The 57,248-nt window shown below is 39.8% G+C and overlaps 1 protein-coding gene and 1 pseudogene across 1 annotated transcript; one reads left to right on the forward strand and one right to left on the reverse strand.

Moving 5' to 3' along the window:
* Positions 1–6,845: 6,845 nt before the first annotated feature.
* On the reverse strand, positions 6,846–7,790 carry LOC102811628 (annotated as a pseudogene).
* An 882-nt stretch (positions 7,791–8,672) lies between these two features.
* On the forward strand, positions 8,673–51,015 carry ALG8 (ALG8, alpha-1,3-glucosyltransferase). The gene is made up of 13 exons (XM_006864988.1): positions 8,673–8,830; positions 17,553–17,631; positions 24,552–24,745; positions 27,736–27,845; positions 30,415–30,482; positions 32,904–33,030; positions 33,312–33,415; positions 41,247–41,367; positions 44,984–45,123; positions 47,420–47,559; positions 48,994–49,091; positions 49,373–49,445; positions 50,769–51,015. Exons 1-13 carry the CDS (start codon positions 8,736–8,738, stop codon positions 50,998–51,000), a joined length of 1,581 nt encoding a protein of 526 aa, XP_006865050.1. The 5' UTR covers positions 8,673–8,735; the 3' UTR covers positions 51,001–51,015.
* Positions 51,016–57,248: the final 6,233 nt, after the last annotated feature.

The raw sequence follows: 57,248 nt of genomic DNA on the forward strand, positions 1-57,248 counted from the left end.
ATCGGACATTGTTTCGTTCTGCTGTGCATGGGGTCGCTATGAGTCGGTTCCAACTCGATGGCACCTGACAACAACAACAACAACAACCATTATTACTTCTTTTCTTATGATGGCTGTAGGCTTAGTTTGCTGTGTTTGTTTTTCTAATCATTAGAGATTTGGGATAAGGTGCTGATTTTGGTTCTGTCATCTTTTTGGATCTGTGCATTTACTGCTTTAACTTTCCCTCTGAGCGCTGCTTTTGCTGTGTCCCAAAAGTTTTATTATTTTTTTAAATTTTCATTTTTTATTTCTTCTGCTATCCAGTAGCTTTTAAGTAGAGTTTTATTACTTTCCATGTATTTGATATTTTCCCTTGATCTTCCTGTTATTGAGTTCTAATTTATAGCACTTTAAGCATTTCCTCAGGTGTCACTTAAAGTACTCCCTTCTTCCTAGGAAGCCAAGATCTCATACATATTGTTGTTGTTGTTAAGTGCCATCAAGTCAGTTTCAACTCATAGCGACCCTGTATAGGGTTTCCGAGGAATGGCTGATGAATTTGAACCACCAACCTTGCATTCAAATGGTCCAGTGCTTATCCTATAGTGCCACACCAGGACTCTGGCCCTCATTTCATTCAGCCACTAGCAATGTACCTGGCAGCTGCTAACCCAACACTTCCAAGGCACAGTGACCTTTGTCTCTAAGCTCATACATCACAGATGATAAAATCAATGCCCTACTAAAATCAGCTGGTATAAATGTTGGATCTTTCTGGTCTGGGTTATTTGCAAAGGCCTTGGCCAATGTCAACATCAGAAGCCTCATCTGCAATCAAAGTAGGATCTGAGGAGTCGGATGATAACATAGGTTTTGCTCTTTGTTTTATTTTATTTTTTTATTAAGCCCCTTTTGTAACAGATCAATAAAAAGTTGAAGTCTTAAAAAAGAAAGAAAATGAAAAGCTGTGGATGAGGTTTGTTGATTCAGAGGAAGAGGGAGGACAGGGAGATGAGACAGGTACTGTACAAAGCAAGAGCGAAAGAAGGGTATCATGTGACCAAGAAGTCAAAGAAGACTGAGAAGGCCATGGCAGTTCCTAAGATATTTAAGTATTTGTAGTGTGACCCTCAGCTCTTCAATAAGATCTTCTGCACTCAGAATTTCTGAGTAGCGTTTTCATGAAAATCAGCAAAGGAACTGAGTTCCCTATGTGTGTTTTGAGGCAAGAACATAAGCCATAAGTTGTTGTTGTTAAGTGCTGCCAAGGCAGTTCCGACCCATAGCAACCCTGTGTACAATTTCCAAGGAGCAGCTGGTGAGCTTGAACTGCCAACCTTGCAGTTCAAAGCAATTTTGCAGTCCAGCGCATTAACCCACAGTGCCACACCAGGACTCAAGTTATAAATAAGGAAGAGGAAAGTTCATGGGGGTTGAGGGGATGGTAATGTGAAAATTTAAGCCCACTGAGAATCTACAAAAATACAAGGGAGGCAGTGAAGGAGACTTCCTGCGGAGCCTCTGCATTACATAAGACCATAGATGGAATCCTGAACCCCATCCAGAATCTTCTGAGGGGAAATTTCCACTGGAAAGGACAAGCAGACCAGCCTGAAGCAGCTAGAAGAACAGAAGATACTTCTTGAAAGAAAGACCAACAGGAAAAATACAAAACAATAACGGCAGTCCATCTGACTACTACAGGAACAAGCAAGTTACTTGCCCAGGACACATCCAGGAAAGCAGTTGGGTTCCCTCATGGCAAACCCCTTCCAAGACTGAGACTTAATGGGAATACACAAACAGATATGTGCTCTGACTGGTGACCACACTGATTACCGATAAGGGAAGTGAGGGAAAAACAACAGTGAAGCTGCGAGCTCAGTCCAACCATGTTCAATAGACTCCTGTGAACCCGGGTGGAGACCTGGTTAGCCAGCAGTGTCGCAAGACCTGGGGACTCCTGGGCCCAGAGTCACTGACATAGCCACAGAGGACTGAATGGAGAGTGAAACATTCAGCTGATAAGAAGAAAGGGCATATGCATAAGAACACCCACACTTGCGGAAAATACCCACTTGAGCTGGATGATCAGAGCTCAACTAGAAGAAGAAAGAAGAGGGAAAAAAGAGCAATCTGATACAATTTGATGAACTTGACTTACACCTATGGATGCAGTAGCTCAAAAGAGGGAACAAATCTTTACAGTGAGGATCATCCCCACCTCCTCCATACACAGAGTAGACAGGGATGGGCAACTTGGACATTGGCTACTCAAAATGAGGTGGAGGGGCTACAAAGGCAAGAAGTGACTGGCTTACAAGCTTTCAAGAGGGAACCTAGATCTAGAGGGCTTGGAGGAAGGTAGAATCTCCCTGAGTAGTATCCAATCTGTCTGGGCAGGACTGATGAAAGGAGATGTGGATAGCACTCATGTGGTACAATAGTGAATAATTGTTATCAGGACTGACTGTGAGGGTTGGAAATGTAAAGGTAGACATTTTGTAGCAAAAGGCAGGGAGTGGTTGACTTTGCAGTCCAGTAGCAGAGGTCCCTGGGACCATCAAGGAAGAAGAGCGGAGTGTGGGGCCCTACTAAGAGAAACAGTGATGCTAGAGATGGAGGCAGAGACGATAACGTGGAGAGATGGAGTAGCTGGGAACTCTAGACCCAGAAAAGGAGAGGGTCTGTGTGTTGATGACAGAGGGACAGGCTTGCGAGGTGTACCATTTAGTGGGTTGATGATGCATGGAGGGGATTGTAACCATGGCAATGTAATGATATACGATAGGATGAATGTAAAGCTAATGTTCTCCCATGTAAACTATCACATAATTCATAATAAAACATTAAAAAAAAAAAAACACAGGGAAGGGCTTTGGCTCCCACAGGCAGTAAATTGGGAGCAAATGGATTGGGTGAGGTCAATTTTACCTAGATCTTAAAAATCTTAGAACCCCTAGTTGTTACTGGGGTTGCAATGACAACAGCTTCTGATAAATTCTAGGAAAGAAGTTTGCACAGAGTGCGCTGGGAAATGTTCTTAATCATCTGATCTGGTTCATGAGAAATTTGTGAGTTTATCATAGAACAGATTAAAGGGCATTTGGGGAAGAGAAGAGGGTCCTTGCAAAGGCCCAGATGCATAAGACATGGTGTGTTCAGAGAAGAGTGAGAAACTCCTGCTGCGGCGCTGTAAGATAAGCACTGGGCTGGGAACCACAAAGTTGGTGGTTCAAACCTACCAGCTGTTCCTTGGAAACTGTACAGGGTTGCTATGAGTCAGTATCAGCTTGGTGGCACTTAACAACAACAACAGGACAGGTGAACTGTAAAGATTTGCAGTGTTCGAAGCCCTATAAGGGTTCTTATGAATTGGAATCGACTCAATGGCTTTTTGGTTTTAGGATAGATTGGGTGAGCCTTGTGGCACAATAGTTAAAGAGCTTGACTGCTAACCAGTAAGTAGGTCATTGTTCTGGGTGCACCAGAGGATCTGTGGGAGAAATGACTTGGTGCTCAGCTTCCATAAAGATTGGTGATGGTGGTGGTATGCCATGGAGTCAGTTCCTACTCATAGAAATCCGGTATGGGTTTCTGAAGAGCTTCGGTGGGTTTGAACCACTGACCTTGTGGTTAGCAGTCCATTGCTCATCCTACAGCACCACACCAGGACTCCAGTACATACCTCTAATTCTTGCAGTCATCACAGTCTGTCAGCAAATGGTTATGCATCATGTGCTTTGGGAGACTCTGAGCTCCAGGAAGTCCAGAATCAGGTCCATCAGTACCATCCCTGGGCTTGAGGTCACCCAGTGCATTAACTCATGGCATCACAACCCATCCCCTCATGGACCCTCTCCCACCATACAGATTCCCTAGTAATGTTTACTATCAATATTAATCATAGAATGCTGTTAAGTACCACCGAGTTGGTTCTGACTCATAGTGACCTTGTATAGGGTTTCTGAGGCTATAAATCTCTATGGGAGCAGAAAGCCTCAGCTTTCTCCCATGGGGTGGCTGGTGGGCCTGAAGCACCAACCTTGTGGCTCACAGTCCAGTACTTATTCTCTAGAGCTACTGGGCTTCCAATCATAGAACAATATATCATAAATATAGTAGTAAATTGCTTTTAAGAGTAGTATTTTTTATTATATGAATACTAACAACACAATTGTAAAATCTTTCTACACTGAATTACATTATTAGTTACAACATTATTAGTAACTGATACAAACCTATTTTTATTTCTCTACTTCTTTTCCTTTAATTCTCAACAAGTTGATATAGGTTCACAAATACTACTTACTCTGATATTATAAATATAAAAATATCAGAAAAAAAATTTAAATCAGAGACTAAAACCACCTTTGGAAAAAAAAACAACAGAATGCTTGTCACATGGTACAGATGAGACCATGTGATTCAAAGTGTCATTGTATTCAGGTATTCATGACAGCTCTGTCATTAATTTAGTTCAAAAAGTAAATTAGCATAGAGTTTTAACCTTATAGGTATATTTTTACATGTAAACTGGGCTTATTAAAATGTTTTTGCTATATTTAATGTCAGGCATATTTTTATAAAAAGAATAAGTTTCTGCTGAAACATTGTACGAAAATCTTATGGACAGTCAGTCATCTTTGTCTCACTGCCTCTGACAGTGTCATACAGTGCAGTCTAAACCCTCGGCAGCCCCTAGTGACACCACAGGTATAGGTCACAGAATAATAAAATATTAGACAATCTGAATTCAAATTCTACCTCTTTCTGTCACTTTCTGCAATTTCTATCCATACCCTAAATCTTCTCAGGCTGGGCAGTGCACATTACAGGGAAAAAGCAGTGACAAGAGATTGGACACACTTAGATTGGAGTCCTGTTCCAGACAGTTATGCCACTCACCAGATCATGACAAGCTATGGACAACATTGCAAAGTATGATGTTTTAAAATTAAGAAAGGTGTGTGACAAGGTTGTATTCTTTCACCATACTTATTCAAACTGTATGCTGAGCAAATAATACGAGAAGCTGGGTTGTATGAAGAAAAAGGTGGCATCAGGATTGAAGGAAGACTCGTTAACAACCTGCGATGTGCAGATGATACAACCTTGCTTGTTGAAAGTGAAGGACTTAAAATATTTACTGATGAACACCAAAGAGCACAGCCTTCAGTATGGATTACATCTCAATGTCAAGAAAACAAAAATCCTCACCACTGGACCAATAAACAACATTCTTATCAATGGAGAAAAGATTGAAGTTGTCAAGGACTTCATTCTTCTTGGATCAACTGTCAACACTGATGGAAGCAGCAGTGATGTATTGCTTTGGGCAAATCTGCTGCACAAGACCTTTTTTAGTGTTGAAGAGCAGAGATGTCAGCTTGAGGACTAAGGTGCACCTGACCCAAGCCATGGTATTTTCAATAACCTCATATGCATGCGAAAGCTGGACAGTGAATAATGAAGACCGTTAGAGGAATTTATGCCTCTGAGTTATGGTGTTGGAGGAGAATATTGAAAGTACCATGGGCTGCCAAAAGAACCAATAGATCCATTTTGGAAGTGCAGCCAGAATGCTCCTTAGGGGTCAAGATGGCCAAACTTCGTCTCTCATACTTCGGACATATTGTCAGGAGGGAGCAGTCGCTGGAGAAGGATATCATGTTTGGTAAGGTGGAGGGTCAGAGAAAAAGAGGAAGACCCCCAACAAGAAGGATTGGCCAAGTGGCAGCATCAATGGACTCAAGCATGGCAACAATAGTGAGGTTAGCCCAGGATCGGGCAGTGTTTCAATCTGCTGTGCATAAGGTTGCTAAGAGTCGCTACCAACTCGATGACACCGACAACAGTTATGTACTGAAGGCATTTGTTGGGCCAGCTGCTGCTGCTACACCAGTAAAAACAGACCAGCCCTATCTTTATGGGGTGTACCTAGTGGGGGAATTAGATAATCACACATACAAGTGTAAATCTGCACTCAGCCAGAGCTGCGCAGAATAGGATAAAGGGAGGTTAAGGGGTCTCAGGTGCCCTTGATGCAGTGGTTAAAGCACTCAGCAGTTCAAATCCACCTGCATTTCTACTTTGCCCTGTAGGGTCCCTATGAACAGTATGGCAATGCGTTTTTAGGGAAGGTTTCTCTGAGGAAGTGGCACTTGATTTGAGGATGAAGATTTACATAGACTAAAGAGTCATGGTGTGGCACTGTAGGATAAGCATTTGACCGACTGCAATGTCGGTTTGAACAGCAAGGCCAGTGGTTCAAACTTACCAGCCACTCTTCAGAAACCCTATACATGATCGCTGAGCCAGAATCAACTTAACGGCACTTAACCAATAATGTGGAAACCTGGTGGCACTGTAGGATAAGCACTGAACTGCTAAATAGGATTAACAGTTCAAACCTACAAGTCGCTGCACCATGGGAGAAAGATGGGCTATCTTTTTAACCATTGACTTACATATTTTTATTTGGAAATGTTTGTAGTACAGTAAAACTAAATTTGAGACACTGAATATAATTATTTTATATATATAGTTTATTATAAGGAGCTCTGGTAGCATAGTCGTTACAAAATGGCCTGTGAACTTCAGGGTCAGCAGTTCGATATTACCAGCGGCTCCACAGGAGAAAAATGAGGCTTTCTGCTCCCATAAAGATTTACAGCCTCAGAAACCCTGTACAGGGTCACTATGAGTCGGAACCGACTCCACAACACATTACAACAATAGTTTATTATATATATATATATAATGAGACATGGAGATTATTTACACGATGCAAGATTTCATAACTTCAGTGGGATGGGCAGCTTCACATGATGCCATTTCAACTGAGATTTCTTTCAGTCTACCTACACACTCCCAAGAACGTCATCATCTCTAAATAAGAAATAATTCTTGTCATCTACAATTCTTTTGGTGCCTCCATATTCTGGGAGAACTTTATCTCCAACTTTCACACTAGGCGGTTGAATCTCTCCACCTCTTCCTTTAGATCCTCATCCAACAATTAGTACTGCTGCTTCTAGTACTTTTTTTTTTTTAATCCATTCAATATTTATTCATTAGATGTTTGAATAAATGACCAAACTTTTTAATTACAAAGATATTGCAAGAAGATTCTAAGATACATGACTCCTGGATATATCCTTAATAAAGACATGTTTCAAAATACAGAAATTTTGTGTTTCTGAAATCAGTCATAAAATGTTTTGAAAATGAAGCAGAACCTTTAAAACTATAAAAATTTGAATGCATTAACAGGTGTGAACATCAGCAGAATCAGCAAAAGGGTTCAACTATCATGCCTTTCACTAAAATGAGCTTCAATGGTAATCATTTGGCACGGTTACGTTCACAAATCTTTATTGACTAGTTGGTAAAGATTAACCTCCTTTCGACTATTTGTGTATTTTTTTAAAAAACTTATGTGAATTGAGTGATAGTACACATGGGAGAACATCGGGTTTACACTCATCCTATCGCATTTCGTTTGCTTGCAGTACTTTTCCTTGAGATTTTTCGGGAAGCATAATACCTTCTTTAGTTAGTTTCAGCTGCGCTCCTTTCCAATACTCCATCAAAGAGAAGAAACTTTCTAAATGCCTGTCCTGCCAATCCAGGAATCCCATTCGAACGTTCCACCCTTTATTTTACGTTTAATTTCTCATTTCCTAGGTCTGTCGTTGTCGCTTGTCTGGTCTGTAACCATACTAACTTTAAGGGCCTCCCATAAGGTAAGGGGAAAAGAGCTTGCTTACTATATAGCTGGAAACACAGACTGTTTTGCACCTCATGCCATTCTCTACCTAGGATGTCGTGGCCCATTTGCTTAACAAACTCCTTTCCTTTTTTTTTTTTTTTCCCAATCCTCCAGTTCAGGCGTCCTCCTGAATTGAGGGTTAGACTTCTCTCGAGTACTTTTATCAACTATAACTCAGATTTCAAGTCTCCTCCATTAGCCTGAGAGTCTCTTTCTTGCCTGTTGTTGTTGTTGTTAAGTATAGGTTCCGACTCATAGTGACCCCCGCACAGGATTTCCGAGGCTGTAAATCTTTACGGGAACAGAACGCCTCATCTTTCTCCTGCGGAACCGCTGATAGTTTCGAACTGCTGACCTTGAGGTTGGCAGCCCGACTCTTTCTTGCCTGTTGTTGTCAGGTGCCATCGAGTCGGAACCGACTCATAGCGACCCCATGCACAGCAGAACGAAACAATGTCCGATCCTGGGCCAACCTCACTACCGCCGCCACACTTGACGCCATCAATGATGCCATCTGGCTGATCCATCTCGTTGGGGGTCTTCCTCTTTTTCTCTGACCCTCCGTCTTACCCAGCATGACATCCTTCTCCAGCGACTGTTCCCGCCTGACATCATTCCCACCCTAATGATTTGACATCGAAATTTAAAGTGACAGTATCTTTCTTGCCTAGGTATCCCTAATGTCAGGCAAGTACAAGATGCAGAGCAGACGCCCAGTCACATAAGTATAAACTAGCAAAAGAAATTCATTCAGCCACTGCTTGCAAACACTATCGGTGCAGCAGCGAGTCTTCCAGAGCCAGAGAAAGACAAAAGGCCAAGAAAGGACGGTGGGCGGGAGGTTTAAACCGCTGAGCTCTTGACGCTAGATGGCTGAGGCGCATGCGCACAACGTATAGACACCGCCTCAGAGGGCTTTCTCCGCATGCGCGGGAGCCCGGATGTGATTCAAGTTGGTTGAATACGCGGGACTGTAGAGATGGCGGCGCTCCGAATGGCGACCGGTAGTGACAATTGGTTTTCGGCATTGGCGCTCGGAGTGACTCTCCTCAAATGCCTTCTCATCCCCACCTAGTAAGGGACCCGCACGGCCAGGGGCTGAGCGGGAATGCCCCGTGGTCGGTTAGGGTGGGAGTGAGAAGTATGCACCTGGGTAATAGGAAAGGATCTTAAGACTGTGTGGTGGCCACCGTGTCTTTGCTAAGTGTCTCACCCCGCTGATTGGTTCTTGAGTTAAAAACATAGCCTTGGGTAGCTAGTATTAGGCTAGATTTAGCTGTAGTAGCGTAGTGGTTACGAATCGGACTGCGAACCGTGAGGTTCGAAACTACCAGCTGTTCCGCCGGAGAAATATGGGGCTCCCGTAAAGATTTACAGCCTCGGGAAATCCTGTGCAGGGTCACTATGAGTCGGAACCGACTCCACGACACATAACCAACCATGTTGCTGAGCCTCCGGGCCCGCTCTTTAACATGCAGATTAAGACTTCTCCTCCACCTTTCACTTGGTGGTTATCTACGGCTTATTGATGAGAAATTGTTCTAAGTCTTGGAGATGCACGAGGGGACCCAAAGAATTCGTCGGAAATTTCCAATTTAATTCCGTTTTTCCACGAACTTTTTGAAGTCCTCTTGTAGTGGTGAGCTCAAAAACAGTCGGGTTCTAGTCTTCATGAAGTTGGTAGGAGCAGATACACAAAATAGTAAAGATTCAATCAGTGATAAGGACTACATAGGAAGTATTTTTAGGTGCCTTCGAATCACTTCTGACTTAGTGCGACCCCAGATGCAGCAGAAGAAAACGTTGCCTGGTCCTTCGTCATCCTCATCATCATTGCTGTTTGTTGGCAGCCACTGTGTCAGTCTATCTCGTTATGTGGCTAAGTAACAGGTTTTCTCTTTTAGGAAGCAATGTTGAGTTAAAATCTAAGGCAGCAATGTGAAAAGCAGTTCAGGCTCAGAGAAGAACGCGTGCAAAGGCCCTGTGGTAGGAAAGGACTGCATTTCAGGAACAGAAAGTAGCTTTTGCCATTGTGGCTGAAGAGTGATTCAGGGTGAGGGGCATGGCTCTTGTTGCCATTGTCAAGTGTGTTATGTGAGAAATGAATGCAAAGCCGAGACAGAAAGCATGGAAAGTAGTTAGGAAGCAGCCATCAACTACTGGAGCATATACAATGGGTGGTGGTGGTGGTTGTTAAGTGCTGTCTAGGTGGTTGACTCTTAGCGACCCTGAATAGTTTCCAAGGAGCAACTGATTTGAACCACTGACCCTGTGGTTCAAACTGACCTGTGGTCTAGTGCTTTATCCTGCAGCGCCACTCCAGGGCTCCAGTGCTATGGGTACTCAGTGTTTATTAATTGTTCATTTCCACCTTCCCTTCAGGAGCTCTGGTAATACAGTGGTTAAGAGTTGGGCTTCTAAACTCAAGGTCAGCAGTTAGAAACTACCAGCTGTTCTGCAGGAGAAAGATGAGGCTTTCTGTTCCTGTAAAGATTTACAGCTTCTGAAATCCTGTACAGGGTTGCTATGAGTTGCAGCCATCTCTACAGCGCACCACCACCACCCTCCCTTCATCCTTCCTAACACTTCTACCATCTTGAGCTATCTCTCTTCTTCCTTTTCCCATTTTTCCCATCTCACCCCAGTTAAGGGTTTAACTTGTTGGTATTCTTTGATTCAAGCTCTTGGTGATGCTTGTTATGTATGAGAGTTGTATGTAAACAAGTAATGTCCGTACTGCTGTGTATGTGTAATTATATAAACAATGGAATGCCTGTAGTTCAGCAATGTGACTTACATGGAGTTGGAAATAGAAGTTGGTCAGTTTAACTTTCAGCATAACTGAAAGCAAAGATGGTCTTTCCATTTTAAAATCAAATTAGAAAATTCTAAAATATAAAATTCCTTTCCACTCTTCTTATTAAGTGCTGTCAGGTCAGTTCTGACTCAACTGGAACCCTGTGTGGGGTTTCCGATACTATAAATCTTGGATGTGGGAGCAAAAAGCCTCATCTTTCTTTCACAGTGCAGCTGTGAGCTTGAAATGCCAACCTTGTGGTTAGCAGTCCAGTGCTTATCCTACAGAGTCACCACACTTAACTCATAGTTTGGAAATTTTATATATATATATATTTGAAGTAGGTTTTGCTTTAGTTACTTCATCCTAAAAGTATATCTTCAGGGTTATTATTTTGGCCCAAGGTTAAGAAAATATACACTAAAGTTGAATATAGTCTTCTGCTTCTCAAAATATAGGATGTGGGAGTGAAGCAACAGGATAAGGCAGGTTTACTCAACAAAATGTGTATTAGATGTGTACTAACTACTGCATTATGTAACAAGCACTGTGGCTAGGCACTCGAGGAGAGGACATATGGGTATGATCCTTAACCCTATGAAGTGTGTAGTTAGTAACATTTGTTAGAAACAAATTAACACTAATATATAATTAAATTGGACTCCTGGTGTGGTGTGGTAGGATCAGCACTGAACTTTGAACCACAAGATCGGCAGTTCACACCCACCAGCTGCTCTTGGGAAACACTATACAGGGTCGCTGTAAGTTGGAACCAACTCCACAGCACTTAACAACAACAACATAATTAAATTATTGTTATAATTGAATAAGGATTCCTGGTATGTTGCTACAGGATAAAGCGCTAGTCAGTTAGAGCCACATGGTCGGCAGCTCAAACCCACCAGCTGCTCCTTGGAAACCCTATACAGGGTCGCTATGAGTCGGAACCAACTCGATGGCAACGTAACAACAACAACAGTAGCATATAATTAAATAACTACAACTTGTGTAAAGTATTATAAAGGAGAACAGGCTCCTTCCTCTAAAGGGGCTACCAAGGAGGACTTACTTAGAGTGAGTGCTATGGAAGATTACAGAGAAGCTAATGGCATGCATGAAAGTACTATATGAGCCAAGGCCAGATGGCAGGAAAAAGTTGGCCTGTTTGGGCCACTAGAATAGACAACCTAACTGGAATGCAAAAGTTAAAAAGAGTAGCAGCAACCGAATTTTACAAGAGCTTATAAAGCCAGGATGAGAAGTTGGATTTTATTGTTAGGTTTAGTGGGAATGGTTTGCATTTATAAAATGTTTCTCTGGCTGCTGTATGAATGATTTGGAGGAAGTAGAAGTAGAACCTAGGAGACTACTGCAGAAGTCCACTCATGGTGACTTGGACCAGAGTGGTGGCAGTAGAGATAGTAGACAGATTGAAGATTCATAAGCGTATCTTAAGTCAGGAAGGATTTCCAGAGAAAATGACTGCTAAACTGGAGCTACTTGGTGGTTTTAAGAGCTACAACTCTGTGGTCAGAATGTTTTTTGTTGTTATATGCTGTTGAGTCGATTCCGACCCATAGCGATCCTGTATAGGGTTTCCAAGGAGCAGTTGGTGAGCTTGAACTGCGTATCTTACCATTCAAACCGACTTTGCAGTCCAGCGCAGTAACCCACAGCACCACACCAAGATTCCGTGGTCAGTATACCTGGGTTGAAAACTGGCTCTGCCACTTATTAGCTACATGACTTAGGGCAAGCTACTTAATATCTCTAAGCCTAAGTTTAGAACATCTCTCATCTGTAAAATGGTAAGAGTGACTGTCCCTACCCCCTTTTAGAGATATTCCTTCCCTTAAACTCACTGCCATTAAGTTGATTCTGACGCAGGTGAAGAAAAAGGATGGATGGAGCATCGAGGGCAAGGTGAGGTGGGAAGATGGTGAGAAGTGGCCTGGAAAAATGAAATGGCAACATTAGGAAGCTGTGTTCAGCAATTTGAACTTTATTCAAAGGACTGAGTGTAGTTGAAAAGTTTTCACAGGGAATATGACATCATGTTTGTGTTTTGTGAACATTACTTTGGCTGCATACATAGAAGAAAGGCATCAGTGTTAATGGGAAATTAAATTAGGAAGCTATTCTAGGATAAGAAGCTCTGGTAGCGTAGTGGTTATGAATCAGGCTGTTAATCTCAGGGTCAGCAGTTCGAAACCACCAGCTGTTCTGTGGGATAAAGATGAGGTTTTCTGCTCCCGTAAAGATTTACAGCCTCAGAAACCCTGCACAGGGTCGCTAAGAGTTGGAACCGATTCCACAGCACATAACAACAAACAGCAATTATAGGCCAGGTAAAAGGTGATGGTAAGTTTTTTTAAATGCAATTTTAAAAAATTTAAAAAGAAACAGTCACTTGATATTTGGCATTATGTCAGTAGTCCTTCTCAGGTTTGCGTTTTCTCAAATACAGTTACAGCAACTTCTCAGTTAATTCATTCATCAGGAAAAAAGAACTGGTGATAACACAAGGCCCAAATTCTCCCCTTTTGGTTTAGATTTTTGTGAGTGTCGTTATTAACCTCATTTTTATATCTGCATTACTGAGGAAGTATTCTGTAAGGAATACTCCACGTAACTTAAGCTTAAAGGAGGCTAAAATTTTCTAAACATCTTTCAAATTTTTATTATAATCCTCCCTGATTTAGACTGTAGATTGAATGATTATATCCATAAAATAAAAACAGGTGATATTATAAAAGGAATAATCAGAATAAGAAAATCAAATTCAAATTAAGTCCGATTCAGCAACCCTGTAAAACAGAGTAGAACTGCCCCATAGGGTTTGCAAGGCTTTCAACATCTACAGAGTCCAGACCGCTGTATCTTATTCCTGCCTGCCTAATGGCTGGTAGGTTCAACCTACTGCTGACCTTTCAGGTAACACTTAAACATTTAAATACTGTGCCATCAGGGCTCCTCAGAATAGGAAAACATTCTTAAAAATAAACCCACCCCACTGCCATCTAGTCCATTCCTATAGAGCAACAAAACAAAATCTTTACGGAAGCAGACAGCCCAGCAGCCCAACAACTAACCCACAGCGCTACCAAGAAGAGCTCTTAAAAATAGAAAAATGTAATTGCAAATATTAAAAGGGTGGAGTGTAGTTTTCTAATCTTCTAAAAAGAAAACATAGGTGAGGAGATTAACAAATACATAATACAATAAAATTCCTCAGAGCTTGAGGACACTTGAGTTCCCAAACTATGAATTTTAATAAGACCCTCACCAAGAAATTTCAGATTAAGTATAAAGGGAACAAAATTTCCAGAGAGAAGAGGGAAATCACAGAAGAAAAACATTTCTTAGTAGCAAAATTGTATGCTAAAAACTAGTGGAGCGATCCTTCAAAATTCGGAGTGATTTCAACCAGAATTCTAGACCCACTCAAGGATAATACATCAGAAGCACAGCAGAGCTCCATGAATTTTTGTAAAGTGGAACTAGCACCTAGTTGGTAGAATTTTTCAGTTTCATACTCACTGGCTTTAGTACCTGGTACATAACATTTGAATAATAGTTAAATTAACTGGTCTTTTTTGTAGATGTATGGATATAATCTAATCACAGACAGCATTGTACTTCAAGATCTTGAAATGTTCTTTTTGATGATGAATGTGACACCATTCCTTTTCAAGTTATCATTCCCAGCATAGATAACTATATGATTATCTGATTCAAAATGGTCAATACCAGTCTATTTCAGCTCACTATTGCCTAAGATAACTGTTTGTGTGTTCCATTTCATTTTTGACAACTTCCAGTGTTCTTAGATTCATAGTTAGTTCCAGTTGTTAATGAATGTTTGCAGCTGTTTCTCCTTATTTGAGCGCCCCATCAGCAAATGAAGGTCCCGAGAGCCACACTCTATTCATGTCATTATGGTCAACTCTACTTTGAGGATGGACTCTTCTCCAATTATATTTTGAATGACTTCAACCTGAGGGGCCCATCTTCTGACACTGTATCTAACAATATTCTGCTGCCATTCACAGTGTTTTCACTTTCCAGTACTATATCTGACAGTGCTCCACTGTGTTCCTAAGGTTTTCAGTGACTAAACATTTGGAAGCAGTCTACCTCTCTTTCTTACTGGTCTGTCTTAGTCTGGAAGCTCTGCTGAAACCTGTCTACCATGAGTGACCCTGGTGTTAAGCTGGTGTTTAAATTACCAGTGGCATAGCTTCTAGCATCATCACAGCAACATGCAAGCCACCACAGTACAACAAACTGACAGGCGAGTGGTGCAAGTTTCTGTGTTAGTACATGTTTTATTATAGTTTGTCACTTCTTGTCACTATATAACATCAGTTCTCAGAACTTTTTGGTTCATATTTATCTCTTAAAAATGAGTGCATTCATAGACGATACCATTACAGATACTTTTCAGACATACCGAAGCACCTTGTGAGAGTGGTTGTGTGAGTGTGAAGGCTTAGGGCCTTAGTCTTATGGGACAGCTCAATCAGTTGGCATCACTAGGTTTATGTTCTGCATCCTAGTACAGTGAGTGTTGTCTGGGGCTTTTATGAGCTTGCAAACAGCTGTCTAAGCTGTTGAACTCTATTCATCAGGAGCAAAAGAGAAAGAAGGAGACTAAAGTCTCCAAAAACAAACTAGTGTACAAGGCTACATAAGCCACAACCTCATCTATTCTGAGACCAAAAGATCGAGAAGATGTCTAGCTACCACTATCAATTATTCTGATCAAAACGCTGACAGAAGGGGAGAAATAAGTGGAATAGAATTCAAATGCTTAAGAAGTCCACTCTCAGTGGACTAGTTAAGACTAGAGAACTCTCTGAATCTACTGCCCTGAGAGACTCTTTAAACCTTGAACCAAAACTACTCCCTGAAGTCACCTTTTAGCAAAATAACAGATTGGCACACAAAATAAGGATATTATCTGTGAATGTGGTGCTCCATTAAAAAACCTGTAAGAGACCAAAAGAACCTCACGTGCTTTAAAGGTGGGAAGATTAAAAGGGGCAGGGGAACTATTGTAAGGAAGCAGAACTTCCAGAATACCATGAAGGGGAACTGTCACTGAACAATTTGTTGAACTTATCAAATGGGAACCTAATTTGCTGTATAAACTTTGACCAGAATATTTTAAAAATATTTAGTGAGTGATCCCAAAGAGCTGTATGTATTTATATGGGCTGTGTGTTTACCATTTAGAATTAAAAGTGAGAAATTGCTAGAGCTTAAGAATACACAAGCATACATTCCAGCAGTCGTCAGAGTGATAATACCCTCACATGTATGTAGTTTTTAGACACGCCACTGTGTGCTCATGAGAGAATGAGTGAAAAAAATGGCAAATTACATTTTAATAGTATAATCCTGGAGTCCTGGTGTGGCGCTGTGCGTTAATGCGCTGGATTGCAAGGTTGACTTGAACCATAAGGTACTTTGTGAGTTACTCTTTGTAAAATTCCATTTTATGAATATGCTATAATTTATTTAGCCATTCTGTAGTTCATGGATATTTTAATTGCTTCTACCTTTTGATTACATTACGAAGAGTGCTGCTTTAAACAATCCTTATGCAATGTGTGCCTTTGGTGAACATGTATATGTATTTCTGTTGGGTGTATTCCTAGATATGAATTAGTTCAGTTTTGAATGGTGATTTTGAGAAATCTAGGAAATTCAGGTGGGACTATAAGCAGGCAGCTGGAGATGTTTGAGAGGACTTTTGTAGAAATTTTGTAGAAAATGGAATTAAAAGATAATGGACTTTTCCCAGGAAGATTTTGAAGTCCCCTCTTATGTCCCTGTGGCTGTTCAGTGCCTTCTAATTGATTCCAACTCATAGCAACCCCATGTGATAGAATAGAACTGCCAATAGGGCTTTCTAGACTGTAATCCTTACAAGAGCAGATTGCCAAATCTTTGTCCTGCAGAGCTGCTGGCTAGGTTTGAACCATCAACCTTTTGGTTTGCAGCTGAGCTTAACCATTATACCATCAGGGACCATATTTGTCTATGGTTGTTGTTAAGTGCCGTCGAGTCGGTTCAACCCATAGCGACCCTGTATAGGGTTTCCAAGGAGCAGCTGGTGAGCTTGAACCACCAACCTTGCAGTTCAAACGGCTTTTCAGTATGGCACCTTAACCCACAGCACAACACCATACTTGTCTATAGAACTCAGGAAAAGAGACCAAGGTTGCATATTGAGACTTAAGAGTGTTTGCTGTACTGGTGAGAGTAGAAGGTATAAATGTGAATAAGATTGCTCAGAGCAGAGTAAGTTATATTAAGAGAGGACCAAGAACAAAGCCTGGGAAGATCAACATTTTCCTAATGAATATTGGAAGTGGAAGCTGTGAAAGAGATGGAGAATGGTTGTCTAGGAAACTCCAGATGGAGTTGTCATCAGCTCATGTAGAACTTACTGTGTTTGAAGGTGTAAATTTAGTTTGGCTTGGGAACTCAAGATGGGAGATGCTTGGATTTGGATGTAGTAAGAGGGGAAAACAGTATTCAGAGTATTTGGTGACATAGGAAATACAGCACAGAGGCTTTTCCTCCTCTGTCTGCTGAAGCCATGTGCATTCTTGACAACCCAGCTTGTCTGTGAGGAATATTCTAGATAATATCCTGATAGACTTGCACTTGTATATGAGCAAGGGTAAGTCCTGGCGGAACCAGAGGTCTGAGGACTTCTCCCAAGGAAAAGCTTGGGGCTGTATTAGCCCTTTAGATGGTTCTGAGACCCTGTTCATTTGCTTCTAGATCCTCGACAATTTTCCATAAGGATTTCTGACCTTCAGTAAAGTGAAGTGTTTCAGGATTGTGCACTTTCTGTTATCTGTCTGTATAGGGCAGAGTGCTGTGACTGCTTGGGGGTGTGAGTCCATTTAAAAGTGTAACTATGGAAATGGGAAAGTGATACATTGACAGAATCACATTGTACTCACTTAATTGTTTTGGCAGTCATTCCACAGATTTTGAAGTGCATCGAAATTGGCTCGCTATCACTCACAGCTTGCCAGTATCACAGTGGTATTATGAGGTAAGTTTTAAGTGTCACTTGTTTGTTTTAATATGTAAAGCCACATACATACTGATAGTGATCCTAGGTCTAATTATTCTTTATGAAGATTTTATTCTTTCTACAGTTCTATTTTCTGGCACTTTTAGGGAACCCCTTGCTTTAAAATGAATTTCCCAGTCTGTAAATTAGTACAGGATTGCTGTGAGTCAGAACCAACTCCATGGCACAGAACAACAACAACAAATTGGAACTTACAGTAGCTGCTGCTGTATCATTTTTGAAAGTACACTGGATTGAGAAAGAAAAATTGGGTTCTAGACGTGGCTCTGCCACAACTAGTTGTGTAGTTGTAGAAAAGACACTTCATGTCTCTGGGCCATGGTTTCTCATATAGCACGTAAGGATTCTGGATTATTTCTAAGACCTACTACTTAATGATTTTTATGAAGAAAGGAGAAATTACATGTGATGTGTAGGTTTCAGATCATGTAAAAACCATTCTCTAAAAGCCACATCTGAGCTTTTATTCCTGGCATGAATTACTAAATTGCATATGATACTTAATGAAAAAGAGACTTCAGATGAGAAATGTCGTGATCTAAAGCAGCATTCTGTTGTGAAGAAGATTTTTTTTTTTTTTTTTTTTTTTACGTTTTTATTGTGAATTGAGTGATAGTTTACATGGGAGAATGGGAGAACATTGGTTTACACTCATCATTTCATTGCAATGATTACAGTTTCCTCTGTGCATTGTCATCCAACAGTATTTGCTTCTATTCCCTCTGTTTTTTTGTGTGGTTTTTTTTTTTTGGCAGGGGGTGGGGGAGATGTACACAAAAACACTCAGGAATATATAATCATTTAAACAACCAAAGGGCACGTTCTGCAAGCCTGCCTCCTGGCCTCCAGTACACAGCCTTTCTCTTTCCATGAGTCTAGAGTCCTCAGCTACTCTATTGTTCCAGGTGAGATTTTTTTTTTTTGAGGCAACAAGTAAAATGTCTTGTTTTTTTTGTTTTGTTCTGAGAAGAGGCAGATCAGAATAATCCTTTGTGCTTGAAAATCTTAAAGAACAATGGACCTGGATGACTAAATTCCTTCGCACATAACACTATAAATATTTCATAGGAGAATTAAGTAATTATTTGAGTGTAAAGTATTTCTGTTTGCATTTAGGCATTTCAGCTTCAGAGGTGTTATGTGTAGTCAAAGCTTGGGCTGTCATATCAGACTGCCTGGGTTTGACTTTTAGCTTTGCCATTTAATAAAAATGCTGGGTGATGGTGAGCAAGCTGCTTGATCTCTCAAAACCTCACTAGTCCTAGCTATTAAATGGTAATACTTGTTAGGATATAATTATGTAACACATGAAGCACTTAGCACAGAGATTGTACCTAAAAAGTGCTCGGTAAACATTATTAAAACTCATTAATAATTAGCATTATTAATTTCATTTAAAAAAAAAAAAGCCTGGGAACCTTCATCTGTCACCTCCTCTGACTACACAAAGAAGGATACTCAAGCTTAATATTAGCCAAAGACCAGTTCCTATGAGGTGGAGATCAGGCTTACCTCCACTCGCCAGCCTTCTCTATCCTATTCTGACACTACTTCTCTGCTGAGGTCAGTAATTCTTTACAGTGTTCACACAGGACTCATAGGCTAAACTCACAACTATGGAATTTACTAAGGAAGTTGTTGTTGTTTTTAAGTGCCATCGAGTCGATTCCGACTCATAGCAATCCTGTATAGGGTTTCCAAGGAGCAGCTGGTGAGTTTGAACCACCAGCCATGTGGTTTAAATCAACCTTGCGGTCCATTCCTTTATCCCACAGCGTCACACCAGGACTCCATTAAGAAAGTTGTTGTTGTCTCTAAGTGCCATGGAGTTGGTTCCAACTCATAGCGACCCTGTTGAGATTTTCCAAGTAGCAGCTGGTAAGCTTGAACCCACTGACCTTGCGGTTCAAACTGACCATGCAGTTCAGCTCATTAACCCATAGCACCACACCAGGACTCCATTAAGGAAGTTAACAGGGTGCAATTCGGAATCAGAAGCAACTCTAGATAGAGCAGTATCTGGTGAGGAGTGCCTCTTCTCAGTCTTAGGGAAAGCATGCCTCTGTCTGGTCCTCAGCCTCTCAGCCACATGGCCCCTTGGGCATGCTTGGGCCTGAGTTACAATATCCTTTAGCTCTGTTGGTAATTGTCCAAAGGGCACCCAGTTCTGCAAGCCAACCTCTTGCCTAAAAACACTCAGCCGTACTTGTTCTGTGGGCTGGGAAGTCCACTGCTCTGTCTTTCCATGCCACTCTCTGCTGCTGCCTCTGCTCCCACTGCTTCTCTTCGCAGGGACCTTGAGGCTCTTGTTTCTTGATGGTCCTGGGATTGGATCATTGGTCCTGCTTCTGAGGTGACTCCTTTTAAGCCTAGCAAGACAAAAGTAGACAGCCCCCTACTAGAGTCACTTACACCCTGTTTGTGTGGCCCCACCCAGTCATTTGGTAGGAGTTACAAAAACTGTGGTAGAAAAAATCATAATTCACTGTACCATGGTAATGTAATGACCCCAGCCTAGAAATGAAAAGGAAGTCCCCTGTCTTCCCATGCCTCACTTTTTTCTGACCATTCTCCATCTGCATATTCCTTAAAAACTGATACTCTCTGGGACTCAATTCATGGCCCTTTTCTAATTGTATAATTCTTTTAGGGTAATCTCATTTATTCCTATACCTTTCACTGTTGTTATTTCAGGATTTCTAGGAGTTCTGGTTTGGTACTATACATTATTGCACTAGACTGCAAAATCGGTTTGAATCACAAGGTTGGTGGTTCAAGTTCACCAGCTGCTCCTTGGAAACCCCTATACAGGGTCACTATGGGTTGGAACTGACTTGGCAGCACTTAACAACAACAGACCATACTTGGGAGTCTTGGTGGCACAGTGGTTAAAGCTGCTAACTGAAAGTTCAGCAGTTTGAACTCGCCAGCTGCTCCACAGGAGAAAGATGTGGCAATCTGCTTCTGTAATGATTTATAGGCTTGGAAACCATGTGGGCAGTTCTGCTCTATCCTGTAGGGTTGCTGTGAGTCAGAATCAACTGGATGGAAGTGGGTTTAGGTATAAATAGTATTGAAGGAGTCCTAGTAGTACTGGTAGCATAGTGGAGTGCATGTTGGGCTGTTAACTGTATGGTCACTAGTTTAAATCCAACAGCCACTCTGCAGGAGAAAAAAGATTTCAAGTCTCAGAAACTCTATACCGGTTCACTGTGAGTCAGAACTGACTTGATGGCATGCAACAGCAGCAGCAGTGGTACTATGGATTAGACTGGCTGCTAATCACAAAGGTAACAGTTCAAACCTACCAACCACTCCATGGGAGAAAGATGAGGCTGTCTGCTCCTGTAAAGATTTATAGTCTCAGAAGCCATAAACTCTATATAGGGTTGCTCTTAGTTGGAATTAACTCAATAGTAATGGATTTGGCTTTGGTTAGGGGTACAAATGGTTAAGCACTCACTTGCTAACCAGAAGATTAGAGGTTTGAACCCACCAAGCACTTCACAGAAGAAAACGCTGGTGATCTGCAAAGATTACAGCCAAGAAAACCCTATGGGGCAGTTCTATTCTGTCATATGGGGATCCTGATGGCTCTGTAGGATAAGCGCTGGACTGCTAACTACAAGGGCAGCAATTTGAGCCCACCAGCCACTCTACATGAGAAAGATGCACTGTTCTGCTCCCGCAAAGATGTACAACCCTGGAAACCCTATACCTGGGTTGCTATGATTCAGAACTGACTCGATAACACTTATTAGCAACAACAGCAACTCTATCATATAGGGCTGCTATAGTAGAAAATGACTCAGTGGCCTCTAACAACAAACTGTTTAAGTCAGAGCTGTTTCTTGTTTTATTTTAGATTGTTGTTATTATATGCTATGGAGTCGGTTCTGACTCATAGCGACCCTGTACAGGGTTTCCGAGGCTGAGATATGTTATATAAAATTTATTTTAGATATTTTATATGAATGGGGTCAAAGAGCACAGTCTTCGATATGGATTACATCTCAATGTCAAGAAAACAAAAATCCTCACCACTGGACCAATAAACAACATTCTTATCAATGGAGAAAAGATTGAAGTTGTCAAGGACTTCATTCTTCTTGGATCAACTATCAACACTCACAGAAGCAGCAGTCAAGAGATCAGACGACGTATTGCACTAGTGTTGAAGAGCGGAGATGTCAGCTTGAGGACTAAGGGTGCGCCTGACCCAGGCCATTGTGTTTTCAATAGCCTCATATGGATGCGAAAGCTGGACAATGAATAAGGAAGATCGTAGAAGAATTGATGCCTTTGAGTTGTGGTGTTGGAGGAGAATACTGAAAGTGCCATGGACTGCCAAAAGAACCAATAGATCTGTTTTGGAGGAAGTGCAGCTAGAGTGTTCCTTGGAGGCCAGGATGGCTAAGCTTCGTCTCTCATACTTTGGACATATTGTCCGGAGGAAACAATCGTTGGAGAAGGATGTCATGCTGGGTAAGGTGGAGGGTCAGAGAAAAAGAGAAAGACCTTTAACGAGATGGATTGGCCAAGTGGCATCATTGATGGCATCAAGTGTGGCAGCAGAAGTGAGGTTGGCCCAGGATCGGACATTGTTTCGTTCTGCTGTGCATGGGGTCGCTATGAGTCAGTTCCGACTCGATGGCACCTGACAACAACAACATATGAATGGGGTGCTAGTATTTATATACTCTTTTGTTCTTCCATCTCTTCCCAACAATAAGACCAGTAGCAATAAAAACTGACAAAGGAGCACAGCTACAATGTTTAGTGAGGCTTGACTGTTATATTACAGAGAGAAAAAGCTCATATTAAGAGGGACGTGGGTGTGCAGTCAGGCCAGGCAGTCTTTAGACCAGACTAAGGAAAGTACCTGAGAGAGGGTCTCTCTGAGTCAGAATCCACTCAGTGGCAGTGGATTGGATGTGGTTGTTTGTGTGTGTTTGTGTTTTCAGGAAAGTAGTAGTGGTTTGCTTTGTAGAGTCCCATTAGCTGTGAGTTGTAACTGACCTTTCTTTGGGTTTGGGTTGGCTGAGAAAGACATCAAAAAAGACCCTTAACACAAAATTTTTGAGCAAACACAATTGTTAGAAATCTTCGTTGTTAGAGGTTGGCTATGTCTATATTTGAAGAAATAGACCTGTTGTTGCAGCTTTCCTGAGCTAATGGATTTGGAATTAAGAAATTATGATTTTTTTCTTCTTTAAATTGTATTTTTTGTTGTTGGGAATACACACAGCAAAATATATACCGAGTTAACAGCTTTAACACTTAATGATGCCAATTACATTCTTTTTATTTGTACAACCATTTTCACTCCTTTTTGAGCTATTTTTCATTCATTAACATAAACTTACTGCCCCTTATAATTCCTCTCTCATCTTTAGAGTTGTCATTTTGATCCCAGGAGCCCTAGTGGCACTGTAGGATAGGCACTGGATTGCTAACCTCAAGGCTGGTGGTTCAAACCCACTAGCCACTTTGGGAGAAAGATGAGGCTTTCTGCTCCTGTAAAGATTTATATCCTTGGAAACCCTACAACAGGATCACTATGAGTTGGAACCAACTTGATGTTACCTAACAGCAACAGTTGGGGATGTTGGGGTTTAGGGGTCAAGCAGCTTGCCCATTGCCACCCAGCATGGTCATAAAATGATTTAACTGTTGGTTTGTAACTTCACAGCTTCCCCAAAATTGTTTAGGTCAAAGGATGGCCCCAGATGTGGGCATCTCTAAGGTCAAGAATGCCTTTTGGGGGAAGGCATATATATAAAGTCTCTGAGAGTGTGGAATTGGGAAGAATAAGAACACTTTATTTTTTTTAAATGATCATTTCTCAAGAGACTCTTTGGGCCTCAGGCCTGAGGCTTCTGCATTTTGTATCTGTAAGAAGTGTAAACAGGTTGTTACTCATTTGTCAAAAGCAGGCAGCTAACAAATAGTTTGTGTGTCTCTTTTGCCATATTTTATATCACAGGGATACCCTAAACAGTCTTTTGGGGCACCCAGTTGGACCTAGTTGAACCCTCAGGTAGACAGTCTTCCAGTGAAAATAACAAATGCAGAGAGGGAATATCATTATTGTCTTAGCCCATTTAGGACAAGGCTATAGGTTTAATTAGTCTACTGTTTGTTTTTCTGAAAAATGGAGAATTACAGGGACATCCTCAGGAATCCTGGTATGACGCAGTTGGATAAGCACTGGACTGCTAACCATAAAGCCAGCGGTTCAAACCCATCAGCCGCTCCTTGGAAACCCTATGAATTGGTACTGACATGAAGGAATTAAACAACAACAAAGCTTTTTATTTTTATATCTATATTTTCATTTACTTACTGGTTTTCGTTCATTTTACAAATGATTTACAGGATTTAATAGTTAGCAGTTGTCAGGTACTTAGTGAATGTTCAGAATACAGACATGGCAATTGGTGGTTTCTGCTCTCAAGGATCTTATATAATTGAAACAAAAGTAGCATTTATATAGCATTTTGTGTATAAATGTATTTCATATGTATTGTCTCATTCAGCCTTTGCAATGCCTTATTTTACAAATAGGAAAATTAAGTTTCTGAGACAGAACTGAAGAGAAGCTAGTGAATTATTTGTTAAACCATAACTCCCAAGGGTTCAGTTTAATTTCCTTTGAAGTTTAGTTTACTCTACTTAAGGAAATGGATGATCATGTGAAATAGTTGGAAAATGGATATTCATGTTCTGCTTAAACTACATAGGAATTGCTTTATTAATTTAGGGCATATTTTAAAAACAACAACTTTGTTGTGCTTTTTAAATACTAAGGAGATGAAATTTTTTAGGTTTGTTCATTTACTTAGGATGTGTTAAATCTTTGCTTTTTACCACTTCAGGCAACTTCAGAATGGACCTTGGATTACCCCCCCTTTTTTGCATGGTTTGAGTATGTCCTGTCACATGTTGCCAAATACTTGGATCGAGAAATGCTGAACGTCCATAATCTGAATTACTCCAGCTCAAGGACCTTACTTTTCCAGAGATTTTCTGTCATCTTTACAGATGCCCTCTTTGTGTATGCTGTTCATGAGTAAGTCTGCAGAAGAAATACTGTATTAAAGAATATTAGCCTGTTTCTGATTTGGAGGAAACAAAGTTCATATTGTAGCAAATGCCGGAAGAATCTAAAACTGTCTTATTTTTTTAACCATAAGCAATTACAGTAAACAGTCTGGTTGAATCTTTTTGTAGAAAATGGTGATAAAGTGGGTTTTTATAAGGCAGAGGTAGGAGAGAGGGTGAATGCTGGAAAAAGGAGTAGTTCCAAGTAGAGTTCCAGGGCTGTTTCCTCTGCCCAGAATGGCTCCGTATGCTTCTCCTTCCTTGCTGCGAGCCCCTTGCACTTCTCCAGGGTATACACATCATGTGCTGACCACCAGAGTCCCTGCCCTGTGGAGCTCACGTTCTAGTAAGCTCAAGAAATATTACCCAGGATTTTTAGTAATATCTGGACTCTTCTTCATGAAGATGCAAGTTATGTTTGTATGAATGTGAGTCAAAAATTATCCATACTCTGGCTGTATAATTTATTTTAGTCAACTTTTAGAAAACAAATTTTTCAGCATAATCACCTTACTTGTTATAATCACTTTGTCCATCTGTCAGTAAGCTTTCATGTTCCTTTATTAAAAAATGTTTTAGCCTGAGCTGCGAGCCATGAGTGCACTGCTGTCTTCACTTCATCAGGTGAATCTGCCCTCAAAAGGCTGCTTTGAGGGGACTAAACAGATGAAAAGTTCGTTGGAGCAAGATCCGTTCTATAGGGACGATGCTTTAACACCTCAAAATGAAGGTTTTGCGGAGTGTTAGCAGTGCAGGCAGAGGTGTTTGGACATGAGTTGTCATGTAAGATCACAGTGACCTTGGCTAGCAGTCTTCTGTGTTTAAACTGAAATTTAAGCTTGAGCTCTTCAGTGAGTCTCTCACTGTAATGAGCACTTTTGATTGTTGGACCTTTTTCTTGATATTGTTCCAATGTTGGCCTTTGAGAATCCCAGAAAACTGTAAGTATCAATTTTCCAGCTGATGGTTGACACTTGAACTTTTCTTGATTGGCGATTGATGATGTTTCCATTCCATACTCTGCTGTTTACTCTTAAGCTCATAGTGATGAATCCATGTTTTGTCACCAGAAACCATTTTTTTTTAAAGAAACTTTTATCTTCCTTCGAATATCGGTCCAAACGTTGTTTGCAAGTGCCCAAACGCTTCTTTCTGTGTATGCTCTCCCGTGAGTTATTTCATTACCTATCTCATGCAGACTTTTTAAATCCACGTCTGTTGTGGATTAATTCACAGGCAGAGCCATGGCTGATTTGCAGATGATTTGCTATGTAATACACTGTCACTCATCTTCTCAACAGAGTCACCTCACGTGCACACTCCATGTTGTCATCAGCCGTGGACATGGACGAGCATTTTAATGTAACCAGAGTGAAGATAATTTTTGACTCACCCTCATAGTTTATGTTTTTATATTTACATCTTTTACTTATAAATTAATTTTAAATAACTGAATGCACACATTTATTGACTTTCTTGCATGATGACTTCCAGTTAGGAAGTTCTCAGTTAATGCTGATTTCCATTCTGTTCTAACCCTTCAGCCTGCTGTTGTAGTTGTGACAGCAGTAATTGGTACCCACTCATTGACCCTGTCATCAATGGATATTTTTGTAAGTCTGAACCTTTGACCCATCTGGGAAAGAGTCCCATGCTCGTTTTTATCGAGTAACTCTGCTTGACACCAAAACCTTCAGTCTGTTTATAATTTGGCAAGATTTCAAAGGGAAAGTGATGTGTAAGGCATTCCTTTTAACCCAATCTTAAAAAATTCAAACTCCCAGGGAAGTGTGTACTAGCAGAAAGGGAAAGGATTTATAACCTAGTCCCATCTGCAATGTAGAGGGTCCAGTTAAATAAGATAGAAATTATCGATAATCTCTATGCCAGTTCCTAGAAGCAGGCCCTATATAGTGGTGTTAAATGCCATTGAGTTGGTTCTGACTCATAGAAACAGTTTCTCTGTAAGGTAAGTAGCTCTCTATTCATGAGGACATTGAGCTTAAGATGGGAATAAGCAGGCAGTTTGTTACCCATAAAATCCATTGCTGTCAAGTCAATTCCAACAGTCAGAGCAATCCTGTAGGATACAGTAGAGCTGTCATATATGGTTTCCTGGACTGTAATCATTACGGAAGCTGACTGCCACACCTTTCTCCCTTGGAGCTGCTGTTTTGTTACTTGCTTAGGAGTCCTGTTGTGGTGCTGTGGGTTAATGCGCTGGACCGCAAAGTCAGCAGTTCAAGCTCACCAGTCACTCCTTGGAAACCCTATACAGGGCCCCTATGGTCCAGAGCCAATTTGGCGGCACAACAACAACAATATTGTTGCTAAATAATATATCTTGACCTTTAAACGACATACATTTTTACATAATGGTTGTTTGTGATTAAACAAAAAGAGGCTGCACATTGAGACTCTGTTCTTGATTTGCCTGATGTTGTTAAGTGCTATCTAGGCGGTTCTGACCCATAGCAACCCTGTAAAGGGCTTCCTCGGAGCAGCTGGTAGGTTTGAATTGGCAACTATGCAGTTCAAACTGATCTTGGAGTCCAGCACATTACCCTGCAGCGCTATACCAGGACTCGGATATACTTTAGAGTACTGTATCACTGTGTTGTTTGCTCTTGAGGCCTGAAGCAGCGCACATGCCCTCAATTTTACAAATTCTTAACTTTCTAATTTCTATTGCTTTTTTTTCATTTTCAGTTTTATGAAATGGAGATTTTTTTTTTTTTTTTTTTCCAAATAAGCCTAGTGAAGAGATAGAAGGAAGACTGGCCCTGAAGTCTTCGTTTTTGTTGCTACCTTTTTAATAACCCACATATTTGATCAATTAAGAATGGCCTGGGCAGTTGGTCAGGTTGGTGAAGAAAATGTATCACAGTGTTTTTGCAAAAGTGTTGACCAAGTGAACATCAAAGTTGTTTCTGCTTCTTTCTTGATGTTTCCATATAGGTGCTGTAAATGCATTGAATGGAAAAGAGCTAGTAAGGAACTTACAGAAAAGCCAAAGTTTATTCTATCCGTATTATTGCTGTGGAATTTTGGATTATTAATTGTGGACCGTATCCTTCACATTTTGTATATTTTTACCTAGTTTGTTCTGATATATGCCAAGCATAAAATTACGATGATGATGATGAAATATGAGCTGTTTTTGAAAATGGGATTGGTGGATTCCCAAAGCTGTGGGCTCTGGCTAGAACATTTTGTCCTTGAAAAGTTAGTGGTGATATGCGTGAACCAGTAAAACCATCGGGTGAAGCGATAGACTGGGATTTGTTAATAGTATTTGTTGTTGTTGCTAAGTGCTGTTGAGTTGTGTCTGACTCATAGTGACTCTGTATAGGGTTTCTGAGGAGCAGCTGGTGATTATGAACTGACACCCTTGCATTTCAAACCAGCCTTGCTGTCAAGTGCTTATTCTACAGCCATACGTTAATTTAGTGTATATAACTTAAATATTAATAATAAACTTAACAAGATTATAATAGCCATGACTGGAAAAAGGGTGAATTTCAAAATATTTCATAGAGTAAAATGACAATGTTTTCTTGCTAAGTGTCTCCTAGAAACAGTTTTATGTTTTAATAAGTATTTCTGTGTTCAGGATCACATATAGCCTGAATTTTATGAAATGTAACTATTACTAGTACTGCTTAGGTTCAGACAGTGCCTCAGTGTATTTATTATGACTACAGAGGCTTTCAGATTTTAGTTTTAGCAGTTATTTTAGACAAACTTTGGCGTACGTACTATTATTATTTCTATAAAAGGCAGTTTTGTTGTTCCCATTTGGTCCACGGTTTGGGAGACAGGTACTCCACGGTGTTCTCTGTGGCTAGAGGGAGATAGGTCACGGCCTCATATTATTAATATTTCTACTCTACTCCTTTTAAACTTGGAGTCTGAGAAAGAAATTGGTTTCTATAATCCATTTTAATTTGAACTATAATCCAGAGAAGCTAGAGTAACAGACTCTATCTAATCAAGTAAATCAACACTGAGTGTTGCATTAGAACAATATTAGTAATCATTTTACTTAGTCTCCAGAATAATATTTTTAAGGAAAGCCCATCTAATAATTGGTCATGATCAAACTGTCACCCCCTTATGATACATTTGAGTCCAGATTTTCAAGAGATCCAACCTTAGCTCAAGTTGTTTTTTTGGGAAACCAAATTGGTTCCTACAATATGGCTTTGCCCTACAGTTACAGTGAGCAAAGAATCTTTACAGATATTCATGATCTGAGGAGGGAATGCTATTTGGGGGTGTGCACACATTTTTTTTTTTTTTTTTTTTTTTGGTAATTTTGCCTGTTTCTCTAAAGGTGATTCATAGTTGTTACTAGGGAAAGGCAATTTGCCAGCAGAAGAACACTTGGAATGTTTTTTTAAAAAAAAACACTACTACAGTAAGATTCAGATTCTGGTATGGCTCTGCTAACCATGCTATTGGTGGGTCAAACCACCAGCTGCTTCTTGAAAACCCTATACAGGGCTGCTATGAGTTAGAACCGGCTTGATGGCAGTTAACAACAGCAACATCTTAGTTTAATAACACCTTTTTACAAGAAAGGGCATACCATAACGTGCCTTAGGAAAACAGGCAGGCCTTCATGCTTTTCCACCATCTTGGCTTACCATATATTAAGAGGCAAGGTTTTGAAATCCAGTGAGCCTGAATCAGAGGGGACTTCAGAAGTTCATGGAAAAATTCCATTGTTTTTAATTCCTTTTCCCCCCAAAACTTCATGAAGCCCCCTTGTACAGTTAAAATCATAAGTGTAAAAACCTAGTTTCTGTTTTCCTGGAGGCAGTCTGGTATGGAGTTTCCTCACTGGACTCACATCTTTCATATGACTATGAGGAGCTCTGGTAGCGTAGTGGTTACGAATCGGGCTGTGAGCCTCAAGGTCAGCAGTTCAAAACTACCAACTGTTCCACAGGAGAAAGATGAGGATTTCTGCTCCTGTAAAGATTTCCAGCCACGGAAACTCGGTACAGGGTCGCTATGAGTCGGAACTGACTCCACGGCACATAACAACAACAACGAGTAGATTAATGCCCTTGAGCCCTAGTTTGCTTCTTTATAAAGCAAGGATGAGATCTCATTGTGAGGTCTAATAAATAATATTACGTATATGTTGTAAACAATGCAGAACTAATGTTGCTATTATTAAGTGCTGTCAAGTTGATTCTGACCCATAGTGACTCTATAGGGTTCCCAAGGAGCAGCTGGTGAGCTTGAACCACCAACCTTGCAGTTCAAACACTTTGCAGTCTGGCACATTAACCCACAGCACCACACCAGGACTCCAGGGCTAACATTAGAGGGCTTCAAAAAGCAAAAAAATCTTTGCCTTTTAAAAAGAGCAGGATGCTTTGTTTCTGGATCTTAGAGGTAAGGAAAAAACACTCTATTTCCTTCATAAACAGAAATTTTAATTAAAGAGTTTATCCGGGATTTGACTGTTTATAGAAAACATTTATGAGAAATCTAAATTGATAGTAATGTTTTTATATCTATTCTACTTGTGAAGATAGAATTTGTAATTTCTATACTTGGTCTGCTTGTATGGCTTACTGTGAATTTGGTGTCCTCTTTTCTCTTTCCTTGACTGAAGTCCAGATATTCATTTCCAGTACAATGGCTTTTTGTTTGGATTAATGCTACTTTCCATTGCACGATTATTTCAGGTAAACCTCTTAAATGTGGTTTTTGGCTCATAAACGCAACAGTGTAATGGATGATGGGTAAGTTTAGTTGACTGTTTCAAGTTGAAAGTGCTATATAGTCATTTTTACTGGACATTTTTTACAAGTTCCATCTGCTCTTTTGACAGTAATTTTCTTCATCTTCCAGATGAGAAATTATATTCTAAAAACTGGTCACAGTGTGGTAGGTGTAAATGAAACGAGTTTTTATGTTGCCCTGGGTCATTTATCTTGGTCTGTACTCTTCAGTACTTTTTCCAGTGTAAACTCTGATGACAGTGCTTTATCTTAGAAGCATACAGCTTAGTGTCATAGAAAGTGTGGAATTTGGAATCCTAGAACCAGGGTTCAAAGCCTGACTCTAACCTTAGTGAGCTTTGTTTCTCAGATGCATTGGTGGCTTCAGATTAGGTACGGTTTGTGTGTTTTATTAAGTAAGCCTCCTAACCATTCTTTGAGGTTGGTATCATTATTTTCTTTTTATAGAGGAAGAAATCAGAAGTTCAGATTTCTGATCTAGACTCTCTGGGATTGGGGCCTAGAAGTCCCCAGGGTATTTTGATGCAGTTTTGAGAACCATTAACCCAAGACAAATTATTTAACCCTTTCATCCTGTTTTATCATGAAAAAATAGTTATCCCTTGTTAAATTCTTATTTGTAAAATGGTGCTACCTAGTTCATAGGGACTTTGGAAAGATCAAATTTGGTCATGCATTTTAATGTTCTTTATCAATCATAGATATCGGGGTGTATTTTTTTTTTCTAATCAGAAAAAGCCACATAGTACATTAAACATAATTTGTGTTCAGTGAATGATCTTTGCATGGTTGTTAAGCAAATGAACTGGAATTTGACTGTAGAATCAGCTATAGAATCAGGCCTTATCTGGATCTTAAATAAATTGTAAAATTGGTGAAGAGAGATCTGAAAGCATCTCATTCTTTTTACTTATTCTTAAACCAATATGTTCCAGACTTCATCTGATGAGACAGCAAGAGAAGGCACCTGGCCTTTTGTGGTCCTTGTGGCAGTTACCTTTATTGAACCCTAAGACTATTATCTCATGTGATCCTTCCAAAATTCTTATGAGGTAGGTAGAATTCAGACTTATCTACATATATACACACACATGTATGTATGTATGTCTGTATGTATGGCATGGTGCTATACCACAAAGTCGGCAATGCAAACTCAACAGCTGCTCCTTGGAAACTCTATAAGGGTTGCTATGAGTCAGAACTGACTCTAAGGCACTTAACAACAACAGTGTATATCTGTATGTATAAGAATACCTTTAGTCTGTTAGATAGTTGTAAAGATCAAGTACTATGCCGGTACTTTTCAGCCTAGTAGTACTATATGTTGCCTAATCTGTAACATAGGAGTCAGAATCAACTCGATGACAGTGGGTGGGTTAGTATTATATGTACTCATTCATACTCACATTCCCAGCTCCGTTTTAAAAATCAACTCTCAACTATTATTTAACTGTAAGGACGTGGGAGTAATTGAATTCTCTAGGCTCTATAAAAGGAAGATAATGATACCAACCTCACAGAGTGTTTGTGAGGCTTACTTTAGGCCCTAAATCCTTAGGGAGAACCTAGTGTGTGTTTTTACTGATATATCCTGTACCTCAGTGTCAAACTTAGTCTTAATAAGTGTTTGCTAAAATAGTGTATGAACCTAGTAAACTCACTATAAAAAGCTAGCTGAACTCTTTTTTCTGTGTTCTCTTTATATTGCCTGTAGACTATTTACCCTGAGTTTTGTATAACTTTTTATTCTAGGGAATGTAAATCATAAACAAAGGAAGAGAAAACAGTGATTGCTACATACACACATACCAGGGGGATTATTTTTAAACATATCCCCCACCCACTGTCATCAAATCGATTCTAACTCATAGCAACTCTGTAGGGACAGGGTAAAAGTGTCCCCTGGCAGTTCTAAGGCTATAAGCCTATACAGAAACAGACTGCCACATCTTTCTTCTGAGGCGTACCTGATTGTTTCAAACAACTGGCCTCGTGTTTAGCAGCCGAGTTTTAACCACTGACACCAGGACTCCTTGAAATACATCCTATTTCATTTATAAGTGTTTCAGAGTCTATCTTGAAATATATATATATATTTACTTTTTAATAAATTTGGAATAATTTTTAAATTTCAGAGAAATTGTAAGGATAGTACAGAGTTCCTATATACCTTCACCTAGTTTCCCCTAATATTAACATTTTACATAACTATGTTACATTTGTCAGGGTTAAAAACCAACATTGGTACATTTGGAGTTCACCAGTTTTTCCATTAATGTACTTTATCTGTTCCAGAGACTATATTATTGTATTTATTTTCACCATGAATTTATTTAAGTGATATTTCTCATTTAAATCTCCTAGAAAAGGCATCTGGAAGGAGCATTTCTGTTTGCTGTTCTCCTACATTTCAAGCACATTTACCTCTATGTTGCACCAGCTTATGGTATATATTTGCTACGGTCTTACTGTTTCACTGCAAATAAACCAGGCAAGTTTTAGTTAAAATACAGCTTATTTTGGTTTCTTTGTCTACTGTATTGGCTAAGTGATGTGCCTTGTGAAAGGGCCTTCTGACATTTCTCATATATAGTAGCGGTCTCTTACCTGCTGACTGTATAAGCCCTTTACCCATTCTAACTAGTCTCTGCTCTTGCCATATCATAAAGCTTATTGTACCATCAGGGGATACTTCTTATTCCAGCACATGGTGTAAGGTGTAAGTTACAACTTTCCATGCTCTTCGTTAATGATGACTTTCCTTTTCTGCAGATGGGTCCATCCGATGGAGCAGTTTCAGCTTTGTCCGTGTTATTTCTCTGGGCCTGATTGTTATCCTAGTCTCTGCACTTTCATTGGGCCCTTTCCTAGCTTTGGTAAGTCCTTTCTATTTTTTTTATTTTAAATGAAAGCATGTTTTTTGTTGCTGCTGTTTATAAAAAAATAAAGCCAGAAATATACAAAACAACAGTAAAGGTACTCCTTTCTTACTCCTTCACCCTAAGATAACACACTCCCTCCAAAACTGGATGGTATCCTTTTAGATATTTTTTTTGCATACTCACATACATGTATATATAAACATGTGCATGTTTAGTTTTATGTCACACATATCCATACTAACATACTTTCCCCCTCAATTTCATTGGGATCATAATGCGCAAACTGTTTTTGTAAGTTGCTTTTTAAAAAATGTGTCATGATATTTGTCCATTTCAGTAAAGAAAGATAAGTCATTCTTTTTACAGCTGCATAGTAGTCTAATGCATACTTAAAATTTTTACTGAAATCTGGTATCCCTCACTTTGAAAGGTGTGTACCACTCTAAAATCAAACCTGGTGGACTAGGACTCAGGTGTTCACATAATTGTATTAAAATTACTTATTTAATCAGTTCTCTGTTGATGGCATTTAGGTTCTTCCTAGTTCCTTAAAAATAGCAATATTGCTATTACTATACTCCAATAAAATCTACTTTATACTTGTTAAGTGCCATCGATTTGGTTCTGACTCATCAGCCCTGTATAGAGTTTCTGAGGAGCAGCTGGTGAATTTGAACCGCCGACCTTATTCAAATCAACCTTGTGGTCCAGTGTTTATCTTACAGCACCACACCAGAACTCACACACTACTTAAACATAGAAGGCATTTATTATTTTCTGTAAAAGGGTTGCCTCAGTATGTCGGAAGCCAGCTCTGACATCTTATTTGGGGGTCCTAGAAGGAGGTATGACGTCGGCGAAGAATGAAGCTCACAGAATCGATGGATCTTGTTAGATGATGAAGCTTCTCCTCTCACATTTTATTTACATTTTATTTCTCCTCTCTTTCCCTTCACATTTTATTTCTCCTCTTTCCTCTACATTTTATTTCTCATCATGCCTCTACATTTTATTTTTCCTCTTGTACTTTATTACAGATTCTCAAACAGCTTTTCTACTACTCTATACCATCAATCTATTAATCATTCTTTTCAAAGTAGTGGCCTAAATCATACATATTAATCATTTCAATATAGAACATCAAGAATATCAAAATCTTCCTTGTATCCCTTTACATAGTTAGACAATATCTGATTTCTGTAAGCAAACCTCATTGCTCTAAAAATGTCATGTTAACCTTAAAACACAACTCCAAATCTCAACTCCTATTTGTATCCTCACCTATTATTTTCTATAGATTCATTAATCACAGCATGTACCTAGACATTATTTGCTATGGTAACTGACAACACAATTGTTTCTCATGATTGATTAAACAAGAAATACAAAAAGCATAAAAAAGTTTTGTAGTTGAGAAGAAACAGAACAACTTCCTTATACCAAAAACTTCTCCATACAAAACATCTAGTTAAATTTCTGCTTATGATCTAATACTATTCACTTAGCCCTCAATTGCATTTTTGCTAATTTTCTAAAGGTCTTAATACCCCTGACCGAAACTACACAGAATGTTGAATGTAATCTTGAACTTGAGCTGGCAAAAACTTTAGCTGGTTTTTCCTAGTGGTGAAACTTATTGTTAGTGTGAGAAGCATTCTTTAGGACTACGCATGATTGAATGTGCAAGTATTAAATCTCTAATATATTTCTTACTAAGATTCTACTGAAAACTTTTATTATAAAATCAAGAAAATTAAAAATAAGCTGATTAAAACAAAGAGACAGAGACAGCAGAGTCCCCACATGAGATCTCTCCTGGGTCCCCGTGCCACAAAAGGGGGGACCCATTGTGGCCCTACTTAACAATGAGCCCTTCATGTTTAGGGTCCTCCGCATGGCCTCCGCCATCAGTATGCATGATGTCAGAGACATGGATTCCTGTCTTTTTTGCTCCACCATGTGTAACCACCATTCCCAAAGTCACTTCATAAGCCAAGTCAGCTGCCCCATTCATTCTTAGGTGCTGTGGAGTGGGCTCCAACTCATAGTGACCTTGTGCACAACTGAACAAAACATGATCTAGTTCTGCTCCATCCACATAATTGTTGGTATATTTGAGCCCATTGTTGCTGCCACTGTGTCAGCCCATCTTGTTAAGGGTCTTCCTCTTTTTTGACCCTCTACTTTACCAAGCATGATGTCCTTTTCCAGGGGCTGGTCCTTCCAAACATGTCCAAAGTATGTAAGACAAAGCCTTGTCAATTTCTCCTCTACAGGGCATTCAGGCCGCACTTTTTCCAAAACAGATTTGTTTGTTTTTCTGGCAGTCCATGTTACTTATAATATTCTTCTCCAACACCATAATTCACATGCATCTATTCTTCTGTGTTCTTCCTTATTCATTGTCCAACTTTCACATGCATGTAAGGGATTGGTAAATGGCATTGCTTGAGTTAGGCACACCTTAGTCATCAAATTCACATCTTTGCTCTTTATTACTTTAAAGAAGTCTTACAGCAGATTTGCCTAATGCATATTACTTGATTTCTTGACTGCTGTTTCCATGAATGTTGACTATGGATCCAAGCACAATGAAGTCTTTGACAGCTTCAAGTTTTTCTTCATTTATCATGATGTTTTTTATTGGTCCAGTTGTAAGGATTTTTGTTTTCTTTACATTGAATTGTAATTAAAACAGGAAACTGGAGTCTTTGATCTTCATCAGTAAGTATTTCAAATCGTCTTTCCTTTCAGCAAGCAAGGCTGTATCATCTGTATATTGCAGATTGTTAATGAGTCTTCCTCCAATCCTGATGCTATGTTCTCCTTCATATAGTCCAGTTTCTCAGATTATTTGATCAGCATACACATTGAATAAGTATGGCAAAAGGTTACAACCCTAACCCATACCTTTTCTGATTTTAAACCATTAAGTGTCCCCATTTTTTGCTCAAACAGCTGTGCAGGTCTCACATGAGCACAATGAAATGTTCTGGAATTTCCTTTCTTCTCAATGTTTTCCATCGTTTGTTATGATCCATACAGTCAGATACCTTTGTATAGTCAATAAAACACAGGTAAGCATGTTTATGATATTTTCTGCTTTCAGCCAAAATCCATCTGATGTCAGCAATGATATTCCTTGTTCCATATCCTCTTCTGAATCTGGCTTGAATTTCTACCAGCTCCCTGTCGATGTACTCTGCAACCATTTTAAATTATCTTCTGGAAAATTTTGCTTGCATATCATATTAATGATGTTGTTGTTAGGTGCCATCGAGTTGGTACCCACTCATAGCAACCTTATGCACAGCAGAATGAAACACTACCTGATCCTGGGCCAACCTCACTATTGTTGCCACGCTTGAGCCCATTGATGCTGCCGCCTTGCCAATCCATCTCACTGGGGGTGTTCCTCTTTTTCTCTGACTCTCCACCCTACCAAATGTGATCTCCTTCTCCAGCGACTGGTCCCTCCTGACAATATGTCTGAAGTATGAGAGACAAAGTTTGGCCATCATGGCCTCCAAGGAGCACTCTGACTGCGCTTCTTCCAACACGAATCTGTTGGTTCTTTTGGCAGCCCATGACACTTTCAATGTTCTTCTCCAAGACTATAACTCAAAAGCATCAATTTTTCTATGGTCTTCCTTATTCACTGTTCAGTGAATAAGGTATGTATTATTTATTGAAAATACCATGGCTTGGGTCATGTGCACCTTAGTCTTCAAGCTGACATCTTTTTGCTCTTCAACACCTTAAAAAAGTCTTGTGCAGCAGATTTGCCTAATGCAATATGTTGTTTGATTTCTTGACTGCTGCTTCCATGAGTGTTGATAGTTGATCCAAGAATGACGTCTTTGACAACTTCAATCTTTTCTCCATTGATAAGAATTTTGTTTATTGGTCCAATGTTTTCTTTACATTGAGATGCAATCCATACCAAAGGCTGTGCTCTTTGATCTTCATCAGTAAATATTTTAAGTCTTCTTCACTTTCAGCAAGCAAGGTTGTATCATCTGTTTGATAAATTCCAGGTTTTGTATGGTCACATTTCTTTGGAATGGGCAGAGTAGCTGTTGGCTGAGAAGCTGTCTTCCAGATTTCTTGGCATAGATTCGTGAGTGCTTCCAGTGCTATATCTGTTTGTTAAAATATTTCAGTTAGTATTTCAGTTCCTGGATCCTTGTTTTTTGCTTATGTCATCAGTACAATTTGAAATTCTTCCTTCAATACCATCAGTTCTTGATTATATGCTACCCCCCGAAATGGTTGAACATTAACCAGTTCTTTTTGGTACAGTGACTCTGTGCATTCTTTATTCTTTGATGCATCCTGCAAAGCTCAATATTCCTGTAGTATCCTTCAATATGTTGTCCTTAGTACTCTAGGATAAGCACTGGATCACAAGGTCAGTTAGAATCTGCTTGATGGCACATAACAACAGTCCTTCAATATAAGGAGCCCTGGTAGCATAGTGGGTTACAAGTTTGGTTGTTAACTGCAAGATCAGCAGTTCTAATCCACCATCTACCTGCGGGAGAAAGATGAGACTTTCTGCTCCTGTATAGGTTTATAGCCTCAGAAACCCTAAATCATTGTCAAGTCAATTCCCACTCAGAGTGACCCTGTGTAGGTTTTCCAAGGAGTGGCTGTTGAGTTTGAACTGCCACCCTTGTGGTTCTCAGTCCAGTGCAGATCTCCAGCACCGCACCAGTAGTCCCAGAAACCCTATAGAAGGTTGCTATGAGTTAGAACCTTATAGAAGGTCTCTATGAGTCAGAACCCTACAGAAGGTCGCTGTGAGTCAGAACCCTATAGAAGGTCACACTATGAGTCAGAACCGACTCAGCAACACATAGCAGCAACATCCTTCAGTATTGCTCTTGGAGGCTTGAAGGGTTTCTTCAGCACTTTCACATGAAAAATGCTAAGTGTGCTCTTTCCTTTTGACTTTCTAATTCCAGATCTTGGCACATTTCATTATAATATTTCATTTTGTCTTCTCAAGGTGTCCTTATGTCTTAATTTCTTCTCTTGGCTATAACTACATTCAAGAGTAAGTTTCACAGTCTCTTCTGATATTCACTTTGGGTTTTTTTTCCCTATCTTTTTAATGACCTTTTGCTTTCTTCATGTATGATATTCTTGATATCTTACCACAACCCTTCTGATCTTTGGAAATTAGTGTTCAGTACCATCAAATCTGTTCTTGTGACGATCTCTAAATTCAGGTAGAATATACTCAAGGTTGTATTTTGGCTCTCCTGGACTTTTTAAAGTGTTTTTTCAGCTTCAACCTGAACTTGGATATAAATAATTGACAATCTTATTCCACAGTTTTGTCAGTTTTGTACCATGGTGGCTTGCTTGTTGCTGTGAGCCTGGAAGCTATGTTACTGGTGTTTCAGATAGCAACAGAGTCACCCAAGTGGACAGGTTTCAGTGGAGTTTACAGACAAAGAACAGACTACAAAGGAATAATCCACTTCTGAAGGATTCACTACTGAAAACCTTAGGAATAGCAGTGAAACATTGTGTACATTTTATGCAGTGGGATAAGAAATACAGGAAGAACATGCTTTTTCCCTATTAAGGACATATCTATCTATCCTGAAAGCTACCACACCTAAGCTGTAATCACCAGAACTTCATTACATGGCTCCTGAGCTTCGTGGGAGGCCAAGAATGGTAACTTTTGTTCAGGTCAGTCATAATGACAGATCCTGTTACTGAAGAAGAAAGAGGAGACTGAGGACTTCCTAGTGGTTTAGCAGTTTTTGTTCATTACGTGTATGTGGTAAGTAGTCATTTAACAATAGTCATAAAGATTATTTTTAGATTACTTAAATAGGTTTTGCTATGCTACTTTTCTCATCTTTTAAGAATTTTCTCGAAATGTACATTTTTGTCTGAATACTTAATTAGAAAGTTAAGGATGAGTATGTCTTATATGGGACAACAGTAGGGTTGGGGGATGTCCTGTATAATGCTATCCTGACAAGGACTATTGGCTATATGGCAATAGCATGAGCTTTCAAATTAGATAAGGATTCAAATTTTGAATTCTTCACTTCCTTGTTGAATAAATTGTAGTTCTCACTCAATCTCCAAATTTGCTATCTGAATTTTGAATCTCAATAATTTGCATAATGAGGGAGACTTTTGTAGTCAACTTTTTGAGTTTTCTTGTCCTCAGTTAAGAGTAGTGTTTTGGTGTGAGGGTGAAATGACTTATGTACCTAATGTGCCCAGAATGCCAGATATTCTACAAATGTTTGGGTTTTTTTTTTTTGGTTTTGTTTTTTTTAGGAGGTCAATATGTTATTTTATTATTATTTTTATTTTATTGTGAATTGAGTGAAGGTTTACAGAGCAGAACATTAGATTTACATTTAAAAACATATATACTTTGTTTCATTACATGTTTGCAATCCCCTCCATGCACTAACAGTTAACAGTATTTACCTCTATTCACTTTAACCACTGCATTCCTCCCTATGTCTCCTGTTACTCCTGTTTTCTTTCTCTGCCAACCTCCCTCTGGTTGTATATAGCCTTGCCCCATCACCCATGTCTATGCCTGTCTACCCTTTAGTACATGTATCATTTCCTCCTACCCCCAAAACCATCGTAGATTATTTCTTTTAGCAAGAAACCTTCCTCTTTTATCAAAAAAACCCACACAGGAATATTTAATTTTTTTTTTTAAGGTTTTTATTGTGGATTGAGTGAAAATTTACAGGGTACATCATCAGTTTCACATTCAAACATTCATATACCTTGTTTCATTACATTGATTATAATCCCCTCCACATACCATCAGTTAACAGTGTTTCTCTCTATCCTCTTTAGCTTTTTTTTTTTGGGGGGGGGGCGGTTTGGAATTTACAGTCTCGGCTTTTAGGGAAGGTTTTTACATTTATCTGTGGATATCCAGGGCTCATGTATGGAATTACTAACCAGCATAACTGAATAATCAAATGAGGGACAGTTTGCTATGTCTGCTAGGTGGCTATAGTTTGATCCTCACAGCCTATGGTTTGGATGGTCTGCAACGTTTGGGCCCACAGGACCTCGGACTCCTGACCGAGTCTATACGGTCTGCACCAGATTCCCCCTTATTTATTATTTGTTTACGGGACGCTGCCTGTCTTAGGCGGTCAGTGCAAATTCCCCCGTCTTACCTGTCATCGAAATCCATTGCAGCATGGCAATGGCTCTGTCTTAGGTTGCCGAGGTTAAATGTTTGTTTTTTTAATCCTTCTTCATTTAGCTAAGTAATTTTTAATTCCCACTAAAATTGAAAACTACCACATCTTTTGCGAAGTCTTTTCTACTTTCCCCTTCTCTCCAGTATTTAGATCATCATCAGTCTGTGCTCTTCTTGCACCTTGTGAATATTTTCAGTATGATTTTTATCTCATAGTAGTATTGGACAGATGAGCTTAGACAAACGAGGTTCTGTGAATTGCTCAACTACTATTTAAAGGAACAAAGGCTGGAACCCAGACCTCATAACTGTCTACATACTAAGTTATAAACAAAGAGCCCTAGTAGTGCAATGGCTAAGTGCTCAGCTGCTAACCAAAAGATGGGCAGTTTGAATCCACCAGTACCTCGACTGTGCAGAAGAAAAGACCTGGTGTAAAAATTACAGCCTAGGAAGCCCTATTGGGCAATTCTGCTTTGTTCTGTAGGGACTATAAGTGGAAACTGACACAAGGTCATAAAAGCAGCTTGCCAAAGAGAGTTCCCTATTTCTTTTTTTTAATTTGGAAAAGATTGATCAGTGTTTAATCTGTGTATTTTCTCTTTTCAACAGAACCAACTGCCTCAAGTCTTTTCACGACTATTCCCTTTCAAGAGGGGCCTCTGCCATGCATATTGGGCTCCAAATTTCTGGGCTTTGTACAATGCTTTGGACAAAATGCTGTCCATCACCGGTATAGTAGCAAACCTTTTTTACTTGGACCATGAATAGTGAAAGGATTATTACCATTAGAGGGGTCTTGATGTAGCGCTATAGGTTAATGCACTGGACTGCAAGGTCTGTAGTTTAATCTCACCAGCTGCTCCTCAGAAACCCCATACAGGGTTGCTATGAGTCGGAATGACTCGACAGCACTTAACACCACCACCACTAGCATTAGGAATGGAAAAACCTGCTTTGTGTTTTGATTGTGGCTGAACTGTTTGTTCTTTGTTCCAGCATTGCAGCTTTTCAAGAGGAACAGGGGGAGCAGTTGATTCTTGGGACTGAGGTTTCAGCACAGTTACCAGCACACTGACTATATTCCTTATAACAGCTTCTGTGGCAATGAAGTTGTTGATGTTTACCTTGGAGAAAAAGGATATGCTTAAACATTTCTGAGACAGTTTTTACCATAATTAAAATAGTATTTAGCAGTTAACTCTGCTTTTAAACCTAACCATGTAAAGAAGCCAAACAAAAAAAAATGTGTAAGTTGTGATTCTGGGTATTAAACCAATAAGGAAAATCATTTTGGCATGATGAGAAATGTGAAACATTAGGTATGCTTGTAAATTGCTTGTGATGAAAAATAGTGCATACCTTGAGCTGGTTCTGCTGAGAATGACTCTCAGTCTCATTTCTGAATCCAGCCCGGCTTGATGACACAAGGATAGGATCTAGAGCAGGAGTCAGCAAACATTTGCTGTAATGGACCGAATGCTTCTTATTTCAGGCTTTGCAGGCCACATACTATATCTTTGGTGTTTTGTTTTGATAACCCTTTAGCAATGTAAAAATCTTTCAAAGTACCATCAAGTTGGTTCTAACTCATAGTAACCTTATTTTACAGGGTTTTTGAGGAGTGACTGGTGGGTTTAAACTGCCAAATTTAAGATTAGTTGTCTTGCACTTATCCTGCAGTGCCACATCAGGACTCCTTTATAGCTTCTTGTTGTTGTTATGTGCTGTGGAATCGGTTCTAACTCATAGCGACCCTGTACAGCGTTTCCAAGGCTGTAAATCTTTACTGGAGCAGAAAGCTTCATCTTTCTCCTGCGGAACAACTGGTAGCTTTGAACTGCTGACCTTGTGACTGACATCCCGATTCGTAACTACTACGCTACCAGAGCTCCTTCCTTTATAGCTTAGGGTTGTACAAAAACAAGCCACAGGCTGTGTTAGGCCCAGGGATTGCAGCTTGTTGATTCCTGATCTACTACTGTCTGGTGTCTTGGTATGGGGGCCCACCTGCATAAAATGCTGGCTTTGTGGCTTTGGGCAAGTCTTTGATTTCTCTTTTCTTGCTTTCCTCATCTGTAATAGGGTAATAATAGTGATTAACTGCATGTTATGAGGAACAAAAACAAAAATAAAGTGTCAGAATATCTTAGCAGAGGCTTTAGAGCTTGACCGAAGCCCTACCACCTAGTACTTAAGAGACTGTGGGCAAGTTATCCTGTCTGTCATGCTCAGGTGCTAAAAATTATGGCTGCAAAACCCTTGGCATATAATAGATGGTTTAATGCACAGTGGCTGCTGTAATTGTGTGTGATAAAGACTGGTTGCATACATATGTACAACTTGGTATCCCTTGCCCAGTGTGAACACAGCCTTAATGTGGACTTGGCATTCTTCCAAAGTAATTTGTTAGCTTTTGTATTTCAAAACAGTTTGTAAGCAGCCAATATAGAATTAGGAATAAGGGTCAATCACCTTGTCGTGAGTCAAGAGAGTACTATCCCTTACATTTTGTCTTCTAATATATAGGTAACTTGGGAAGTCATTGACAGATTAGACAACTTGTGTTTTGAGGAGGTTTTTTTTTTTTTTAAGTTTTTATTGTGAATTGAGTGACAGTTTACATAGGAGAACATCGGTTTACACTCATCCAGTTGTATTTTGTTTCATCGTAATGATTACAATCCCCTCCTTGCATCACCATTCAACTGTATTTGCTTCTATTCCCTCTGGGTTTTTTAATTTGTTTTTGTTTTTTTGGAGGCAAGGGATGGATGTACACAAAAATACTCAGGAATATATAATCATTTAAACAACCAAAGGGCACATTCTGTAAGCCTGCCTCCTGGCCACCAGCACACAGCCTTTCTCTTTCCATGAATCTAGAGTCTTCAGCTGCTATATCTCTCCATGTCCTCATCTCTGCCTCCATCTCTGGTGTCCCTGCTTCTCTGGATAGGATACCACATTCCACTCATGCTCTTCTTCCTTGATGGTCCTAGGGTCCTCTGTTCCTGAAATGTAAGATTAACTACTCCCCATTTATGTTACAAAACTTCTATCTTTACAATTGTGACAGTCTCAATTAGTCATGATAACAATTACTCGCTATTGAATCATAAGAATCTTATCCCCATCTCCTTTCACCGGACCCGTCTAGACAAGATGAAAAGTTTTCAGTAGGGATTCTACTTCCCCCTACACTCTGAAACTAAACTCTGTCTTGAAAACTTTGTAAGCCAGTCACTTTGTACCTGTATAGCCCCTCATTTTAGGTAGCCAATGTCTAAGTTGCTCGTCCCTATCAACCCTGTATACAGAAGGGATAGGATTGATCCTGTATCTGAAGATTCCTTCTCTCTCAGTTGGTACATTGAGCTACTATATCCATGAGTATAGGTCAAGTGAGGAGATTACTTTTGAAGGTATTAGCTTCAAGAGAGACTCATAGGCTATAGAGAAATAGGAAATAGTGAGTAAACAGGAAGTATGTTGGTAGTCTACACCTTTCACACACATCACTAACTTTGGACAGCTTTAGTCAAGGTAGTAGAGGTGCCTGTCCATGACTATCACTGTATCCCAGAGTTTGTGGTGGCACTACATCATCCTCAGATGTAGTTCATTTAACAGGTATTTATTGAACTCTTATGTGCTGGGAATAAAAATGAATGAATCATTCTTTCTGCCTTTAAAAAACCCGGTGTACTTTAAAGACCCCATTGTAATAGAGATGAACAGAAGCAAAGGTAATGTGACGTGATAAACACAGATATACCTGGCACACAAGAAAGTCAGCTCTACTTGATTTGGAGAACATTTGCAGATGAATGAGTGAATAACTTGGTAAATGAGGTCATTCTAAGTAAAAGGACGAGTCTTGAGGGTGATAAAATGTAGTTTGTTGTAGCTAAGCTGTGTTTAACAAAATGGAAGCGATGATTCTATAAAAATAGGAAGGTGCTAGATCATGGAAGACACTGTGCTGTGCTTAGGAATATGGACTTTTATTTATTCTATAGCCAATGAAGGACTCAAACCTAGAGTGTGACATGGTCAGACCTGCGTTTTAGAAAACTTGCTTCCTTTTACAAGAGAGAGCAGATTGCTGTTCACTCTGCCTGTGAGCTTCCTGCTGAGCTGCCCAGCTGCTTTACATATGGTTTACTCTTAGAACCAGAGCTATTTTACGTAGAATAGTGCAGAATTGAGTTAATGAAGTCTTGCCCTTTAAGCAGGAATAAGATTTGGTAGTTTGTGGGGTTTTCTCTCGAGAATTGGTGTAATAGGGTATATGCTGTTAATAAAATTAAATATAAAACAGTAGCATATTTTAACTTTCTCAATAGGTTTACACCTGAAACTTCTTGATCCCAACAAGATTCCCAAGGCCTCCATGACAAGTGGTCTGGTTCAGCAGTTCCAACACACAGTCCTTCCCTCGGTAACTCCCTTGGCAACCCTCATCTGCACTCTGATTGCCATATTGGTAAGAACTCAACAGATGGTGCTCATAATCTTGAGTGTTTTTTGATTTTCTTTTGTATACCTGCTTGAATTTCAACTCTCAAGCTTTTCAGACTGTAAAACAAATTCCACAGCTCTAATCTTTTTACAAGGAGCTCTGGTAGCGTAGTGGTTACGAATCGGGCTGCGAACCTTAAGGTCAGCAGTTCAAAACTACCAGCTGCTCCGCGGGAGAAAGATGAGGCTTTCTACTCCCGTAAAGATTTACACCCTTGGAAACCCTGTACAGGGTCGCTATGGGTCGGAATCAACTTGACGGCACTTAACAACAACAACAATCCTTTTACAGGTTGAGGTCTTTCTCAGTAATTCTTTGAGTAACTGTACATTGTAAAGAAGGGGTACTTGTAAAAACCACAGTAAAGTGGTCCTCTTCAGTGGCTATCAGATCACCCCTTAACTCTGGCATGAGGAGCAAAAAGAAAGCTCATGGACCTGTGATATCCAGGTTTGGTTCTTTGGTTTATTTTCTAGCCATGATTAAATGATCAAAACTCCAAATGTGTCTGGGTCACATGGATATTTTGTATTGTTTATGATCATGAGTTGGGTGGGTCCATAGTGGATGCATAAGCATCAGATCAGATTCTAATGAGTCAGCTACTTTTGTAGGCTTCTTTCATAGTTATTTTTGACAGTGGCATTTTAATAGAACTCTATATAAACAACTCAAGGAGCTCTGGTAGCATAGTGGTTACGAGTCAGACTGCTAACCTCAAGGTCAGCAGTTCGAAACTAACAGCCAGTCCATGGAGAAGGATGAGACTTTCTGGTCCCATAAAGATTTACAACCTCGGATACCCTATGCAGGGTCGCTATGAGTCAAAATCAACTCCATGGCACATCACCACCACCATAAAACAACTCAATTAGTAATTACACTTGGCTGTAATTTTGGTTTCAGACTGATCCAAGCAAGACACCTGATTCCACTTAATTACCTGATAGTAATAGTATGTTGGGAATCTTGGTGTAGCACTGTAGGGTAAGCACTGGACCACAGGTCGGTTTAAAGTCAGTCACTCGTCAGAAACCGTATATAGCAGGGGTATTGTTAAGTGCCATTGAGTAGTACCAACTCATAGCGACCCTGTGTAGGCTTTCTAAAGAGTGGCTACTAGAGTTTGAACCACCAACCTTGCAGTTCAAACCAACCTTGCAGTCCAGTGCTTATCCTATAGTGCCACAAAAGGACTCCATTCAGCAAGGGTGGTGAACCTTTTTTCTGCCAAAACTTATAACATTTGCAGGCCTTAAAAAAGTATCAACATGAAAATTAGCTTGCTAAATTTGGTCAAACATTTAATTCACCCCAATGCATGCAAAAGCTGGACAGTGAATAAGGAAGACCATAGAAGAATTGATGCTTTTGAGCTATGGTGTTGGAGGAGAACAGTGAAAGTGCCATGGGCTGCCAAAAGAACAAACAAATCTGTGTTGGAAGAAGTGTAACCAGAGTGTTCCTTGGAGGCCAGGGTGGCCAAACTCTGTCTTTCATACTTCGGACATTGTCAGGAGGGACCAGTCGCTGGAGAAGGAGATCATGTTTGGTAGGGTGGAGGGTCAGAGAAAAAGAGGAAAACCCCCAGCTAGATGGATTGGCAAAGTGGCAGCATCAATCGGCTCAAGCATCGCAACGATAATGAGGTTGGCCCAGGATTGGGCAGTGTTTCATTCTGTGCATAAGGTCACTATGAATCAGTACAGACTCGATGGCACCTAACAGTAACAACAATATGTTGGCTAGAAGCCCTGTTGTGGCACTGTGGGCTAATGCGCTGGACTGCAAAATCGGTTTGAACCACTAGATTAGTGGTTGAAGCCCACCAGCCGCTCCTTGAAAACACTATACAGGGTAGAAACCAACTCAACTGCACCTCACAACAACTTACTATTTATTGAAAACTTGCAATCAGTAGAGTGAGTTATACATGTTTTTTTAAATGCTTTTCAAATATATTGTACACACATATGTATATATATATAGTTGCCCAGTGTAATGGAGGGTTATCTAGGATCTACGTGGCTCTGCAAGATAATGCACTGGACCACAAGGTCGGTTTGAACCCCAAAGTCAGTTCAAACTCACCAGCCACTTCTCATGAACATTATACAGGGTCACCATGAATTGGAACCAGCTCGATGGCACTTAACAACAACTGTTTGAGAGGATGCAAATTGTATTAACCTGAAGAATATTTCTGTAAACCTTATTTTAAATGATACTGAAGTTTTGTATCTTTGCCTATTGTTTCTAGCCCTCTATTTTCTGTCTTTGGTTTAAACCCCAAGGGCCCAGAGGTTTTCTCCGATGTCTGATTCTTTGTGCCTTGAGTTCCTTCATGTTTGGGTGGCACGTTCATGAAAAGGCCATACTCCTCGCAATTCTCCCAATGAGGTAAGCAGATAGCTCAGTCAGGCAATGTCACTGACATAGTTCAAGTCTCTGTTGTCTTCCATTTACTCTGTTCTTCCTTGGCATATTCAGTGGAATTCCCAGAGGCAAATATGTACAGGGATATTTCTCACTAGATCAGGGGATCTACAGAAGCTGGTATATATTGTTTGGATGTTTTTTGGTAGGAGGAGCTGCAATGATTCAGAATCACACCACCAGGCAATTCTGTCTGGATATTGAAAGGCAACATAGACTGGAAAAAGCGTGGGGTTTGGTGTCATCTCAGCTCACATTGTCCCTTGTTAAATGTTGCTAGTCAAAGTAAGGATGGGATCCATTCTGGAATAATATCTCAGTTTTTTTCAACACTTCAGATTTTATTGAATTTCATTTATTAATTCTTTCGTTTGAGTCTTATGACTTTTAAGATAATTAGGATAAATGGATTATGATCCCTGTCTTAACATCTGCAGAAAGTAGAGCTCAGGAAGTTTGAATGGCTTGTCCATAGTTACATAAATAGAAAGTTGCAGAGTTAGGACTTGAACCCAAATCTTATACTGCTGAATCTTGTCTTTCTGCTGTGCCATGCCTAAAAAGCATTATAAACCCAGTGGTGTCCACTACAGTCCTGGTAGATCAGTGGTTAAGCGTTCAACCGTTAACTGAAAAGTTGGTAGCTGGAACCCACCAGCCTCTCAGTGGGGGAAGTTGTAGTAAAGATTACAACCTTGGAAAGCCCTGTGGGGCAGTTCTTTCTCCTGTAGGCCTCTGTGGATCAGAATTAGTTTGATAGCAAGCTCACCAGTTGCTCCTCGGGAACTCTGCACACTTGCTATGGGTTGCACTGACGCGACAACACTTAACAACAACAACAAGTGTGTTTAGTGTCCATTTTATGCACAATTTAAACTAAATGATACAGATATAATCAAATTAAACTTTTCCATACATCTTGAGAAAAATTATTAAGCTCTGAAAGAACAATAAGCAAATTTGTCAGATTTGTATTAATAGTTTGTCTGGTTTCCTTTAACAATTGGAGTAAAAAGTAGAGCACATTCCAAAGCAGAACAACTGTTTTTCATTGAAACTGCAGTGCTGGATGCTGTCCAGGGGGGAAGGGCTGTAGGGTTAGAAATTAACCAGGCAGCACCCAACCCCACACTACCCCTTATTGTGGAGAAGGGAGTTACTCAGGGAAGTGGGATTCATTTTTGGATACTCTGCAGCTCAGCTTGGTACATTTTTCTGTCAATTGCTTAAAGTTTTCCACCAAAAAATAAATATTCTCAATTCACTTGGACATGTGACAAAGATCAGTTTATTATTTTTTGCTTAAGCCAGTTATTTAAGTAATAATGGATATTGAGGCTCTTTGCAAGAATTTTAGTTGTTCCTTTAAGGATTTATTATAACAATTTATATTTTTAGCCTTCTGTCTGTGGGAAAAGCAGGAGATGCTTCGATTTTTCTCATTCTGACCACAACAGGACACTATTCTCTCTTCCCTCTGCTCTTCACTGCTCCAGGTAAACAGTGCTGCTTTTTAGAGAGATATATTTGACTGCCCTGACCTTTTCACCAGAGCCCAGAGACCTATACTGTTTGATTCAAATAACCTTAAAATCTCTGGGAAGAAGGGATGTAATCCGTTTTCTTAAATAAAACCTCTTTTTCACAATGTCACAAAGTGCATGAATAATCCTAAAAACATCACTAGTGCTACTTAACTGTGTTAGTGTGATTATATTACCTTTTTATATTTTTATATCAGCTAAATTATCATCTGGAATTTTTATTCTTTCCACAGAACTTCCCATTAAAATCCTACTCATGTTACTCTTCACCATCTATAGTATGACTGCACTGAAGACTCTATTCAGGTAATTAAAAAAATAACATTTGAATCTGCATTTGCTCTGTTTAACATTAGAAAAAGATTAGCCAATGGAGAAATCACCCATAATCCCATCCCTGTGACACAACAATATAGATTATGTCTTTAGTTTGGGAGAATATTTGAAGAGGAACTACCTGACTTCAATTTGAAATTTTTATATGAGAACTAAAAAGTAGAATGTAAAGCATATGCATCATGAATTTTGTTGTTGTTGTTAAGTGCCGTCGAGTCGGTTCCAACCCATAGCGAATCCTGTACAGGGTTTCTGAGGCTGTAAATCTTTACGGGAGCAGAAAGCCTCATCTTTCTCCCGCGAAACAGCTGGTAGTTTTGAACTGCTGACCTTGCGGTTCGCAGCCCGATTTGTAACCACTATGCTACCAGAGCATCATGAATAAAACCAAATAAATGCAAATGTATATAGAAAAAAATAAGATATGAAAGAAGTCTTGGTATGGCACTGTAAAATAAACACTGGACCACAAGGTCAGTTTAAACTTAAAGGTTGGTGGTTTGAACTCACCAGCCATTCCTTGAAAATCCTGTATAGGGTTGCTGTGAGTTGGAACCGACTTAACAATAACACTTAACAACTACAAGATATGTAAATATTCCTATTATGGACTTCTTGGTAAAATATTTTTCTCTTCTAAACTTCCTATAATATTACCTCTATAATTTTTTGTGGTACTGTGGGTTAATGTGCCAGACTACAAAGCTGTTTGAAATGCAAGGTCGGAGGTTCAAGCTCACCAGCCACTCCTCAGAAGCCCTATACAGGGTCTCTATGGGTCGGAACCAACTCGATGGCACTTAACAACAACAACAAGTTTTATAAAGCTTGTTTATTCATATTGGTCCATATCCATGGAAACTCATATATTCAGTATATTAAAACACAACTATGAGAGGGCTTCAAAAAGTTCTTGGAAAAATTCCACTATCTTTTAATTCCATTATTCCACAACTTTGTTGAACACCTCTCATAAATATTATTTACCATGTTCTTTTTGCATTGTGAAAGAATCCATCCCCCTTCTGCCTCCCAAATGTAGAGCTCATTCACTCTGAGTACATTCAGCCAAGTGGCAACATAGGTAGATGATGATTGGGTAAATCTGGTTGTTGAGATAATAGTGTATTATTATCATTTTTCTAAATGTGAACTGGAAAGCACTCTTTGGCCCTCTGACCCTCAGCTATCCTCCCATCAAGACAATGCAAGGGGGAGCTGCAGCTAGGGAAGCGTTTGGTAAACGAGAGTGACTCATCTAAAGTCAGACCTTTCTCTCCTTTTTTTCCTCAGAAAAGAAAAACCTCTTTTAAATAGGATGGAAAAGTTCTATCTTCTTGGCCTGGGGCCTTTGGAAATCTGCTGTGAATTTATATTCCCTTTCAGCTCCTGGAAGATGAAGTACCCCTTCGTCCCCTTGTTACTGACCTCAGTGTATTGTGCAGTGGGCATCACATATGCTTGGTTCAAACTGTATGTTTCAGTATTGACTGACCTTCCTGTCTTCAAGACAAAGAAACCGTGAATAAAGGAACTGTTTGGATGTATTTCAAGCAATTATTTCATGGGAAACTAATCAGAAGTTGAAGAAAGTTGCTGGTGGCATAAACCATTCATTTTAGTAGGTCTGTTCAGAGGATCATTCTTCTAAATTTGGCTTTGTCCAGCCTAGCAACCTGATGGTCACCGTGGTGAGCCACTTGTCCTCCATAAGCAGTGAAATGCATCTGAAATCACCCTTGTCTTGCTCTGTTAAAATTGTCTGAGGCTATATTCAGTCTACATTGCTTGCTCAGGGCAAACAGTGAGTTTGGGCAAACATGATTGTACCCTATGATAACTACTGTCTGATTATAAATGTAATGAAAAATACCATTTTCTATTTCTGCACAACATTTTTGGGCTCATTACCAGCTCCTACATTTTCTGTCAGTGTTGTCATAAACAGATGATGTTCTGTTCCCATCTGTACACCTTGTTCTGGAATTTTTTGTTTTTCCCATTGAAATTATATAATGATAATACGAAAGAAGCCAGGCAAAGTATTTAATGAACTGGCATAACCAGACAGCATAGACTACAAACCACAGCTACTCTTATATTGAGTTAGGAACATCTTGTACAATTAATGTATTCTAACAGCCTGTACTGCAATTTTGATTAGCCTGCCACTGTTTGGACCTTTGCTTATGGAGTCAAAACCAAATGAACTAAATGAAGTGGTTTTCACAGCCTGGTCCTGACCTCTTTCTTCACTAAGGGTGTATCATTCATTCCTTTATTGAGGACTCCAATTCATCTAACTGGTAAGAGGTAGTCTACCTTTACCATTAACAGCTGGTGTACTTGATTATGGAGTCCTGGTGTGGCGCTGTTGGATAAGCACTAAACTGCTAACCACAAGATCAGTGGTTCAGACCTTAGAAACTCTATACTGTGTTGCTATGAGTCAGAACTGACTTGATGGCACTTAACAACATACCTAATTGTACTTGTTCATCTGTTTTCCCAGAAAGACTACAATTTCAGAACAGAGACCACACTTGTCTTATTAAGTCCCAGTGTTTGGCATATTCGAATAGTGTTGTTAGGTGCCATCAACTCACACTACTCCAGCCATGATAAAAATCTGAATGTTTACTAGTGCCAGCATTAGCACAAGTGACTCAATGTAGTCCTTCACATATTTACCAATTAGTGTACAAGCCAAAAACAAAGACAGGAAAATTAGAAGATGAATTTGCATGCATTTCCTCAAGGCTGAATTAATTCAGCTTTGTAGGTTGTCATTGTAAAACTGTTGGGCTGTCAGAACTAGAGGAGCTGATCAAGGTCAGAGATTGTCAGAATGTTCTGCAATGTCCACGAAGTTCTTCAGAGTTGCCTCAGAGGCTCTGAAGCAAATACGCTATGATTTATATACAAGTTTTTGTCATAAGCTTATAAATTTGTGTTTTAACTTAAAGGTTCAAATTCAAGATATAGTCTTTAAAACCTTGTACTTAAGTTTTTAAGAGGGTAGTTAGTGTTCAACCACAAATTCATTGAAGAAATAAGAAGTACTACATCAAAATATTTTAAAACCTGAAGGTAAGCAAAGCCTATAAGAACAAGCTAAAGTTACTCTCAAATTTTAAATAAGATATATAAACAACTCATTTCTTGCCTGTTGCCTAATTTATGTAGTGCTTCGGGTTAATGTGCTGGACCGCAAAGTCTGTTTGAACTCATGGTCAGCAGTTCAAGCTCACCAGCTGCTCCTTGGAACCTTTAAACAGGGTTGCTATGAGTCAGAATCGACTCAACAACACTTAACAACAACAGCATACCAAAATGTGGAGATCCTGGTGTGGGACAGTGTAGGGTAAGCACTGAACTGCTAACCACAAGGTTGCCAGCTCAAATGTACTCAGTCACTCTTGGAAACCCTCTACAGAGTCACTATGAGTCAGAACTGACTCAGTAGCACTTAACAACATACCAAAATGTAACAAGATGAAAGAAGGATATTTCTAGAACTGGTAAGGAAATACTTAGAAGATGCACTGTCCTTGTAGTGCCACACTGGTATATAGCCTTGCTTTTTGGTGTCACCTACCTTGAAATCACTCTGGTGAAGGAAGCATTTCTGTATCAGAAGTATTCCCTATCTACCTTCTGTGAAGAAGCTAATGATAGGAAAAACACTCTTAAGAAAATATAACCTTTGAAGATGTTTTGCTGTTCAGTCATTTGATGAAATTACACTTCCAGCATGATGTTGGTAAGAAAACCTTTTGACCTATCTACTACCTGTTGTGTATGCTAAAGAAAATGGGCTACAGGCATGACATTAGAAAGATTTTATAAACCTCTAAAACTGGTGAAAGTTGGACAGTGAATAAGGAACATCGTAGAATTGATGCATTTGAGTTAGTTACACTTTTGGAAGAGAATATTGAAAGTACCATAGGCTACCAAGAGAACAAACAGATCTGTGTTGGAAGAAGTACAGCCACAGTGCTCCTTGGAGGACAAGATGGCGAAACTTCATCTCTCATACTTCGGACATATTGCCAGGAGGGACCAGTCACTGGAGAAGGATATCATGTTTGGTAGGGTGGAAGGTCAGAGAAAAAGAGGAAGACCCCCAGTGAGATGGATTGGCAAAGTGGCAGCATCAGTGGGCCCAAGCATGGCAACAGTAGTAAGGTTGGCCCAGGACCGGACAGTGTTTTCGTTCTGTTGTGCATAGGGTCACTATGAGTTGGTACTGACTCAATGGCACCCAACAACAGCAACAACAAAACTTGAATCAATACAGTCATTATTGTCTCACAATGATATCCCATATGCAGCATCCCCATTTTAAAATTATTTTTGTTACAACACAGCAGAACATGTTATTAGGTGTGGTTGAGTCACTTCTACCTCGTAGCAACCTTACACACAACAGAACAAAATACTGTCTGGTCCTGTGATGTTCATCAGCAAATATTTTAAGTTCTCTTTGCTTCCAGCAAGCAAGGTTTATCATTTTCTTTTCATGGGTTATTAATGAGTTTTCCTCAAATCCTGATGCCATATTGTTGTTCATATAATCTGGCTAATCAGATTATTTGCTCAACATGCACAGATTAAGTAGGTATGGTGAAATGATCCAACCCTGGCACACCCCTTTTCTGATCTTAAACCATTCGGTTGTTGTTAAATGCTGTCGAGTCGATCCCAACCCATAGCGACCCTGTGTAGGGTTTCCGAGGAGCAGATGGTAAGCTTGAACCGCCATCCTTGCAGTTCAAATGGCTTTGCAGTCTGGCGCATTAATCCAAAACACCATACCAGGACTCCAAACCATTCAGTATCCCCTTGTTTTGTTCTAACAGTTGTCTTTTAGTCTACATACAGGTTCCTGATAACACAATGAAATATTCTGGAATATCCATTTTTCACAATGGGTATTCCAGAATATTGAATTGTGTTTGTGATTATCTACACAGTTGAAATCCTTGCATAATCATTTCAACATTTTGTACATGTACAATTCAGCGTCATTCATTATATTTTTCAAGTTCTATAACTGTTCTCATCCTCCTGAGTTGTTGTTCCTCTATTAGCATAAATTTACTGTCCCCTAAGGTTCCTATCTTTCAAGTTGCCAGTTTGATCCCATGTCCTCAGATCAACCATCAACAGTCAAGGAAGCAGCCGTCAGGATATCAAGTGACGTATTCTGTTAAGCAGATGTGCTGCACAAGACCTCTTTACAGTGTTTAAAGATGTCAGATTGACGTCTGAGGTGTGCCTGACCCAAGCCATGGTATTTTCAATAGCCTCATATGCATGCAAAAGTTGGACAGTGAATAAAAAGACCACAGAAGAATTGATGCTTTTGAGTTATGGTGTTGGATGAGAATATTGAGGGTACCGTGGACTGCCTAAAGAAAAAACAGATCTGTGATGGAAGAAGTACAGCCAGAATGCTCCTTGGAAGCCAGGATGGCCAAACTTCCTCTCATACTTGAGGTATATTATCAGGAGGGACCAGTTACTGGAGAAGGACATCATGTTTAGTAAAGTGGAGGGTCTTAGAAAAAGAGGACAACCCCCAGCAAGATGGATTGGCACAATGGTGGCAGCGATGGGCTCAGGCATATCAACGATTTTGAGGTGTGCAAAAGGTCCTATGAGTTGGTACTGAGTTGATGGCACCTAACAACAACATTGAATGTTATGCATGGTGCTATGTACTCTAGATCAAAAGGTGAGCAAGAAAGGCCTATGCCTGTCCACAAAGAATGTCATCTAACAGAGCCAGTAAGATGGTACTAGTTTTTTGTTTTGTTTTGTTTTTTTGTTTTTGTTTTTAATTTAAGGTTTTTATTGTGGATTGAGTGAAAGTTTACAGGGCACATCATCAGTTTCATATTCAACCATTCATATAACTTGTTTCATTACGTTGATTATAATCCCCTCCATATACCATCAGCTAACAGTGTTTCTCTCTACCCTCTTTAGCTTTTTTGGGGGGGGGGGCGGGGGGAAACTTTGCCTTTTTGGAATTTACAGTCTCGGCTTCTAGGGAAGGTTTTTACATTTATCTGTGGATATCCAGGGCTCATGCATGAGATTACTAGCAAGCATACTGAATAATCAGATGAGGGCCAGTTTGCTATGTCTGCTAGGTGACTAAAGTCTGATCCTCGGAGCCTATGGTTTGGATGGTCTGCAACGCTTGGGCCCACAGGGCCTTGAACTCCTGCCCGGGTCTGCACGGTCTGCCACAGATTCCCCCTTATTTATTATTTGTTTAAGGGACGCTGCCTGTCTTAGGCGGTCAGTGCGAATTCCTCCGTCTTACCTGTCATTGAAACTCATTGCAGCATGGCAATGGATGGTATTAGTTTAAGTTGAAGTAGACAGAGCCAGATAATGCAGGATCTTTAAGACCATTGTACAGAATTAGATTTTATTCTAAGTGAAACAGAAATGAAAGATTCAAAAAGTTCCAAAGCACCCAGTTCTACCAAGAGGCAGTTACTGTGACCATTGATACCAATCCATTATGTATCATTCCAGAGATAGTGCATAGACAAGTAGTTCTAAATACATAAATAATATTTTGTACACTGCCAACAGGTTAAAAAAACACAACACAAAAGGGTATTTTGGAGTTTATCACTTTATATGTAACATGTTTAAAGCAGTACTTCATTATTTCACCATTTTCAAAGGTCAGGAGTCCAGGTTAAGCTAACCTGGGCCTTCTGTTTTAAGATCTTGCACAAGGCTGCTGTCAAGGTGTCATGTGGAGGTATGGTCTCGTCTCAAGGTTCAACTAGGGAAGGACCTGCTTCCAAGCTTACAGGGCTGAAGGATTTAGGTCCTCAGTTTCTTTGTGGTTGTTGGATGGAGACCATCCTCAATTCCTTGCCTTTTGGACTTCACAGGGCAGCTCACAGCAGAGCAGTTGACTTCATCAAAGCCAGAAAGGGAGAGTCTGATGGCAAGATGGTATCTTACATAACATACTTATGAAAGTGGTATCCTCTTAGCTTTGCTATGTTCTGTTGGTTAGAAGCAAGTCACAGACCACCCACACTGGAGAGGGAAGGGCATTAAACTGGACGTGAGTACCAGGAGGAAGAGAACATTGGGAGCCATCTCAAAGTTTGTCTATCACAGAGCCCATTATAGGTTGTTGTGTTAAGTGCTTTCGAGTCAGTTCTAACTCATAGTGACCCTGTTTAGGGTTTCTGAGGAGTGACTGGTGAATTTGAACCAGCAACCTTGCAGTTCAAACTGACCTTGTGGTCTTGTGCATTATCCCACAGCACCACACCAGGATCCCACCCATTGTATTGTTGTTAATTGCCATTTACTCTGTTCCAACCCACAGCAACCCTGTATAGGGATTCCAAAGAGCAGCTGGTGGGATTGAACTGCAGACCTTGTGGTTCACAGCCCGTTGCTGATCCTACAGTGCCACACCAGTTAGTTACTTAAAAGTCCCTTCCTAATGGACATTTAAATTCCCACTTTTCGCCAGTAAAATAATAATGCTGCAGTGAATGTCATTTCATATTGCACTTGTATAGGATGAAATATCTAGAAGTGGAATTTCTGGTTTGAGGGCTGAATTCCTTCTCAGGCATTTCCAAGGCCTGCCCTTCTTCCAGAATAGAGTCCAGGTCTACCTCTAGATCATTTGTCTCAGACATTTTATCTTGTTTCTGGACATGTGCTGATATGGTCATCTGCTTTTGCTTCTTGGACATGTTTAGTGTTTATCTG

The sequence above is a fragment of the Chrysochloris asiatica genome, unplaced genomic scaffold (assembly GCF_000296735.1).
Source record: "Chrysochloris asiatica unplaced genomic scaffold, ChrAsi1.0 scaffold00074, whole genome shotgun sequence".
Lineage (NCBI taxonomy): Eukaryota > Metazoa > Chordata > Mammalia > Afrosoricida > Chrysochloridae > Chrysochloris > Chrysochloris asiatica.

Excerpts from the sequence above, each read along its gene's own strand:
- ALG8 (XM_006864988.1), top strand. The coding sequence starts at position 8,736 with ATGGCGGCGCTCCGAATGGCGACCGGTAGTGACAATTGGTTTTCGGCA. Across the intron at positions 17,632-24,551 it reads TATCACAGTGGTATTATGAG|GCAACTTCAGAATGGACCTT; the intron begins GTAAGTTTTAAG and ends TTACCACTTCAG. Across the intron at positions 41,368-44,983 it reads CAAAATGCTGTCCATCACCG|GTTTACACCTGAAACTTCTT; the intron begins GTATAGTAGCAA and ends CTTTCTCAATAG.